Source organism: Globicephala melas, chromosome 3 (genome assembly GCF_963455315.2).
Source record: "Globicephala melas chromosome 3, mGloMel1.2, whole genome shotgun sequence".
Classification (NCBI taxonomy): domain Eukaryota; kingdom Metazoa; phylum Chordata; class Mammalia; order Artiodactyla; family Delphinidae; genus Globicephala; species Globicephala melas.
The window spans coordinates 149,317,070-149,389,158 of NC_083316.1; positions in this window are offsets into that span (position 1 = coordinate 149,317,070).

A 72,089-nucleotide genomic window follows, 5' to 3' on the forward strand; every position below is an offset into this window, starting at 1 on the left:
CTTGTTGAGCTGTATAAAATTAAATCTCTTTCTTTGGAGAATTTTGATCCAGAGGAGGGAGGTGTCAGGTGTGAACAGTTTATGATATTCAACATTCCAAAGCCTTCCTCCAAGCTCTTAAACACTCAGCAAGCATTTATTGAACATCTACTGTGCTTTATTGAACTCTACTATGTGCCAAACAGGTAACAGAAACCAAGGCCACAAAGAATAGAGCAAACCCTAATGGTTTGGTGGAAGGTGAGTATATAGAGCTGTAAACAGACAATCAATTATAGGTTTAAAATGTGGTAAATGCAATAATAAAGGTCAGCAAAGAAAGAAGTGACTTTCTTGCTTAGGGTAGCCTGTGACGTTGGCCTTCAGGAGCGAACAGTTGAATAAGGTCCCAAAGGAAAAGTAAAAATTTGCAAAAATAGGAGTTCCAACTAGATTTTTAAGCTTTTTTTTTTTTCATTGTACAAACACTATGTTTGTGATGAACATTTTGAAGAAGACAGATGGGCAAAAATATAAGTAAACCCTCTCATTCTCTCAGCACTCTCCCACATGCTAGAAACCCACTCCCCAGGGAGCTACCTCTGTTAACTCTATCTAGAGCATCAATCTAGAATTCTCTACCACATATAAGCAAAATATCTCACTAAGGGCTGCGACTTTGGGATTTTCTAATGCTATCATTTGTTCTTCAGTTATTAGCTGGCATCGTTTGGTAAAGGAAAACTTTCCCTTATTAACTAGATAAACTGCAGCTTCTTTTTTTTTTTTTCTTTTTTTTTTGCGGTACGCGGGCCTCTCACTGCTGTGGCCTCTCCCGTTGCGGAGCACAGGCTCTGGACACGCAGGCCCAGCGGCCATGGCTCACGGGCCCAGCCACACGAACCCGCGTCCCCTGCATCGGCAGGTGGACTCTCAACCACTGCGCCACCAGGGAAGCCCTGCAGTTTATTCTTAAAAGGCAAACTAAATAATGATTTCCTCCAGCTACCAATTTCCAGGGTAAGGAGTTTCTACCTATGTCTATCTATTTATGTATTTCACTGTTTTATTTTTCTAGAATCACTATGGACTGGTGAATTTTTATTCATTCTGTATTTTGCAACCAAAGATATTTTTCTGTTTGATTCTCAAAATGTCCCAAGTTTGGCCAACCGGAGCACCTATCAGCTGGCTTCTGTGTTCTTTTGACATGCCTTCGACATTCTTCCTTTCTCACATGGTCAGACTCATTTTATACTTTTGCTGACCCAGACTTAGAATCACCCATTTCTCAAAGGAGCTGTTTTCTCTTAGGGGAGAATGATAGTATTTAGAAACCAAGATCTGGGTACTAGGTGAGCTCATAGCTATTAGAATATTAAAAGGCCTTTTCCATGGACAGAACTAGAAAATATATTTGTTTAATAAAATCATGAGTCCATACTGATAGTCACAATTCAAGTTAATATTACAAGGTTATACAGAACACCTTAATTCACATTTTTATCTCCTTTTATCTCAAACCCAAAATCTCAATTCCTGATAACATATGTATATTATATATTTGCTTTATCCTATACTGAACACTAAGCGATTACAAAGTTACAATTACATTACAGTGACTATTAGCAATGAAACTGAAGTTTCATATTTCTCTGCAGTTTTTTCTTGTTCTTAAGGACAGTCTGAATACCAAAAGTCAAAAGTCATTTGAAATCTTTTCTCTGTGTGCTAATGTGAAAAATTTAACGTATCACCAGGGTTGTTTGTTCCAGTTTACTTTCAATTTTAGGTTGCCTTTTTATATTTTCTGTTTAATTTTTGAATATATAAACATTTACATAGTTCCAAAGTTAAAACCATATACAAAGATGCACTCAGAGAAATATATGTCCCTCTACTCTATTCCCCCAACCTTGTGTAGCTAAATACTATTTTTATTAGTTTCCACTTTATCCTTCCAGTGCTATTTTTTTATAAAAATAGTATATACTACCCCTTGTTTTTACACAAAAGGTAGCAAACCCTAAACAGTTTCCAACAACTTGCTTTTTTACTTAATAAAGTATTCAGAAAATCACTCCCAATCTGTACATACAGATATTTTTTATTGAATTTTAGGATTGCATATAGTCTACTGTGTGAAAATACCCTCGTTTATTCAACCATTCTCTGAGCGATACATATTTGAGTTGTTTCCAGTCTTTTTGCTCTTGGAAATAATGCCACAGTGGCATTTTTGCCACAATGCCACAGATATTTATGAAAGTATATCTTTATTGTAGATTTCCTAGAAATAGGATTGCTGGCTCAAAAGGTAAATGCACACGTAATATCATTAAATGTAAAATTCCTCTTCATAGGCTTTGGACATTTTGCACTTCTACCGGAAAAGTATGAGAGTGATGGTTTCTTTGCAAACAATGTGTTACCTAACTCTTGGATTTTTGCCAATCTGAGAGATAAGAAATGACATTTCAGTGTTGTTTAAATTTGCATTTCCTTTATTATGAGTGAGGTTGAGCATCTTTTCACATATTTAAAGCCCTTTGCCTTTCTTTCTGCTATGAACTATGTCTTTTGCCCATTTTACCTCAATTCTGAAGAGCTTTTTAATGTATTAATAAGATTAGCCTTTTATGATGTAAGTTGCAAATATTTTCTCTCGGCTTTTCATTTCACCTTGACTGCTTATGATGTCTTTTGTCATGCAAAAATTTTTTAAATTTAGGTAACTGAATTTATCAGTCTTTTCTTTTAACACTTCTGAATTGTAAGTGATAGGAAAAGGCTCTTGTCATTCCCAGGGTTAAAGGGATTTGCTTACATTTTCTTTTAATATTTATATGGTTTAATTTTTTACATTTAGATTTTTGATGCATTTGGAGTTTAACCTGATGAATGGTATGAGGTGTGGACATAATTTTATCATTTGCCAAATGTCTCTCCAGTTATCCCAACAACACTATTTGCAAGGCCATTTTTTTCCCCCAGAATCTGAGATGTCACTCTTTCCTAGACCAAATTTCCATGTGTCCTTGGTCATATTTCTGGACTGGTCATTATGTTTACAACTGTCCTGTCTATTCAGGTGCCAATAACACTGTTTTAATTATAAACTATGTCATATGTCTTCCACTTGCCCCTCTAGACCCTCTCCCTTGCTTCTGCACTCTGTCATGAACCCTGGGAGGTTGGCTTCAAAGAACTACAACCACTGCTTCCTTGTCTTTGGCTTCTGGTTGGGTGTAGCCATTGGGGAGGTCTGGCAGGAGATTGGAAGGAAGGAAGTGAGAAAGGTGAAGGTATCTATTCTCCTGGCTCCTTCCTGCAGGGTATCCTTGATCTGCCTGTGTCCCTGGACAGAAGACCACCAGTCCTCTCAACCTGGCCATTTCTACACAACCCTCTCTTCTAGGTTCTGCTACCTGCCCCCTCCTCTCACACCTTTGGGCCCTTAGCTGGTCAACAACCCAACATGTATTGGGAAAACTGCATAATCCCTTATGATTTTCATACAGCCTGTCCACCCACACTTTTGTAAATAGTCCCTTTATTAAATCATTTTCCAATGACACTAATTTGAGTGTGTCATCTGTTTCTTGCTCCAGTCTAAGTAATATACAGAGGCTGTATTTACTTCTATCTCTCGGCCTATCTATCTAGCTATCTGCCATCTATCCATCTGATGGAATTACCTTGTCCCTCATCACTCCTAAAAAGGTTTCCAAGCTATTCATGCTTTTTCTTTATATGAATTTAAAATCAAGTTGGCAGACTCCATTAAAAACCTTTGTTGCTACTTATTACTATAGCATTCAAAGATATGTTATCTTGGGGAGGACCTACATCCTTGTGATGCTGAGTTAGTCTTTCCAAGACCCTGGTTTGTCTTAATTGTTCTTCAACTCTACTTTTATTTTGTTAAAGAAATTTAAAATTTCCCTCAAATAGGTTTGCCCATTTCATGCTAAGTGTAATGTTAGGTTTCTTTCTTTCTTTCCTTTCTTTCTTTCTTTCTTTCTTTGTTTCTTTTTTCTTTCTTTCTTTCCTTCTTTCTTTCTTTCCTTCTTTCTTTCTTTCTTTCTTTCTTTCTTTCTTTCTTTCTTTCTTTCTTTCTTTCTTTCTTTCTTTCTTTCTTTCTTTCTTTCTTTCTTTCTTTCTTCTTTCTTTCTTTCTTTCTTTCTTTCTTTTTGATATTGTAAATTGTGTCTTGTGCTTCACTGTATCTTCCACCTGGTTATTGTTATACGAAGGCTATTTTGGAGGTTATTGATTTTTTGTTTGTTAATTTTACAACCTTCCATGTTACTAAATCATGTTTTCATCATAATTTTTTCCCTTACTTCTTTTGGGTTTATCAGGTAAAAATTTTAACAGCTTTATTGAGACATAATTCATATGACATAAAACTTACCCATTTAGAGAATATAATTCAATTTTTTTACTATATTTACAGGGTTGTATAACCATGATCACAATCTAATTTTAGAACATTTTTATAACTCCTAAAAGAAACCTCACACTCATTACATTTCTCCTAACCCCCCGCCACTCCCAGTTGTAAGCAGCCACTTATTTACTTTATATCTCTATAGATTTTCATGTTCTGTATGTCAGCCATTTAAATGGAATCATACAATATGTGGTCTTTTGTGACTGGCTTCTTTCACTTATCATATTATTTTAAGGTTCATGCAGGTTGTAGCATACACCAGTTCTTCCTTACTTTTATTGCTGAATAATATTCCATTGTATAAATATTTCACATTTACCCATTTATCAGTTGATGGATGTCTGGTTTGTTTCAACTTTTTGGCTATTATGAGTTAAGGTGCTGTAAACACTCATATGCAAGCTTTTGTTTTCACATATATTTTCATTTCTCTTGGGTGTATATCAAAGAGTGGAATTGCTTAGTCTTATGGTAACTCTATACGTAACATATGGAGGAGCTGCCAAACTGTTTTCCAAAGTGGTTGAACCATTTTATGATCTTTCTCATCAGCAAAGTATGAGGGTTTGGAGTTCTCCACATTCTGCCAACAGTTGTTATTGTCTGTCTTTTTGATAATAACCATTCTACTGGGTATGAAGTTGTATTTCATTGTGGTTTTGATTTGCATTTCTTTAATAAGTAATGATACTGAGCATCTTTTCATGTGCTTATTAGCAATTGGTACATCTTCTTTGGAGAAATGTCTACTCAAATCTTTGTTTATTTTTAAAATTCGGTTGTCTTTTATTATTTAATTATGAGTTCTTTTAATCTGGATATTAGACCCTTATCAGATATATGATCCTAAATATTTTCTCCCATTTTGTGGGTTGTCTTTTCACTTATTGGAGGTGTCATTTGTAACACAGAAGTATTTAATTTTGATATAATCTAATTTTCTCTTTTTTTCTTTTGTGGCTTGCACTTTTGTTGGCCTAAGAAACATTTCCTTAATACAGGGTTGTGAATATTTACTCCTATGTTTTCTTCTAAGAGTTTTACAGTGTTAGCTCTTAAATTTAGGTCTATGATCCATTTTGAGTTAATATTTGTATATGGTGTGAGGTAAGCAATCCAACTTCATTCTTTTGCATGTGGATATCCAGTTGTCCCAACATAATTTGTTGAAAAGATAATTCTTTCCCTATCTATTCTTGATACTCTTGTCCAAAATCAATTGATCTTAATATAAATGTTGATTTCTGAACTCAGGTAAATTTTTATATCAAATGAAAATAAAGATAGTTTGGTCTCTTTCTCCCCAGTTCTTATTCCTGACTTTGTTTGCTATTATTTCTAAAAAAAAGTAAAAGGTTGGTGGGAATAGTGAACATCCTTGTTTTATTCTTAATTTGAGTAAAAATGTGTCTCTTTAGTCTCCATTTAACATTGGGATAAGTTATATTTGTTTTTTAATGTTAAGAAATTGTTCATTAATTCCTATTTATTGTGCTTTTGAAGGAAATACTATGGAATTTTGCCAAAAGTCTTTTTAATGTCTATGAAGATAAAATGATTATTCTTCTTAGATTTATTTATAAGATCAATTATATTAATTGATTATATATTGATGGATATTGAACCATCTTTGCATTTCTGGAATAAACCCCACTCGATCAGGATGTGTTACTTTTAATGTACTGTTGCGTTTGTTTGTTATTATTTTATTTAGTATTTTTGCATTGATATTCATAAGTGAGGCAACTATTTTCCATTTGTATACAGTGTTTTTCAGATTTAGTTATCAGTGGTATACTTATTGAATAAAAAATAATCTGGGAGTTTTTCTCTTTTTCTGTGCTCTGCAATTGTGCCATCAGATAAAGTAACCACTGGTCACAAGTGGTTATTTAAATTTAGTTTAATTAAAACTAAATTTTAAAATTTTGTTTCTTAGTCATATTAGCCCCATTTCAGGGGTTTAATCTCCTCATGTGGTTAGTGGTTTCTGCGTTGGACAGCACAGATATTCAATGTTTCCTCCATTACTGAGTGGTCTGTAAGATAGTGCTCCTCTAGAATATACGTAGTGTTGAGTTTTTGGGGTGGTGGACAGTTGATAACTATTTTTATTTTTTCTTATGGAAATTGGTGCATTTGAACTTTCTACCTCTGTTAGCACTGATTTTGAAATGTTGTGGTTTTCCAGAGACTGTACATTTTTCTACAGTTTAAAATATATTTCCTTAGAATTGTATAAAGCGGTATCTTATACTTTTTAAAATTTCCTCTTTTTCAATGATTGTTTTCCCTTGCCATTTTTGTTTATTCATTTTGTGTTTTTGTGCTTGCTCTTTTTATTTCAGTTATTTTGTAGATTTTTTCCAACAGCTAGCTTTTAAATTTTATTTATTTATTCTATTTTTTTAACTTTATTCTCTTATAATTATTATCCATCTTCTGCTTTAGTTTGGTTTTCTGTTTTGTTCTTTTTCTAATTTAGGGGGTTGCTTAATTGATTAATTTTCATGCTTTCATTTTTATTAATATATAATATAATATATAATACAATACAAGAGGCTATTCATTTTTCTTTAATTGCTGATTAAATCACATCTCATAGATTTTTGAAGTTTGTTTTAATTATCAGTATTTTCAAGAATTCTGCAGTTTTGTTTTTTTAATTAGAGATATTTAATTTAAGAATAAAATAGGGTTCATGGTTTTGAATTTGTTACTTATTTTTAGATATATTGCTTAATGAGATAATGCAATCATAGCATTTCTACTTAATCAAATTTATTAAGGTTTTCATTGTTATTTTATATGTGATAATTTTTCAGTGAAGTTATTAAACTCTTCTATTACTTCTGGTATCTTCCAGGCTTTCCACTTTATGAAATTTGCTGCTGTGCTATTTGGGGCATAAATATTTATAACTATTAAGACTCATACATTGTTAAGTGTGGCTTTATTAAGTATTCTTTTTTATCTTGTTATGCTTTTTAGTCTGAATTCTAACTTATCATGTTGAAGTGTTGTTTTTCTATTTTTCTCTACTTCATAGATTTTTTTTTATCCTCAAGTGTTTTTGTCTTCTGAGAAAGTTTAATTTTCACTTTCTGTTTTCTTCTTAGAGTAACTTTGAATCAGTTTTGGATTTTTTTCCTATTTATGATTATTTTATTGGATTTTCCTGGGCCCATAATACCTGGTGATCTTATGGGGTGGGGAGAGATTGCACAGGCAAGGTCATAAACTTGCTAAGTTTCTTGGTTGAAGAGTGCCCTCCTTCATTGCTAATATTAAGTGCAATTTATTTAGTAATTCTTTCTTTCTTTTTCTTTCTTTCTTTCTTTCTTTTCTTCCTTCCTTCCTTCCTCCCTCCTTCCCTCCCTCCCTATCCTTCCTCCCTCCCTCCCTCCCTTCCTTCCCTTCTTTCTTTCTTTCGTCTTCTGACACATATGTTGTTTCAGTAAGTTCGTATCATCAGTCATTTCCTTCTTTTCCTCACTATGAAGCCTCCATTGGTACCACCTACACTTTCTAACATGCCTCATCTCTTACTATACAACTTCTAAGCCCCTTTCTTTTGCCTACCCAGTAGCCAATGCTTTGGTTCACCATATCTTCTACGTATTCTCTACATGTCTTATCTAGAGTGAAACCTTCTCCTGCAGGGTGAACCATCCTTGTAGTTATTTATGTTCCATCACCAGTAGGACCCCTCTTCAGTTTTGAAGTCAATTCTGAAACTGACACTGCTAGTATTACACTTATTTTCACAAGTGCATATAAATTGAAGTGATACATTCTTTGCATTTTATTTATGCTATGGGTACTGACTGTGGGTGGTTCTATTCTCTCTTTCTCACTCTAATCTCTCTTTCTCTCTCATCTTTTTTATTTGTGTGGGTTTTTTAGAAGACACATGGAAAGATTCTAATATAGACAGCCACCATTACCCTACAGGACTCTGGAACTAAAGTGAGCCTCTTAAATTTTGGCTAGATATATTTTTTTAAACGTTTTCATTGGAGTATAATTGCTTTACAATGGTGTGTTAGTGTCTGCTTTACAACGAAGTGAATCAGTTATACATATACATATAACCCCATATATCTTCCCTCTTGCATCTCCCTCCCTCCCACCCTCTCTATCCAACTCTTCTAGCTGATCACAAAGAACTTGGCTAGATATTTTTTAAACAAGGAAATTACCACCTTGTGGAAGTAGCACTTCTGCCCTATTTGTCTGATTCAACCAGCCACTCTGTCAAATTGGTACAGTTTGCAGCCACACATTTTTGTGGAGATGGAACAACTTACTGATCCTATTTGAATATAGAAAACCTCCTTGGGGTATTCCTGAGAGAAGTAAATTCCTTCCTTCAGCCTTTAAACTCTTCTCAATTCAATATAAATTTGAATACTTTCCAGGAAAGACAGTATCTAACTGCAGAATAATAATCACCATCATCAATGCCCTGGATCAGTATCTCTCTCAGAAACGCTAATGCCCTTGCCTGTTATACTTAGTGGACTCAAAACCTCGTCAATCTTTTGCTTAAGGGTTTTGTCTGGTTTCTGAACTGAGCATTAAATAGAGACTTCGGCTTATTATCCAAATGTTCTGGAAATGTAAGGAGTTATTTCCTGACATGTCAGGAGCTCACCAGTGTCTTCTCACCATACAGAAACCTCCATATTTTTCACCCCCATATCATTTCCCTACCAACTCATCATTCCCATTTCTCCAGGGTAACTACAAAAAGATGTATCTGGAGGCTTCCCTGGTGGCGCAGCAGTTGAGAGTCCGCCTGCCGATGCAGGGGATATGGGTTCGTGCCCCGGTCCGGGAAGATCCCACATGCCGCGAAGTGGCTGGGCCCGTGAGCCATGGCCGCTGAGCCTGCGCGTCTGGAGCCTGTGCTCCGCAACGGGAGAGGCCACAGCAGTGAGAGGCCCGTGTACCGCAAAAAAAAAAAAAAAAAAAAAAAAATGTATCTAGGCAGATCAAAGGCCTTGACCTTTGATGGTTCCCTGCTATGTACAAAATAAATTCCCAACTTTTCAGTATAGGTCTTCATGATCTGGGTTGTACTTACTAGTTAGCCACTTATCCCCATACTACAGTCTCACAAACTAGTGCCCTGCTTTTTCAGATATCTGACCCTTCATTCGCGTGTTTCTCCTGCCTGTGTACTCTCCTCTGTATTCTAGCACTAGGGAACATCTTGCCTTTCTATAATCAATTTAAATGAATCCATCCTTCATCTCCCAGTCGGGATTAGGGACCTCTCTATGCTGTATGCTCTGCACTACATGCTCAGTCCCTATGCTCCCCTTGTAGCTCTCCCAACTGTAGTTCTGAGCACATTGCATCACCATTTTCTCTCTCTCTCTGTGTGTGTGTGTGTGTGTGTGTGTGTGTGTGTGTGTGTGTGTGTTTTCTGTCCTCTCCTCTATCCTGTGAGCCTCATGAGAGCAGGAACAAACACCTCGTTAATTTCTATAACCCTCCAGGGCCTAATACACTGTCTGGTGCAAGGTAGGTGCTTGTTAAATGTTTGAATGAATATATGCACATAGGATCTAAGAGTTAAAACTCCAGCCAGTGTTAAATCCCTTCACCCATTAAGATGATGCTCAGTCATCCCTATAGTTGTGTTTTACTGTGTTTCAGAGAACACTAGCTCAATGAGGATTTTCCCGGGGAAAGAATTTCATGGTCAGCTGTGTCTGGGAAGTACTATTTATTCAGCATCTCTTTCAGACAGTACCTATACTTAGGAATATTAGTGCATTCGTGCATTAAGGGCTCTGAGAAGTCCTGCAGTATTAAAACATGTTTTCTCTTTTTTAACTCAGGGTTTCAAAAACCTGAGTTTCATAAACCCTGAGTTTATTTGATCATTAAACCTTTTCTTCAGGTAATACCTTATTATACACTGAGAAACTATTGCTCTAAAGAACACACATCAGATCACAGAAAGGAAAGATCCAGGCCCTTCCTGAGAGACAAAGCTGGGTGGTCTTGACTCCCATCCCCAAAGTCACATGATGGATTAGTGGCAGAGAAGGAACAGGAACTGTGGTGATAGACTCGTGATGTGAAGACGGTTCTATCTAGGATCACTTGAACAGAATCTCTGTTCCAACTTCTGCAGGAATTCTTGGTGAACTGGGCATTTATGGCCATGCTTGAAGCCTCTAGCTAACAGGTTATTGTTGATTGCAGAAACAGAAACTTAGCTCAGGCCAGGTTGTAGTCTGCATCAGACCCAGTTGGACCCAGAGCTCAAAGTAATCAAGAAATGGGTTCCTCTGGACTCTGTTATCATGCACACTCTAGTCAAATAATGGCAAAGTGACCTCCATCCATCCCTAGCTTACTGTCTTATGGAATACATGCTTTCTAATCCGGTGACTCCAGCAATAGTCCCAGGGCTGTCTCTCATTAGGCCGATGTGGCCATTCCCTAGCCCTAAACCGATTACTGTGGAATTCTCTGGTTGGGACAGGACTGGGTCACAAAGTTCACCCCAGAGCAGGAAGATGGATAGTTCCCCCTAAACCCCATAAAAATGATAGTAGAAGAGGAGGTGATTTCCCAACAAAAACTGGCTGCTATTATCAGATGAAAGGACCCAGAGCAGCCAAAACAACAAAAACATCATCTAAGAAGAAGAGGAGAGATGTAGACCGAGGTACAATGCTAAGCATTTTTGATGCACTGTATACAATTATTTTCCCCATTTGACAGATGGGGAAACTGGAGTTTGGTGCAATGAGTGATTTGCTCAAGTCACACACAATTTGTGAAGAAGCTGAGGCTTAACCTTAGGCCGTTTGATTCTGAAATCTGAACTTTTCACCACTGGGCTGGGCTGCTTAGCCCACCTTAGTATCTGCTCCTAGTGTCCCTGTCTGCATTCTTTTCCAGAGCATTTTAAGGTTTTTTTAAAAAATTTCCTTAATAATCAATTAAGGGTCATTCAAACTTGCTGCAGTTTCAATGCTTCTCCTCCTCCTCCCCCTAATCTATTCTCACTGAGACAATAGCATCTTGTTTTTAATGAGTGACACAGTATGAATGGGCTCTTACTTTCCTTGAGCAGACCTGCGACACTGCTGGTGGATAAATGGTGCTGGTGGGCTGCATTGGCTGTTTGCATCCCGAGGGCATATCCTTTCCCTCCTACCTCTTCATAAACCACTTCCCTTTCTATTGGCTCATCTCAGAGACCCTTCTAAAGACCGACTTGTGACCCAGAAATGTGATGAATTCGAGGAGGCCAAGTGACTTCCTCCCTGATAACCCTTCCTATCTGCACACCTGAGGTGCCTAGTGGCTTCATGCTCTTGAACCTCCTCAACCCCATATAAACCTTCCTCTAGACTCTGGTGTTCAGAGAGCTTAGCGATTCATCTAGCACCATGGTGACATGGGAAGACTGATTTGCTGAGTAGGATGAAGAGTTTGAGGGAATTTGGAGAACATTATAGAGGAAAAAAGTAGCAGTTATGTATAAGTTATCTATTGCTGTGTAACAAATCACCCCCAAACTTAGTGGCTTAAATGAACAATGATTTACTCTTTCTCACAATTCTGCAGGTTAGTTGGGTGGTTCCTTTGCTGGTTTAGCCTGTGCTCACTCATGTGGCTGCATTCAGCTGGATGGTCAGAAGGCCCCACTCATGCATCTGGTATTTGCCATTTCCCTTGTTGGAGAGCCTCAGTTCTCCACATGACCACTCCTCTTTCAGTATCACGTGGTCGCATATGGTGGCCTCAGCAGCCTTCCAACAGGGCAGAGGAGGAAGCTACAAGCCTAAGGAGGCTTAGGCTTTAGAACTTGCACTGTGCCATTTCCAGCACATTCTATGGAGCAAGGCAGTCATAAGGCCAGCCCAGATGCAAGGGAGCAGGGAAGTGGACTCCACCTCTGGATGGGAGGAGCAACAAAGTCACATTGCAAAGGGGTGAGCACATTGGAAGGGGAGGGATTGGTGGCCACTAAACAATTTTCCATAGCCTGCATGATCTCTCCTGGGCATTTGCTCAATAAGACAAGAGGTGAAGCAGCACCAAACTGATGAAGGTTGATGGACAGACATACAGCACACATCCATGGTTACAAGTAAGTGTTCCTTCTTCCTAAACACATACAGATTTCACAGCTGTTACCTTGTGAAGTCTTATTAGATGACAATTAGAGATACAGCTAAGGGCAATGGGCTGCCTGTGAGGTGGTGAGCTCCCTGTCACTGGCAGAGCTCATCCCCACGGACATGGAGCTTACATTCTAGCTGGGAAACAGAACCACTAAACAAGCAGTTGCCCTGGAGTGTAAGAAGGGTAAGTACAGCAAGCCCAGGATTGACAGCAGGATATAAAGAGCTCTGGGGTCTGATAATTGGGGTTAAAATCCCAGGTCTGCAGATGCAAAATATATATAGAATGAATAAACAGCAAGATCCTATTGTATAGCACAGGGAACTGTATTCAGTATCCTGTAATAAATTATAACGGAAAAGAATATGAAAAAGAATATGTATATTTATGTATAACTGAATCACTTTGCTGTACACCAGAAACTAACACAACATTGTAAATCAACTATATTTCAATAAAAGTAAATAAATACAAAAATCCCAGCACTACAAAAACTACAAGTAGCGTGACCTAAGCCAAGTTATTTGCCTACTCTGGGCCTTGGTTTCTTGGTCAGAAAATGGGAATAATGCTAGCGTCTGTCTCTTGAAATTATTGTGAAGATGAAAATTAAAATCCATATATAGTAAGTATTCAGTAAATGGTACTTATTGGTATGCTGCTGCTCTTATGATTATGATTATGATTGTGGTAGTAGGTATGTGATGGCTTCCCCAACATCCATTTCTCCCTTCTCCAGATTGGATGGGATTAATCTTACCCCAGTCTAGCATGCACTTTGAATGTCTGAGCCAGTTAGGGTAATCCCACCCCCCTTGTCACAATGATTGGTTCAAACTCTAGCACGAAACCCAGGCTTATACCCATCAGAGTATGACAAGCTCCAGGCATTCACAGTGATTAGTCCAGAGGTGACTAATGACTTGATCTAAGGTCATCCAATCTGAGGGAAGCACACAATTTTGATTTGATGGTTGTGAGAACAGACCCACCTCTGTCACTCGGTGAGTGTGACTGAGGAAGCAGATAGTCCCAGCAATGGTAGTGCAGTGATGTCATTTGGAAGTAGTCATCTCATAGCCAGGAAGGAAGTCATCTGGGGAATGGAGCCAGCTCACAGAAGGTTGAAGAGCTAAAAGAATCTCAAAGAAATGATCCAGAGCCATAAAAGGATGGTCTCTGAAACCACCCTCATGCTGAATCTGGGAGAAATGACGCAATCAGTAACCAGTGGAAAGAGCCCTAGACAAGGGTACGTCAGATCTGGGCTCTAGACTCAGAACTACAACTTAATACTTGTATGACCCTAGGAAGGTCAGTCCATCTTTGGGAGCCTTAGTTTCCTCACCTAATAAATGGAGACAACACTGACGATCTAGTCCACGACTGTGTCCGTCTCCATACCCAGCACAGTAATGCTCAACAAATGTTGGGTGGATGGACAGGAGGATGCAAGGAAGGGATGTGTCTGATCTGATCTGTTACCTCGTTTTTATCAAGAGTTCTTATCTTAGCTTAAATAAGCCAGAGACAGAGCCAACAGTCACATATAATATAATACGTTTTGGTCAAACCAGGATAACTGTGAGATCTAAATGGGAAAACCAAAATAAGTATAGCAACTGCTTGGGTCACAGCGGGTACTCAGTTTTCATTTGCTGAATAAAAGATTTGTTAGGGAAAAATATTATCTAAGGGGAGGACCTTACACCTCCATAGGTGTTCTTCTAAGTGACAGTTGTATCCATGTCACAAGAAGATTCTTTTTATCCCACCTGGATGATGTTCAAATAGGAAGCCATGACTTTAGATCTATTAGCGAGTAGATTTTCACTAGTTCCCAGTGGGTAGGGTTTAATTAACATATAAATCAGTACTATACTGGGTCGAATAAAAGAGTGGTTTGTATCGTTTAATCTTCAGAGATGAAACTCATTGACTATGATCTTCCCAAACCCCAGGAGCTCTTCATGAATTCAGGAAGAAGATTCATGGGTTTAAGGCAAACCATGTTTTTCCTCCATAGATTATCAGAAACAAACATTTTCCCTGAATCAAAAAAGAGCCACTTTCCTTACAGAAGCAGAATTATAACCAACCTAGCCTATTCGTCTGCACCCATCTTTCTCTGTAAGATGATACACCATGCTTCTGGTCCAAATGAAGGCGATACCCACTAGTTGTAGAACTACTACTAGTCCTAACTAAGATAGGTCTTATTGCTTTACAGTGTTTCTAATTCTCATAACAAACTCACAAGGCAGAATTGATTACTACTCCCATTCTCCCATTTTACAGCTAAGTAAAATAGGGTTCAGGTCACTTGATAGAGGGCCTGATACTTGAGTCACTAAACCCTAAAGAACCACACTGATCCTTTCACAATGTTTGATTAAGTGAACAAAAATTCTGGTCCGAGCCGCATCCCACTCCATTTGATAGATGAAGAAATCAAGACCCAGAGAGGGCAGTAGCATCCTAGATCCAAGGCCCAGTTCTCCTCCCTCTGTCTGTGACCCTGGCCTGCCTGAATGTTTGCACTCCCCACAACTGCTGAAGGTACTCCCATTCTGGGGCTGCCCAGTTGGGGTCCTAGTCCCCCATGAGCCTCCTAATTGTTGATATTTCCATGTGCAAAATACAAGCCTGCAGATACATGCACATCTCTGCTTCCAATCCCTAATTCCTTCCTTTTATATTTTTTACCACCAAAAGGAGCCAAGTACCCTTAGTGAGATACAGAAAGAGCCTTGCTATTACGGAGAGGCAGGCCATTGGAGAGAAGAGGGACCCAGGATGCCTATTATTCTAACCTGAAAGGTGAATGAAACTAACATTTACTGAGTCCCTTCCACAAGCAGATGCCATTTCACAAAAGCACTTTCCTAAAGCATCTCACCTGAGCTTTACCACAACCCAGTGATACTATCCCTATTTCACAGATAACAAACAGGGTCAGAAAGGTTATAGAGATTGCCCCAGGCTCTACAGTTTCTGAGCTGCAGAGCAAGATTAGAACCTTGGTCTGTGACTCCAAAGCCTCATGCTTGCCACTCTCCAGATGCTTCTCTGAAATCCCAGCGATGGACCCACGGGGCAACCAGGGAGTAAATAAAATAGCCGCCATCAGTGTGCTGTCCTCTGTTATGTAATAAGATGTTTGGGGAATGCACTTGCCGCTCCATGAGTCGGGTGGAAACGGGGGAATCAGGGCATTAGAGCCGGGGCTTCCTCCTGAGACTGGGATAATGCCTTTCAGCAGTTTCTCTGCTGGAATTCCGGAGATTAATCATCTGAAACAGACTTGGCCAGAAATAAGCCAGGAATAAGAGGTCTGTGGGCCCATGCATGCAAAAAAAAAAAAAAAAAAAAAAACCCACAGAAAAGTGCAATTATCAAGAGTGAGAACCATAAATAGAACAAGCTCTGTTCAGCACATACAGGGAAGCCTCCCTCCCAGCCAGTTCTCAGGATTATGATAAGGTCACTGAAACATGCAGGGTCACTGAGTTCCTGGCATCTGAATGTTGCTGTTATGGACTCTTCCCAAAATTCATCCATCAAAAGGATGATTAGAATCCTGGGAAGAGCACAGAGGCAAAGGTACAGTGAAAAAGGAAACCCATGAGCATGGATGGGTCATCTGGTCCTGCTAACTCTTGATAGATGGTTTCAAACACACCTCCCCTAACCTGTACATCCAGCCTGAGAAATAAATATGATTTCTTCCACTTTGCAGATGTGATAACTGAGTCATAGGGAGAAAAATTCCTTATCATCAGGCAGCTGATAAGTGGCTGGGCTGGACTAGAACCCACATTTTTGACTCTATCTTGTTTTCTCCCACTATTGCCCCTCCCTGACATTATGGAAAGGCTCCAGCTCAGGTGGAAAGGGACCCCTACACACTAAACCAGATCTCCTGACCAGCTCAGATGCCCCAGAGGCACAGTTTGTTTGGGGTGTTTTCCCACTGGGATTATAACCGTCCTCTGAGGGGAAATTTGGCCAAACAGGGCCTTCTGTGAGCTTCAGGCCTGGAACCCCACTGAGTCCCTCTTTCTTCAGGGTCAAGTTTGTTGACCTGGATTATCTCATGAACTGTTTTCAAGGCCACTGCACTCAGTGACCACCTCTTCTTGGAGAATTTTCTCCACTTCTTTGAAGCCTGATTAAGGACACTGTGCAAATCTCGACTTAGTGTTTAATGATGTAGAAGCCACTTCCCTGGGAACTGCCTGGTTTATGATGAACCTTCCCTAGAAATGGCCTCCAAACCCTGACCTGGGTGGGCCTTCTGATTGGTCCAGAAGCAAATGCATGACCCAAACAGGGACAATAAGAACATCTCTCTTGGCAATAGTAACATTTCTCCTAGGAAGTGGAGGGAGGCTGGGAGTGCTTGGTAATGTGGCTGTGTTAATAGCAACGCTCTCGACAAAGTGTCGTGAGCCACCTTAGTAGTTCCCTCCCTCCCTCCTTCCCAAAGCTTTCTTGTTCCATGAAAATATCAACATCCATCCAACATGTCTCCTTTTTGTTCTAGATGGCTGAAGTAGACTTCTTTTATCTGTAACCAAAAGAAATGCTCTATTTTTACTTGCTTGTTTTCTTCTTGGTCTTCTCCACTTGACTGAGCTCCTCAAACACCATAACTTTGTCTTAAATGTTTGATCCAGAGAAAGAGTTCAATCAGGGATGGCTGAATCAATGGCTGACTGCCTCACTTCTCCACATTCCTTCCTTCAGGTCATCACTTGTACATCCTGTTCTTCATTTATCCTCCCTCAAGTCATGTCATTAGGGAACCATTCTGTGCTGAGATCTTACTAGAACAATAAGGAATGCAAGGAAACATCACACATGTGCCTGCCCTCATCTACCTGCAGTGTATTTGAGTAGCACAGACACCAAACCCAATAAATTGCACAAAAATGCAAGAAAGAACAAAAGAAATGAAAATGATAATATCTACCATGTATTGATTGCCTACGACATGCTATGCAAAGCACTGTTATATATCAGCTCATTAGAATCTCACAACAGCCTTGGAGAAAGATATTATTATATCTGCTTGCAGAAAGGAAACCTGAGACTCAGAGCGTTTAAGTGACTTGCCCAGTGTCATACAGCTAGTAAATCATGGGACTGGGATTTAGCCCAAGCTCTGTCTGTTTCCAGAGCCCACAGTATCTCTGCACTGTTCTTTGTAATCCCAATGCTAAAAGGCTTAGCCAGGAGCAATAGATATGAGACCGGGTCAACTGAGAATTTTAACAAAGACTGCAGCCTGGGCAGAAGGTCCCTGGGTCAAGTGGTGGAAGCACTTGACAGAGTTGGAGAGAAGAAGACAGCCATCATCATTAGCTAAAACAGGTGGGGTCAGCATCTTGGGAAAGGAGGCTATCTCTGGGTCCTTGGGGCTATCCACTGGGAAGCCAGCTCTCTGAGGATGAGCCAGGGTGTGGGACCCCAAACATCCCTTACTTCCATTTCTTATCTCCCTTTCTATGTCAAACAGTGATGCAAAGTGACAAATAGAAGGAGGGGGCTCCTTTCCAGGCACAGAGGGTGGGTCCAGATAGCAACATCTCAGAACCAGTACAAAATGCAAAAGTTCTCTTAAGTCTGGTTAGGCTTACCCAAGAGACCAGTGGGAGGCCTTCAGATATATATTTTTATTTGTTCTGAAGCAATCCTATTTCTGTATTAGCTTTCTTTGGACAGAAATCTAACTCAAAGTGCCTTAAATTAAAAAAAAGAATGTATTGGCTCATATAACAGAAAGGCCAGACATAGGGTTATTTTAGGGGATGGCTGTTTCCAGATACTCAGTCAATGTCTTCGGAAGATCAGCTCTCTCCATTGCTTCATTCTGCTTTCCTCTCCGCTGAATTTATTCTACTCCCATAGGGTAGCAAGACAATCCCCTAGCATCTCCAAGTTTGTCTACTAGCTTGAAAATGCCAAGTAAAAAAATAAGTGCCTCATTCTAAATAGTTCCAGCAACAGTCCTGGATTGGCTTTAATTGGGCAGGCTCCCGATGTGTGTTCATTGCAGACCCCATTGCTAAGGCATTTTGGGTTCTCATAGACAGACCCAGGTTGCAAATCCATTTTTGGAGCTATCGTTGTAGATAAACACTTTGTACTTACCCCATGAAGTGACAGTGAGGGAGGGATGTTTTCTGGTTTCTCAGAGATGTATCAGGATATTGTTACCAAGAGACAGAGGGCTAGCTTATGGTGCAGCAAAACAATGGCTAGACAAAGTAATGTTGTTGAAGCATTTGGGGAAATATTCCTTCACTCATTCCTTTATGATATATGTACTGCATAGGAGACATTGTGCTGGGGATGAAAAAAACATGAAATCTACTGTCTGTCATAAGAATAGTAACAAGTGCTTCTGCTGTTCTTTACAGTTTAAGTGGTACTTTCCCCTTCATTACCTTATTTAATCTCTATCTTAACTCTGCATGGTGTCAACAGCCCCACTTTAAAGATGAGAAAACTGAGGTTCAAAGAGGTAGAGTCACTAGTCTCAGTTTCCTTGGTGTGGTAGATTGGAATATTGGGCCCAACTCTCCCATTCTTCCCTGTAACATGACTATGGACTCATGTCTTTGTCACGTGACTTTGAAGGACTCTTGGTAAGCTAAGTGACCTATTGATTCTGAGCCAATAGTGTGAGAACAGATGTGATACACAACATCCCAGGTGAGGCTTGAAATGTCCTTGCAAGTTTCACTTGTGCTTGAAAGCAACTCTTTTCCCCTTTCTTGTTTGTCCATTTCTGTTCCCGTCTAATCTTAAAAGAACTTAACTATAGGAATTATATGATTAACTAAGCAATTAAGTAACTCCTGACTTATGCTCTCCTGAATGCACATCGTGCCTTGTCTAACCTGTTGATTCTTTTCCTGGATAAAAAGAAGTCAGTTTAAAAAAAAAAATGACTAGCTCTCTACCCCCAACAGCAATCCTGCAGGTGGATAATTCAGGCAAGATAACATCTGAAGAGAGAGTCAGACAGTCTGCACACAACAGAGAAGGATACAGACCCAAACCTCTTGCCTCAATGATTCACTGAGATTCTCCACCCCACCCCCCCATTTTCCCCTTTAAAAACTGTCAGAGCTGAGCAGAATCTTCGAAGATGGTCTCTGGACATGAGTCAACCAACTCCCCGCAGTTGCCAGCTTTTCTGATTAAAGCACCTTTCCTTCCTACTGACACTTGCCTCTCGAATTATTGGCTTCTGAGAAGGAAGCAGCTGAACCTGGGTTCAGTAACACGCTCAACTGGAACAAAAGCATGCCCCAAGGAGCCATTGCTCCTCCAACCTGGGTCCTAAGTTGAGACATATGGAGAAGACCTGAACTCAACTCACTGCTGGGAACCAAATTTAGCTGAGGTCATCAGAACCACAGCCAACTCACAGATCTGAGAGCACAAGATAATATGTGTTATTGTGAGTTTCTGAGATTTGAGGAATGCTTGTTATGCAGCAAACACTGATTAACAGACCTAAGAAGTTATGAATCAGGAATTTAGAGGCTAGTCTAATATGACAGCAGAAAGCACAAAGAAAAGCCTTAAATGCCAGCAACCGATTTAGACTTCACCCTGAAAAGAGTTGGAACTGCTGAATGGAATGACCTAATTAGGTGTGTTAGGATGGTTGCTCTAGGATTTTAATGAGTGAGACTGTGAAGAGGATACTCAGGGAGGAGGCAGGATCTGAGCTCCAGGGAAGAGATAATAAGGGATGAGACTATGGCAGCTCAGATGGGCAGGGAGCTCTCTATCCAGCTGTTACAGCTCCATAATTGTTCAACGCCATTAAAAATCATTAAATCATAAGACCAGGTTAATCTGTTACAGTATCTGCTGAAATTAAGCCTCTCGAGTCATGTATATCATTGGCAATAGCTGATATTTTCCATGTGTTATCTCCTTTCTGATTAGAATTCATTTGATTGTAATTACTGAACATAATTCAGTGCCATGTTTTATCCCATATGGCAAATATTGCTTCCAATTTCTGATGAAGTGCTCACAGTACACAGCCATTCCATTTGTGCTCATTTGTGTGCAACAAAACTGCCCTTCACATTGAGAAGTTGCCATTGGAATCTATACTGTATACCTTTTAAAGATAACTATCCATGCTTTTAAAATATTCAATGAATTTTAGAACTCGTGTTAACTTCTGAAGATAAATGTTTAGGGAGAACCTTTAAATAGAGAGTTTAGATTAAGATGCCACATATTTTGAGCCCCTGCTCTGTATCAACCCTCTATTTTTACCTAGTTATTTCTCTTAATACTTGTGACAATCACTCTCATTGTCAGAAGAGGACACTGAGACTTAGAGAGGTAAAGGGACTTAGGGCTAAAAAATAGAAGGATTAAGAAATGTTAATGTATGGGAAGAGCTCCTCGTCCACCAGCAGTGTGCTGCTCTAGTGGAACAGCATTGGGTCTTCGTTGCTGCCTGTGGGCTTTCTCTAGTTACGGTGTGGGAAGTAAACCATCTTTCAGTGGAATAAATACTCTAACCAATGAGGCCGAAATTATGTATATTTCAATAGCCGTGTGGCTGACAAGGTCTTGGTGCTCCAGCGGGTGTCAGACCTGAAACTCTGAGGTGGGAAAGCCAAGTTCAGGACATTGGATCACCAGAGACCTCTTGGCACCTCATAATATCAATCGGCAAGAGCTCTCCCAGAAATCTCTGTCTCAATGCTAAGACCCAGCTCCACTCAACGACCAGCAAGCTACAGTGCTGGACACCCCATGCCAAACAACTAGCAAGACAGGAACAAAACCCCACCCATTAGCAGAGAGTCTGCCTAAAATCATAATAAATTCACAGACACACCAAAACACAACACTGGACACGGTCCTGCTCACCAGAAAGACAAGATCCAAACTCATCCACCAGAACACAGGCACTAGTCCCCTCCACAAGGAAACCTACACAACCCATTGAATCAACCTTACCCACTAGGGACAGACACCAAAAACAACAGGGACTACGAACCTGCAGCCTGTGAAAATGAGACACCAAACACAGTAAGTTAAGCAAAATGAGAAAACAGAGAAATACACAGCAGAAGAAGGAGCAAGGTAAAAACCCAGCAGACCAAATAAATGAAGAGGAAATAGGCAGGCTACCTGAAAAAGAATTCAGAGTAATGACAGTAAAGATGATTCAAAATCTTGGAAATGGAATGGAGAAAATGTAAGAAACGTTTAATAAGGACCTCGAAGAATGAAAGAGCAAACAAACAATGATGAACAACACAATAAATGAAATTAAAAATTCTCTAGAAGGGATCAATAGCAGAATAACTGAAGCAGAAGAACGGATAAGTGACCTGGAAGACAAAATAGTGGAAATAACTACTGCAGAGCAGAATAAAGAAAAAAGAATGAAAAGAATTTGAGGACAGTCTCAGAGATCCCTGGGACAACATTAAATGCAACAACATTCAAATTATAGGGGTCACAGAAGAAGAAGAGAAAAGGAAATGGACTGAGAGATTATTTGAAGAGATTATATTTGAAAACTTCCCTAATATGGGAAAGGAAATAGGCAATCAAGTCCAGGAAACACAGAGAGTCCCATACAGGATAAATCCAAGGAAAAACATGCCAAGACACATATTAATCAAACTATCAAAAATTAAATACAAAGAAAATATATTAAAAGCAGCTAGGGAAAAGCAACAAATAACATAAAAGGGGATCCCAATAAGATTAACAGCTGGTCTTTCAGCAGAAACTCTATAAGCCAGATGAGAGTGGCAAGACATATTTAAAGTGATGAAAGGGAAAAACCTACAACCAAGATTACTCTACCAGCAAGGATCTCATTCAGATTCAACAGAGAAATTAAAACCTTTACAGACAAGCAAAAGCTAAGAGAATTCAGCACCACCAAACCAGCTTTACAGCAAATGCTAAAGGAACTTCTCTAGGCAGGAAACACAAGAGAAAGGAAAGACCTACAAAAACAAATCCAAAACAATTAAGAAAATGGTAATAGGAACATACATATCAATAACTATCTTAATTGTAAATGGATTAAATGCTCCAACCAAAAGACATAGATGGGCAGAATGGATACAATAACAAGACCCATATATATGCTGTATACAAGAGACCCACTCCAGACCTAGGGACACATACAGACTGAAAGTGAGGGGATGGGAAAAGATATTCCATGCAAATGGAAACCAAAAGAAATCTGGAGTAGCAATTCTCATATTGGACAAATTGACTTTAAAATAAAGACTATTGCAAGAGACAAAGAAGGACACTACATAATGATCCAAGAAGAAGATATAACAATTGTAAATATTTATGCACCCAACAAAGGAGCACCTCAATACATAAGGCAAAAGCTAACAGCCATAAAAGGGGAAATCGACAGTAACACAGTCATAGTAGGGAACTTTAACACCCTACTTTCACCAATGGACAGATAATCCACAATGAAAATAAATAAGGAAACACAAGCTTTAAATGATACATTAAACAAGTTGGACTTAATTGACATTTATAGGACATTCCATCCAAAAAGAACAGAATACACATTCTTCTCAAGTGCTCATGGAACATTCTCCAGGATAGATCATATTTTGGGCCACAAATCAATCCTTGGTAAATTTAAGAAAATTGTACCAAGTATATTTTCTGACCACAATGCTATTAGACTAGGTATCAATTACAGGAAACAATCTGTAAAAAATACAAACCCATGGAGGCTAAACAATACACTACTAAATAACCAAGAGATCACTGAAGAAAGCAAAGAGTAAATCAAAAAATACCTAGAAACAAATGACAATGAAAACATGACGACCTAAAACCTATGGGATGCAGCAACAGCAGTTCTAAGAGTGAAGTTTATAGCAATACAATCCTACCTCAAGAATCAAGAAAAATCTCAAATAAACAACCTAACCTTACACCTAAAGCAATTAGAGAGCAAAGAACAACAGAAAGAAACCCCGAAGTTAGCAAAGGAAAGAAATCATAAAGATCAAGTCAGAAATAAATGAAAAAGAAATGAAGGGAACAATAGCAAAGATCAATAAAACTAAAAGCTGGTTCTTTGAGAAGATACACAAAATTGATAAACCATTAGACAGACTCATCAAGAAAAGAAGGGAGAAGACTCAAAGCAATAGAATTAGAAATGAAAAATGAGAAGTAACAGCTGACACTGCAGAAATACAAAGGATCATGAGAGATTCCTACAAGCAACTATATGTCAATAAAATGGACAACCTGGAAGAAAGGGACAAATTCTTAGAAAAACACAACCTCCCGACACTGAACCAGGAAGAAATAGAAAATATAAACAGACCAATCACAAACACTGAAATTGAGACTGTGATAAAAAAAATCTTTCAAAAAACAAAAGCTCAGGACCAGATGGCTTCAGAGGCAAATTCTATGAAATGTTTAGAGAAGAGCTAACACCTATCCTTCTCAAACTCTTCCAAAATATATCAGAGGGAGGAAGACTCCCAAACTCATTCTACGAAGCCACCATCACCCTGACACCAAAACCAGAAAAAGATGTCACAAAGAAAGAAAGCTACAGGCCAATATCACTGATGAACATAGATGCAAAAATCCTTCACAAAATACTAGCAAACAGAATCCAACAGCACCTTAAAAAGATCATACACCATGATCAAGTGGGGTTTATCCCAGGAATACAAGGATTCTTCAATATATGCAAATCAATCAATGTGATACACCATATTAACAAATTGAAGGAGAAAACCATATGATCATCTCAATAGATGCAGAAAAAGCTTTCAACAAAATTCAGCACACATTTATGATAAAAACTCTCCAGAAAGTAGGCATGGAGGGAACTTAATAAAGGCCATATATGACACACCCACAGCCAACATTGTTCTCAATGATGAAAAACTGAAACCATTTCCACTAAGATCAGGAACAAGACAAAGTTGTCCACTCTCACCACTATTATTCAACATAGTTTTGGAAGTTTTAGCCACAGCAATCAGAGAAGAAAAAGAAATAAAAGGAATCCAAAATGGAAAAGAAGAAGTAAAACAGTCATTGTTTGCAGATGACATGATACTATACATAGAGAATCCTAAAGATGCTACCAGAAAACTACTAGAGCTAATCAATGAAGGTGGTAAATTAGCAGGATAAAAAATTAATGCACAGATATCTCTTGCATTCCTATACACTAATGATGAAAAATCTGAAAGAGAAATTAAGGAAACACTCCCATTTACCACTGCAACCAAAAGAATAAAATACCTAGGAATAAACCTACCTAAGGAGACAAAATTTCTGTATGCAGAAAACTATAAGACACTGATGAAAGAAATTAAAGATGATACAGACAGATGGAGAGGTATACCATGTTCTTGGGCTGGAAGAATCAACATTGTGAAAATGACTATACTACCCAAAGCAATCCACAGATTCAGTGCAATTCCTATCAAACTACCAAGGGCATTTTTCTCAGAAGTAGAACAAAAAATTTCACCATTTGTATGGAAACACAAAAGACCCCAAATAGCCAAAGCAATCTTGAGAATGAAAAATGGAGCTGGAGGAATTAGGCTCCTGTACTTCAGACTATACTACAAAGCTACAGCAATCAAGACAGTATGGTACTGGCACATAAACAGAAATATAGATCAATGGAATAGGATAGAAAACCCAGAGATAAACCCACACACATATGGTCACCTTATCTTTTTTTTTTTTTTTTTTTTTTTTTGCGGTATGTGGGCCTCTCACTATTGTGTCCTCTCCTGTTGTGGAGCACAGGCTCTGGACGCACAGGCTCAGCAGTCATGGCTCATGGGCTTAGCCACTCCACGGCATGTGGGATCTTCCCGGACCAGGGCACGAACCCATGTCCCCTGCATCGGCAGGTGGACTCTCAACAACTGCGCCACCAGGGAAGCCCCAGCCACCTTATCTTTGATAAAGGAGGCAAGAATATACAGTGGAGAAAAGACCGCCTCTTCAATAAGTGGTGCTGGGAAAACTGGACAGCTACATGTAAAAGAATGAAAGTAGAACACACCCTAACACCATACACAAAAATATACTCAAAATGGATTAAAGACTTAAATGTAAGGCCAGACACTATAAAACTATTAGAGGAATACATAGGCAGAACACTCTATGGCATAAATCACAGCAAGATCCTTTTTGACCAACCTCCTAGAGAAAAGGAAATAAAAACAAAAATAAACAAATGGAACGTCATGAAACTTAAAAGCTTTTGCACCACAAAGGAAACCATAAATAAGATAAAAAGACAACCCTCAGAATGGGAGAAATTATTTGCAAATGAAGCAACTGACAAAGGATTAATCTCCAAAATATACAAGCAGCTCATGCAGCTCAATATCAAAAACACAAACAACCCAATCCAAAAAAGGGCAGAAGATCTAAATAGACATTTCTCCAAAGAAGATATACAGATTGCAAACAAACACAAGAAAGAATGCTTATCCTTAGAGAAATTCACTAATCATTTGAGGAATGCAAATCAAAACTACAGTGAGGTATCTCCTCACACCAGTCAGAATGGCCATCATCAAAAAGTCTACAAACAATAAATGCTGGAGAGGGTGTGGAGAAAAGGGAAACCTCTTGCACTGTTGGTGGGAGTATAAATTGATACAGTCACTATGGAGAACAGTATGGAGAGTCCTTAAGAAACTAAAAATAGAACTACCATATGACACAGTAATCCCACTACTGGGCATATACCCTGAAAAAAACATAATTCAGAAAGAGTCATGTACGATAACGTTCATTGCAGCTCTATTTACAATAGCCAGGACATGGAAGCAACCTAAGTGTCCATCAACACATGAACATATATACAATGGAATATTAATCAGCCATAAAAAGGAAACAGAATTGAGTTATTTGTCATGAGGTGGATGGACCTAGAGTCTGTCATACAGAATGAAGTAAGTCAGAAAGAGAAAAAGAAATACCATATGCTAACACATATATATGGAATTTAAAAAAAAAAAGGTTATTAAGAACCCTAGGGGCAGGACAGAAATAAAGACACAGACGTAGAGAATGGACCTGAGGACACTGGGAGGGGGAAGGGTAAGCTGGGATGAAGTGAGAGAGTGGCGTGGACATATATACCCTACCAAATGTAAAATAGCTAGTGGGAAGCAGCTGTGTAGCACAGGGAGATCAGCTAGGTGCTTTGTGACCACCTAGAAGGGTGGGATAGGGAGGGTGGGAGGGAGACACAAGAGGGAGGGATATGGGGATATAGGTATACATATAGCTGATCCAATTTGTTATGCAGCAGAAACTAACACACCATTGTAAAGCAATAAAGATGTTAAAAAAAAAAAAGAAGTGTTAATGTGATAAGCTTCTTGGCAGGGCTGCTTCGACAGCTTCTTTCAAAAAGATTATTTTTTTGAAAGGCTACTTTCTTGGCCTAAGTTGCCTCATTTACCGAAGGGTATGAAGAGACTAATATCATGGGATTGCCATAAACATGAAAAATATAGTGGACATTTGCCATTCTTACTGCCTTCTAGAACCTTGGAAATCTAAGTTAGAAATCTCCCTCACAATCTGAATCTTGAAACCCCCCAACTCACTTTACTTTTGAATAGCTTCCTTGAGATATAATTTACACACCATAAAATTGCCACATTTTAAGTTAAACTTAGTGATTTTTTAGAAAATTCACAGAGGTATGCAGCCCTCACCACAATCCAGTTTTTAGAAAATTTCCATCATTCCAGAAAGATCACTCATGAGTATTTGAGGTCAAGCACCACTCTTGCCCCCGCCCTAGGTAACCCTGATCTGCTTTCTGTCTCTAGATTTCCCTTTTCTGGACATTTCATACAAATGAAATCATACAGTCTGTTGTTCTTTTTGTCTGATGCTTTCATTTGCCATAACGTTTTTGAGGTTTATCCATGTGCCTTTTTATTGCTGAATAGTATTCTGTTTATGAACATATTGCATTTTATTTACCCATCACCAGCTGATGAACATTTGGATTATTGCAAGGTTTGGGCTATTATGGAAAATGCTGCTGTTAACATTTGCCTACATGTCTTTTTGTGGAGATATGGTTTCATTTCTCTGAATAGATTTTCCATCTTCCCTTGTAGCTAGGGCACAAGCATAACAAAAGCTCAAACAATCAGAACCCTAGCCATGAGACTGCTGTTCATTCCTATGGCAATTCCATCAGATTGATCCCATTGCTATCTCTAAGGCTAAGTTGCACCAACTTTCAGCAGTCGTGTTACTTTGATAGTTCACATTTCCTGAGTACCTGCCATGTGCCCAGCACTGTCCTGAGCACTCCATATGCATCTTCTCATTTAATCCTCAAAACAATCCTCCAGGGTAGGCACTATTACTATACTCATTTTACAGATGGGCAAACTGAGGCAAAAAGAGGTTAAGTGACTACCACATTGGGAAACATCAGAGCCAAAATTTGAATCCAGGCAGCCTGCCATCAGAGACTATGCACTTAACTATCTCTCCATGCTCTGAGAAGTGGCTGAATTTGTATCCTGAGCTCAGTTCTCATTGCACATTTCCGGTTTTAAGAGTCATGGTGTACTCTCCCTCTGATGATAATCAGCGCTGCATTGTTTCATCAATATGTGAAGTGGAACGATAGCAGAAAGAGCATTCGATGGGTCTTAGAATGCTAACATCTGCCATCATCAGACCAATACTCTTCAGGTCCCAGAGTTCACTGGCATCCACGGTCCTATGTAATCATCTAGTCGCCCGGCAGAGAGGGAGGGGTCATCAACATTCCACTGACAGATAGGGAAACAGAGACACAGAAAGGGGAGGCCACTCACCCAAGTTTGCACAGAGAGGAATCCCAGAAGCCAGGATCCCATCCTCAGTGGGCCAATAGCCAGTCTGAGCACTCCCCACTCCAACCTCCACCAACTCAAAGGTCCACAGTCATTCCAGGTGATGGTCAAAGAGAGTAAGAGCTTGGTGGTGCCAGGGGTAGCAGTGGAGGGTGGTAGGTGGGCTCCAGAACCTAACAAAACCTATTCCAGGCTGTTCTATTTGTCACCTGTGCTACTTGGGTAAATTCTTTATTCTGAATGTGTTTCCCCTTTTGTAAAATGGTAAAACAATAGTACACATTCATGGAGCTGCTGTGAAAGTTGAGGGAAATAAGCATAGTAAAAACACGTGGCAAACTAGAGCTAGACCTCCAAGTGTCTTGCTCGCCAAACAGCACCACTAAACCCAGAAGATGGAGAGAATAGAATCCTAGTGGCATCATTTTAACTCTAGAGACACCTTTACCTAAATAGGGCTCAACCCAAACTATAGATGTTACCGTTGATTCCTCACCTTCCATCTCCCCCTCCTAACCCACCAAGATCACAACGTCTGCTGAATCTTTTCACTGCTTCATCTCTACAACTCCCTTCTTTGGCCCAGAGCAGCTGAACAACTGTGCCAGTCCCTTAACTGATCCAGCTTCCATGCTGCCTTCCATTTTCCCCACCCAAAATCCATTCTCTCCACAGCAGCTGAAATGATCTTTCCAGTTTATCAATCAGACTCTGTCCCTCTCTCATTCTCAGCTCTCCAATGACCATTTATTGCTTTCTGAATCCAACCCAGACCCCTCAGCTCTTATCAGTAACCTTATAAATCTGGTTCCAGTGATCCTCATAAGTGTGCCTGGCCTGGCCATAATGATAAAAGCTACCATTTATCAAATGCTTGCTGCCAGCCTTGGGCCTTCCTAACCAATGTGTAGATGTTAATTTATCTGATGAGGTCTCCCAACGGGGCCAGCTTCCTGGACATGCCACCTGTGTAGTCACACAGGGTCCTGTGCTTAGAAGGGTCCCATGTTTTGTTTAATGCTCTGTTCTTGAAATTTTAAATACTTTTTGACCAAGGGGCCCTGCAATTTCATTTGCACCAATGATGTAGCTGATTCTGTCTCCCAATAGCCATGAGAAATGATGGATGAGTCAGAAGTCTTCTAGTTGCAAGCAACAGAAATACAACTCCAAATGGCTTAAACAGTAAGGGAGAATTTACTGGTTCATAAAGATATATAAGGATAGATCTTACTAATTCAGGCATAGTGAGCTCTAGGGTTAAAATGATACCACCAGGATTCTGTTCTCTCCATCGTTTACCTCTGCTTTGATTTGTCTAGTTTCAAGGCCCGGTCAAAGAGCTTATTCCTCCTATAATTCCAACAGGTCATAAGATGAGGTCTCACCATACCATCCTGTTCACTTTCCCATCCCTGAACAAAGCACAGAGGCGTCAGGATATCTACAGCACAGGGAGGGTGTTGTCATCTCTCTTTTTCAGATAAGAAAAGAGACTCACTGAAGTGATGAGTGACCAGAACCACACACCGAACTAGAATTTGAATCCAACTGCGAATGACCCCAAAGTCTCTCAGATCCTCTCCTCACCAGGCCCTCCTGCCTTTCACCTTGACAATTGTCCAGATGAAGACTCACACTGTGTCCAGCTCATTTCCTATCTTGTATCATGTGGTTTGGGCTTCACCTTGTGCTGTGTCCACCTTAGAATGTGGACACATCCTCAGCCCCTTTCCCCCTGTTTTTAGGTGCTTGCTTAGCACGAACAGCTCAGAGAAGCATGGTATTTCTTCAAGGCTGAGCTAGAACAGGTCTCTAGAACCCTTAGGAATAGTATCACCTCTTGGGTTTATTTGGCAAGCCCATCTCAAACAGCTATTTAAATCTTAATTGGGAGTTGGAGGTACACAACCCTGGAATTTCCTCGGCATGTTAGGTCAAATTCAGCTACTCCTATTATTCTAAAAGAAAACAAATCCAACCCCAAAGCATCAGGGTGTAACAGGGAGAGGGAAAGGAAGAGGAGGTGACATTTCTCATCTGCAACAAAACTCCCTCAATGTCCACACTCTTCCTATCTCTGTTCGCTTCCCCAAAGTCCCTTCCCAGTAAGTAGCTGAACCAGCTAATGTTTCCCGGGTTTTGGAAGCCTTACCTCCGTTCCTACCCAAGATGGCTCATCAAAATATTCAACATCCCCCAGCAACCCCCAAAACAAACAAGTTTTCCACTTGCGGAGGAAATTCTGCTGCTTAGAAAACAAGATTTTTGTCTACATCCTTAAATACCCCAGTTGGCCTAGATATCCAGAATCTGAGCACTTCTCATCAGCTTCCTGCTCTCACCCCATCTGAGCCCCCATCATCTCTCCCCTGGACGATGGCAGTCGGTGCCTTTCTGTTCTCTGCCCTTTTACCTTTGCTCTGTTCGGGAGGAGGTCCTATTCTCAATACAGTACTGATCCAGTTAAAAGCTATGTTGCATCTTGTTACTGCCCCACTTAAAACCTTCCAGTGGTTCCCCTTTCACTCAGTGTCAAAGCCATCATGCTTATTGTGACCTGAGATCCTACAGGGTGCGGTCTCGACCTCTTTCTGGCCCCATCACCTCCTACTTAGCTCCAATCTCACTAGCGTCCTTGCCATTCTCCCCAGTGATAGATATATTCCTGCCTCAGGGCCTTTGCACTGGCAGTTCCCACTGCCTAGAATCCCCTTCTACTAGGAATCCACAGGGCTCAATCCACCACTTTCTGCAGGTTGACTGCAAAGTCATCCTCTCTGCAACAATGCCCACCCTATCTTTTCTTTTTGTGACAAAAATGTCCTTTATTGTTGCCATTTTCAAAGAGAAAATAGGGTTTTTTTTCCTAATTATAAAAGTGATGCTCATTTATAAAAGGCACTCTACAAAGACATTATTAAAAAGCACCCAAAATTCCATATCACAGAGGCAGCTGGTGGGTGTGATACTGTGAGACTGAACTCCAGAGATTCTCTGCCATAGTTATTTCATATTCTACCTATCTGTGAGCTGCAAGAATTAGGACAAGTTCCTTCACCTTTCAAAACCTCAGTTTCCTCATCTGTGTGTGGGAATGACTGGTCCACATTTTGGATTCTTGGGAGAGAATGGGGAAAAGTGCTAATCTAACCCTGGCCTAGAGTCCATGACAGCGACAGATATTATCTTGTTTTTTTCTGTCACCATCATATCATTAACATTTTGTTTTTTGTTTGTTTTGTTTTTTACCTCTTTATTGGAGTATAATTGCTTTACAATTGTGTGCTAGTTTCTGGTTTATAACAAAGTGAATCAGTTATACATATACATATGTTACCATCTCTCTTCCCTCTTGCGTCTCCCTCCCTGCCACCCTCCCTATCCCACCCCTCTAGGTGGTCACAAAGCACCGAGCTGATCTCCCTGTGCTATGCGGCTGCTTCCCACTAGCTATCTATTTTACGTTTGGTAGTGTATATATGTCCATCTTTTCAGTCTTGTGTCTATAGCTACATAAACATATTGATTATATTCTCATGGAAATGGGAACAAACTACAATATTACTTTATGATCTTTACTTTACTTTATGATCCAATTTTCTCATGAAATGTGACCATTCATGTAGCTTGTCTTACCCAGCATTTTTAATGGACACATATTTGCCCACCAACTTGATATCACACAATTTATTAATAGATTCTGTTTTCTCTATTATACAAAAAATTTGCTCCCAAAACCCTTATATTCTCTTCTCATTCATTGTCTCATTACTTCCTTATGCTATGATCTTAGAAGTAGGATTTCTGGATCAAAGGTATTTACAAGGTAACACTTTTGATACCAAGCACTAAATTGTTTCTAAAAAGATTACTCCAAATTATATACCCAACAGCAACATATGAAAAGTACCCATTTTCTAGCATTTGTTTCTAAGTTGTTGGTATTAGCTCTGGAATTGGAAGGTACTTCCAGATTCTGGAGACTGGGGGGAAAAAATCAGAGATTAATTTATTTCCCCCAAGTTATCATATATACAGAGTTGCTTTGCTACAAATTAGTTAGAATTTGTCTGCCTTAAACATTTAGCATGAGGACTTTACGGTTTATTTTGACAAGTGCATTTAAGAGAACCCTTAGAGCTCTATACATTTAGTCTAACCATTTGAGCTTGTTTGTTTTTCTTCTTGTTTCATATAGATATCACATTCAGCTCCTTGCTACAGACAAAATCGCCACACAATTCTTATGACATGTATATCCCCACTACTGTCCTCCCCCTCCACAGCTGCAGAGAATAAGAAGACATCTGGTAGGAAGATGGGACATTAGAAAGATCAGGGTCACATGGACTGTACTCCTAGGGACTGGCTTTTTCCACAAAGCTTCACCCCAAGGCCTCTCTGAGTCAGACCCCAGTGCTAAGTAGTCTTTGATTCTCCAGATGACTAAGGCAGAACCTTGTTAATTAATCGGGGATCACATCTAGTGGAGGAAGCAGGCTAGGAAACAGAGGTTGGCTACAGAATGACACAAGGCTGATGGAGATATGAAGGAGCCCAGAAGATGAAACTACTCATTTCTATAGAAAGCAAAGAGCTTCGAAGCCACCTTGAGTTGCCAGGCCGGGAAGTGAGAGTAGAGGGCTCCAGGCAAAGGGCACAGCACGTGCAAAAGCAGGAAAGCTTGACAGTTCATGGGAAATTTGAGAAAAGAAAGAGTCCGCAGTGGTCAGAATCCCGTGTGCACGCGGAGTGTTGAAGAGACAGGACAGGTAGGTCAGGGCTAGGTGGATGCACTGACCAAGCTGGAGAGAGAAAAAGGCTGGGCCCAAGTTACACAAAACCACGTATGTCAGGCTCCAGGCACTTGGGGAGCCATTGAAGTTTCTAGCAGGAGAAAGATGTGATATGTTTAGCATTTAGAACAATCATGTAGGTTTCCACAAGGAGGGTGGCTTTGAGCGAAGTCTGGTGGCAGGGAGATCACAACTAGGCCGTGGTGGTGGAGATGGAGAGGTGGAGAAGTACTGGGGAGACATGCACGGATGGACGGGATGGCTCTTATTGAGTGACTGAGTGTAGGAGAATAGGGAGAGGGAGAACAAAAGCTATGGCCGGGTTCCTGGTTCTGCTACCCGGATGGAGGGTGGGGCCGTTCACTGAGCCCTCTAGGGTGCCTATGTCCAGACCACAAAATAGAGAGCTGGACTGGAGATAGTGGTTTAGGACTTCAGCAGAGCAGTCATGACAAAAGCCTTGGAGAAGACGTCACCAGCCAAGCAGAGTGTGTCAGGGAAAGACCACAGGGAGGCTTAAAGTACTGACTAAGGAAAACTCCTGCCCATGATTGGCATGAGAAGCACTTCAAGGCAAGGACACAGAGGCTGACCATAGCATCATGGCAGCTTCCATCCTTAAAGAAAATGTATATGAGCTGAAAACAAGTGTCCCTCTCTGCTTCTGTAAGAGCCCACACTGGTCCCTGTTGGCAGGTCTTCCCTGTGGGACAGGGGGTCGTCACTCTAGGGCAGGGTGTGGAAATGCAGGTCTCACTGGGCTACCGTTTCCATCACGCTGCGAAAATTTGATCGGCAGTCCACAGCTCAGTCCCATCACCATGAATTTCTCTGGCCTGAGAGGGGAATACATTTTTTTTTAGGAGAAAATTAATTTATTATAGCAATACATTAAAACAACAAAATAAGTATTTTTCTTTTTTTGCTGAGATATAATTGGTTTATAATGTTGCATTGGTTTCAGGTGTACAGAAAAGTGATTCAGTAATACATATATATATATATATTCTTCAGATTATTTTCCCTTATAGGTTATTATAGGATCCTGAGTGTAGTTCCTCGTGCTCTACAGTAGGTTCTTGTCAGTTATCTATTTTATATTTAGTACTGTGTATATGTTAATTCCAAACTCCTAATTTATTCCTCCCTCCCCCATTTCGAGAGGTGAATTAATTTTTAAATCCATCATATCTGGTTCAGCACTGGCTGTTAGGGTGGAATGCCAGAGGACTGCTAGGGAGGAATGCCCTTTCCTGGTTCCATGGTGTGAGTTCTGAGTTCAGCAGGGATGTGTATAGGAACAGTTAACCCCTTCAGGTTGGCTCCACAGGAGCCCTGAGGATGCTGGGTATCCACAATGAGACAAACACGAAACACAGTTCGGCCTTTGTACAATAAAAGCCATTGCTTCTGGGAGGGAGAATATGGAGAAATCAGAAGACTTTTCAGTCAGCAGAGAGTGGTGGTCAACAGTTGAAGCTCAGTGGTCAACTGCCAGGATTCAGGACCCAATCCTCCCTCTTATCAGCTGTTTGTCCCTAGGAAAGTCTCTGTGCCTCAGTTTACTTATCTGTAAAATGGGAACTAATAATAGTTCCTACATCATAAGGTTGATGAAAGAATTTAAATATGTGTATTTCCTCTGGGAAGATGGAAATGTGTTAAGGGGTTTAGGATAGGCAAATAAAAAAGGAAGAGCCGACTGGAATTGGTTGAGTCATTTGTTCAATAGCAATGCTTAGAATATGAATTTCCAAAGCCAATTATGTTTGAGTAATTAGTTTAATATCAAATTCCAGGCCTTACCTAACTCAAGGGTTTTACCTCTTTAAATATAGATTTTTCTACCTCAATGATTTAGGGTTGAGTTCTTTTATTTTCCTACCCAGATTCCTACATTCATTTTTTATTTTAAATTCATAGGCAGTTAGAAAACTGGTGGGAAAAAACAAGGGAGAAATTATATATGGAGAAGCTCGTCATGGTGGGAAAACAGCGAGGGGGTGTTTAGGACTGGGGATCCAGAGACTGTTTCCAGGTCCAGCCCTGCTTTTGATCAGCCCCGAGTCGCTGGACAAGTCCTAGATCCAGCAAAATTAAAGCTAGAAGCTTTAGAGACTACCAGGTCCAGCCAGCTCCACTGGGAGAATGGAAACTGAAGCCCATAAGGGGAGGTGAATTTCCTCACCTTGCCCAGTTAGCAAATAGTTGAGCTAATACTCCATCTCAGGTATTCCAATGCTTTGAGTTCTGAACAGGCCTAATGGAGCTAGTGATATTTAGTTTGTCTAGACCACAGCGTTGCCACAAGTGTCAAACAATATATTAAACATTCAAGACTCAAGTGTCTTAAATTTGCTCTAAAGACCCACAGACTTGGATTTGAACTTTGGTTGTAGCAAGTACCAGCTATGTGACCTTGACCTTAACCTTTCTGACCCTTTATATTCTCATCTGTAAAATGGGGTAATAATAGGATCTACCTCACAGCATAGTTAAAATGACAGGACGGAATCACACTTGTAAAGCACTTAGCACAGCGCACATTGAGAATGCTTAAGGAATAGCTGGTATTTTTTTTTTTTTTTTTTTTTTTTTGCGGTACGCGGGCCTCTCACTGTTGTGGCCTCTCCCGTTGCGGAGCACAGGCTCCGGACGCACAGGCTCAGTGGCCATGACTCACGGGCCCAGCTGCTCCGCGGCATGTGGGATCTTCCCGGACCGGGGCACGAACCCGCGTCCCCTGCATAGGCAGGCGGACTCTCAACCACTGGGTCACCAGGGAAGCCCTAGCTGGTATTTTTATTAATGTTTTCATACCACTCTATTTAATGAGTATTTGTGATTGCTTACTTGGTTAAAAACAAAACAAAACAAACTAAAGCCCAAAGAAGCCAAGTAACTTGTCTAACATCTGACAGCTGAGATTTGAGGCCAGGTCCTTTGACCACAGAATCTATGTTTTACCTATCATGCATACCAACTCTCAACATGGGCACAAGGTGCTTTCCTTTCACATATACAAGAACTGGTGGTCATGGACCCTTGACTCTCTGATTCTGCCCAGCTCATGATGGTTCTCATTTTACTTGTAACATGGTTTTCTGAGTTTAAGCGTGTCCTTGGTTACCACACTTTCTTTCATAATCTTACCTCTAATAGGAAAACAGACCGGAGCTCAATGCTTAAAGTCCTTTGCATTTTTCATCTCAGGAGGTCTAGCAGGTCTTTTTTGGAAGAGCACTCCTGGTGACCATTCAAATGCAACCCTCCAGATATGAGTTTGCCCCAGTGTCTCCCTCTGCCCACTCTTACCCTATCCAAACGTTTCCACTACAACCTACTATAACTTTTCCCCAAGCCTAAAACTTCAAGAACACTGGCTTGACCTGATCAGGAAACTTTAAACAATATAAGGAATGTGGTTGCTTGTCTATGATGATCTGGGTACTTCCTGTGTGCATGGCAGTGCTCGAAGCACTATTCAGACATTGTCTCTGAATTTGAACTTGAGCCTTGCCCCCAAACCCAGTGCTCTAACTTTATACTGAATTCCAGCTCCCCAAAATGGCCAGGAAAGGCAAACTCCAGAATAGTGAGACTTCTGTCTTCTTTTCAAAGCTCCAGGGAGCTAAGTTTGGGTTTTGGACAAAGAAACAGAATTTGAGATATCACACTGTGGCTAGTAAACACACAACATATATTTCTTTTCATCATTAGGGACTGACCCAAAGTGTCTGCTGTTTTGCCACTCTATGCTGGATGGAATTGAGGGTATTGAGTATGAATTGAATTGAATGGGATTGAATCGAAGCTAATCAAGTCAGATTGAAAATGATGAAGATAGATAATAAAGACAGAAAATGCTTTGGGTTTGTAGGCAATTGTAGTGTGAGCAGCAACTGATAGGAGTAAAATCTTGAAGAAAATGGAAAAGATAAGTTTATCTCCTGAATATACACTAGTTGAGCTCTATTAGTGTTTTTCAGAAAACAAAAGACTATTATCCACAGTAAGAAATGCATTTTATATCACAATACAGTATACATAGTCATGTATATGTTTATAATGTAAAATAGTATATATATCTATATATATATATATTAGAGATGTTTCATGAAATAGTATTGATCCATACTAGCTAGGATGCACTCTATTTTTCCATTCTACTTTATTCTAGTCCAACCTGTTCCATTTTTTATTTTAATCATTTTAGTTCCAAACCCTCTAAAGTGATTTTACTCTCCTCAAAGAGCTTGACCCTGCAGTCTGGAAAGCTCTGCTCTGCTGGGAAGTATTCTGGGTAGGCCTGGAGTTGAATCCCAGTTCTTCATTCACTCTCTCTGTGACTTCACGATCTATTAGCGTCTCAGTTACCTCATCTGTAAAATGGGTGGGAGGAGTATCACGCCTCTGTCAGGGTCTTAGGGAGGAACAGACAACATTGTTGTAAAGCTGTAAAGCTCCAGCATAATGTCCAACACACAGCAAGTGGCCCTTGACATCACCAGCCCACAGGAGCTGTATTTGACCCATTGTAACAATTCCAGATTCTTTTCAAATCAAGAGAAATAAAAGGTAGAGGAGGCATTCCCACTTCTCACGCCTCTATGGCCTGATTCCCCTTGGTCCACAGCAGGCAGGCCCAGCTGAAACATGGCATTTTTAGCACAGGAGCCTTTTCTCATCCAGGTCATGGCTAGAGGTTCCTTGCCTTCAGGCATTCCTCAGGCCGCCCTTCTGCTCTGGGATCATTTCAGAGAGAAACAGTGTCTCGGGTAATTGATCACCGTGAGCCAGGGCCTGTCTGACTCATGCCAGAGAGCAGGCAGCAGTCAACTAGGGCTTGAGATTGGAATTACTCAGGATTAAAAGTCCTGACCTGGGCTTCCCTGGTGGCGCAGTGGTTGAGAGTCTGTCTGCCGATGCGGGGGACACGGGTTCGTGCCCCGGTCTGGGAGGATCCCACATGCCGCGGAGCGGCTGGGCCCGTGAGCCATGGCTGCTGAGCCTGCGCGTCCGGAGCCTGTGCTCCACAACGGGAGAGGCCACAACGGTGAGAGACCCGTGTACCGCAAAAAAAATAAATAAGTAAAAAGTGAATCTTTATCTTTTATAGATGGAATATTTATGAATGACATATGATGTCTGGGGTCTCCTTCAAAATAATCTGGGTATAGGGGTTGCAGGAATTCAGGGGGAGCTAATAGATAAGACATGATTGGCTCTAAATTGGTCATGGTTGAATCTGGTTGATGGATACATTGAAGTTCACTCTATTATTCTCTCTACTTTTGTTTTTGTTTGAAACCTTGATCAAACATGTTAAAGGTAATGAAGCTTTAATAAAAGAAGGAAACAGTAAAAGTAGGAGCTAATGCATATTGAGGGCTTACCATGTTCCACGGGAAGTTTATGCATATTAATTACCTTCACACACACAGCAACGCTTGACGCAGGTATTATTAATATCCCTCTTTAGCAGATGAAGAAACCGAGGTCAGCATAGTATGCACCATACTTAAGGTGATACAGACCCCAAGTGGTGGAGTGAAAATTCTAAGCCATCCGGCACCACAGCTCCTCTCTTTCTTATGCTCTAGGTATGGTAGTGACCTTAGGTTACATTGCTTCATCAAGCCCTTTTCCAGGAACAGGAAGTGAATGAAACACAGGAGGCCCCACCATCCTGATGCTGACATTCTTGCTGAGCATACAGACAATAAACCAGATAAAACCAGTGTGTTAGAAGATGATGATAAGGGAAGAAGCAAAGGAGGAAAGAGGCAGAGACAGTGTCATAGCTGGGGATGGACTTGGGGAGGGGCTGTGTGTGCCATTGAAGGAGAAAAGAGAGAGAAACCCAAACGGGGAGCTGAGGGGAGCACACGTGGGGAAGAAAGAACAGAGGGTCCAACACTTCTCAGGTGTGAGCCTGCCTGGTGTGCTCACTGAGCAGCAGGGAGACCACTGTGGCCTGAGCAGAGAGAGGGAGGGGTGAGCAGACGGAGATGAGGCTATAGGGAAGGAACCGGGGGGCTCCGCCATGCGGAGGCCTTTAGCAGTTTTAAGGACCTTGCCTTGTACTTTGTGTGAGCTGGCGTGTCTTGCAGGTTTTGAGCTGTGTAGGTAAGAGGGAGCACTGCAGGCCTGCAGCCTCCCTTTGAGGATCCTGCTTACAAGGTTGGCCATTAGCTGGCCTCTGGGAACTTGGATTTGGGAAGGGTCCCCCCATCCTCTGATAGGAGCGGCCCACTCTGCCTAAAGCGTTTGTACTAGCATGCGGTCTGTGCTGTTGCCTGCCTTACTTCTGGAAGTCTACAGTCTGGCTTTGTGCCAGACAGAGAGGGGGCTGACGTGATCAGGCCCAGTAAACACCGGCTCTCTAACGGGCACCCCTGGTGGACAATGTCTTACACATGCTGTCACAGCCTGTTGCTGGGTGGGTTGAGGATGTCCCCTGCCACTCCATTTTGAAAGCTTGCTCCTGGTTTCCCCTGGACTCTGCCCCCCACACCTTTTCCCTTTGTTGATTGTGTTTTGTATCCTTTTGCTGTAGTAATTCATAGCCCCGAGAATAACAATACACAGACTCATGAGTCCTAGTGGATTGCCAAAACTGACAGTGGTCTCGGGGCCCCCAACCCAGGAATGATTGTTCCAGCATTTTTAAAAGGATCACTCAGGCTGCCTTTCTGACGGTAGCAAGAGCAGAAGCAGGGAGACCCCAGAGGAAGCCAGCTCAATAATCCAGGCGAAAGACAGCCTCAGCTTAGACCAGGATGGTACTGCTGGAGATGGTGAGAGGAAGTGGGGTTCTGGGTTTATAGGTGTTGGGACTTAGAGGCAAGCAGAGACAGGCAGTGCCTGTGAGGACCTGGCATGCTAACCAGAAGACAGTCCTCACGCGTGAACTTTGCACCATTGGACTGATCCCTTAGTGTGTAGAAAACTTATGACAAATGCCCATTACAACTTCCAGTACGCTCTCTGACCCACAGTGCAAATACAGTTGTCAAAGACCTCCTTCTTTTGTCCAGCATCTATTTGCAGAGATCAGCCCAGGGATACTTTCTTGCTCTGAAAAAACAAGTGTAGCTTCTGAGACACAGCGCCCTTCACAGAAGAGGGTGGTGAATGCAAAATTGTGGGATTCCATGCAAGAAAAGGTGTGTAAACAGCCCATCCCTGCTTTCTGACCTCAGCTTTTCCACAAGTCCAAAGAGGGCAGGGAGATTTAAGAAAAAAAAAGTTTTCAAGGACCAAAAAAATTGCCCTTTTGATTAAGAACACAGGTACCGTGGGCTGCTTCTGCAGTGGAAGAAAAAGGCGTCTCTTTTTATGACATAGATTACACAAACTTTCTTGAACTCTAAATTTGAAATAGCATATTTCAAGGCAGGTGGGTGGATGGGTGTGGAGGAGGGAAAAAGCAGAAAGACAGTAGGAAGCAGGGCGGGATATTGGGGCTCTTGGGAACTGTTCGCAGAGCCCTCTCGGAGATTTTCAAGTTGAGAAGTGGTTATGTTAATCTACGTCCTAATTGCTCAGCAATAAACAACACCCACTTGCTGCATAAATGTCAGGACCAAAACTGTTTCAAAATCTGCTTTGAAACAATGTCACTCACCATGAAGGGCACAAAGAGGTTGAACGCTTGTGCTAGCATACAAAATGTTAAATATATATGATCGAGGGGTATTGGTTCCTGACAGAAACAGCCCTCAGATGCAGTGGAAGTGGGAGGATGGGGCTGGGTTGAGGTGGGACCGTTTGCCAGCTGACAGCTGACATGGGAGCGGTGGCTGTGATGTGTCCACGCTTGTCACCTCTTGCTGAAAGTGTCACAGGGCAGGTGACAGAGTTCAGCTCGGATGACACTAGGAGGTGGGGGACGGCAACATTTCAAACAAAAATGAAGGTCGATGAGACAGCTTTGAATACTCCAGTCCAACAAGTCTGTAAAGTTGTCAAGAATGGAAGTTAAAATGATAATAATAAAATCACCAGATGCCCTGTCTGTTCTAATCACAGGCTGTCAAAGACTCGAAGCCTGCTCGTGGAGAGTGTGGAAATAGTTTGGGAGCCCAACAGTCTGAAACCCTCTCCTTTTCACTGTGTGTCCTCAGGCAGGTGCTCAACCTGTCTGAGCCTTAGTTTCTTTGTCTCTCATAAACAAAGATAATTATCCCCACCTCTTTGAGGGGACGTGACGATTTATGAACTGACGTGTCTGCATAGGTACCTGAGAGTCTCTTATAAAGAACATAAAGCACATTCCCAGAAGCAGCCTGCGCTAGCTGGACACTGCAAAAACTCTGTTATTTCTACTGAAGTGCAGTGAGTTACCTTGGCTCCCCAGAAGTTACACATGTACCTCCACTAATCCCCAAGGATCTGCCTGGACTATCTGTGCTGATTGGGCAGAGAGCCCAGGGAATGTCTGGAAACTGATGGCTCTCTAAGATGCTCACATCAAATATCTAAACTGAGGGAGTGATTCTGCAAAGCGATGCCTGCTTTGGGTTTCAAGCTCCTCCTTGCCTCAGGTAGGGGTGGGTGAACAGTGAAGTTGGTGGTTAAGCGCATGGATTTTGGGCATTCCCACTGCATCGAGGTCTGTTACTTTCCGTAATGAATAGAGCATAGATGTTGGCATGAGACCTGACTATAGCTCCGGGCCTTACCCTGTCTAGCTGGGTGGCCTTAGATAAGTCACATAACCTCTCTGAGCCTAGGTCATCTGGATAAAAACAGCAGAGGGAGACATAGCTATGTGACTCTTTGTGTTAGTAAATGCACCACTACTCCCAATTCTGAAAACAAAGCCATGTGGATTTAGTTGCAAAAAGAACTTTGTTTTTAAATTTTCTCTAAGACAGAAGGTATTGGTAAAATCTGGCACCATTGGAGTCCAAGTTTAGATTTGGAAGTTTGTTTTCTTTCTACTTTTACACCATAGTTTATTGTTGTTGTCGCATACTATTGATGCAAGTGAAATATGATGCTCTTCAATAGTTGAGACCCTGAGGAGGGAGGTTTAAAGATGGAAAATAAATAGAATGCATTTCTCCAACTAGCAGGGCTTTCCCGAAATAACCCAAAGTTTAGTTCTTCTCAGAATCGTGTGTGTGTGTGTGTGTGTGTGTGTGTGTGTGTGTGTGTGTATGAAAACATTATTTTTATGTGGCTGTACACTTATGTGAGACCATGAAAATAAAGTTCTTCCCTAGGGATTGCTTTTTTGTGTGTAATCCGAGGTGTTGGTTGGAAACAGTTGAGTTTAACCTGCACATCACCCAGCTCTGTGGGTGGAACCTGAGGAGGCATCAGTGTGATCTGACACTCCCTGGAAATCTTCATCCATGCCCTGCATGTCCTAGGGATGGTGTGACAGCCCTAGAGTAAGACACAGGCCACTCCCACTCTATGCAAGGTAGTGACAAGCCTCGTGCTTCCCTGGTGGGGCAGTGGTTGGGAATCTGCCTGCCAATGCAGGGGACACGGGTTCAAGCCCTGGTCTGGGAAGCTCCCACATGCCGCGGAGCAACTAAGCCTGTGCGCCACAACTACTGAGCCTGCACTCTGGAGCCCGCGAACCACAACTGCTGAAGCCCGCACGCCTGGAGCCCGCGCTCCGCAACAGGAGATGTCACCACGGTGAGAGGCCTGTGCACCGCAACAAAGAGTGGGCCCCACTCGCTGCAACTGGAGAGAGCCCATGCGCAGCAACAAAGACCCACTCAGCCAAAAATAAATAAATAATAAATTTATATTTTTTAAAAAAAGGTAGTGACAAGCCTCTCCGTCTCTGTTCACACAGGACAGTGTAGAGCACTTTGGAGAGAGAGAAGAAACATTCTGAGCTATCAAGAAGGCCTCAGGGGCTTCCCTGGTGGCGCAGTGGTTGAGAGTCCACCTGCCGATGCAGGGGACACGAGTTCGTGCCCCGGTCCAGGAAGATCCCACATGCCGCGGAGCAGCTGGGCCCGTGAGCCATGGCCACTGAGTCTGCGCGTCCGGAGCCTGTGCCCCGCAACGGGAGAGGCCACAACAGTGAGAGGCCCACGTACCGCAAAAAAAACCCCAAACAAACAAACAAAAAGAAGGCCTCAGGAAACTTTCAAATCTCTTATGTCAAACGAGAATGCTTTCATTTGCAGCTAAGAGAATTATTGACCAACAGATGCTTTAAAAAAAAAAAAAAGTCACTTAATTATCTCACCTAAAAAATGTCTGAAATTAGATAGCTCCAAGTTTGGGTCAAGGACTTAATGACTGAGATGAATTTTATTATTTCTATTTCACCATCCTCAGCATGTTGACTTGTTGCCTCATGTTCACAGGATGGCTGCTGTTACTCTAGCCATCATGTCCTTGCACAAGCAGCCAAAGTAGAAGGGAAGATGGGGCAAAGGCTTTCTCCTGGGAGACTTTTTTATTTACACTTTATTTCAAATCCATATTGTTTGATTTCAGAGACCATTTTCTTAATCATTACAATAGAGGATTACTGTGAGACTTAATTATATGATGCATGGGAAAAAACTTGGCCCATGGTAGGCGTTCAGTAAGTGTTAGTTCCTTTCTTTGAAGGAAGTCCAGCAAAATCCCAGGCTCTATTGTGTTGTTACCTGGTTGAGACCATGCGAGAGCTACTTCCCTCTCTGTACCTCAGTTTGTCAGCCACGAAAAGGGATGATGATAGTCAAGCAGTAAACACTCTATAAACATTCATTGTTCTCATTATATTTTTTTTCCCCTAGCCTGTGTATTCACAGGCTCAGCCTGAGTTTGAAGATTCACTTTTCAGGCCCAAGTACTAGTCAATTAACACATTCAGTTTGATTTTTAGCAACACTGCTTTTAGAAATAATGTTTAGTGAGGATTTCTGCAATGTGTCAGCAGTTCTTCAATCTTGGAGATGCTAGGGAATGCCAGCAATAATTATCACCTAGCTGAGCTCCTGTTAGAGCAAAAGGATACTTAGAAAATGGGCAGTTAGTATGTAAATAGATGATTATTCATCACCAGGAAAAATGTTGCTTTATTTGCTCATACCTAGTCTGCTGCTCAAGAAAGAGTTCCTTTGCACTGGGTTAGTACACACTATTTATTTTTTAAATTTAACAAATATAATTAGATGAGAAAAACGTGCAGAAAACTGGAGTCGGTACTGTCAGCTTTAATTTTTTGTGCCACTAACTTGATCTAAATTTTCAATATTTTATCATCAGAGTACGGGACCGTTGTTGGACAGTGTTCAATACTAAATGACTATGCATATATCCAACTATCATTTATTAACAGCTGCCCTGTGGCCAACCCTGGGCCAGGCACTAGGGAGACAGAGATGGCAAAACCTGCATCTTGACCTGGAGGAGCTCCCAGCCTGGAGGACAGACGTCTATGCAAGTAACTTACAAGCTCCTAAGGGTGGTCATAGGAGTGTGTGCTCAGAGCATCTCTGAGGAGGGAATGATTACCCCTGTCAAAGCTGGGGAGTACAGTGGGGTCACAAAGGCTTCCCAGAGGAGCTGACCTGTGAGCTAGGAAAGGGATTTCCAGGGAGAAGAAACAGCACATGCAAAGGTCCAGAGGCTGGAAACAGCTTTTTTTAAAACATCTTTATTGGAGCATAATTGCTTTACAATGGTGTGTTAGTTTCTGCTTTATAACAAAGTGAATCAGTTATACATATACATATGTTCCCATATCTCTTCCCTCTTGTGCCTCCCTCCCTCCCACCCTCCCTATCCCACCCCTCTAGGTGGTCACAAACCACCGAGCTGATCTCCCTGTGCTATGCGGATGCTTCCCACTAGCTATCTCTTTTACATTTGGTAGTGTATATATGTCCATGCCTCTCTCACTTTGTCCCAGCTTACCCTTCCCCCTCCCCACGTCCTCAAGTCCATTCTCTAGTAGGTCTGTGTCTTTATTCCTCTCTTACCCCTAGGTTCTTCATGACATTTTTTTTTTCTTAAATTCCATATATATGTGTTAGTATACGGTATGTGTCTTTCTCTTTCTGACTTACTTCACTCTATGACAGACTCTAGGTCCATCCACCTCACTACAAATAACTCAATTTCGTTTCTTTTTATGGCTGAGTAATATTCCATTGTATATATGTGCCACATCTTCTTTATCCATTCATCTGTTGATGGACACTTAGGTTGCTTCCATATCCTGGCTATTGTAACTAGAGCTGCAATGAACATTTTGGTACAAGACTCTTTTTGAATTATGGTTTTCTCAGGGTATATGCCCGGTAGTGGGATTGCTGGGTCATATGGTAGTTCTATTTGTAGTTTTTTAAGGAACCTCCGTACTGTTCTCCATAGTGACTGTACCAATTCACATTCCCACCAACCGTGCAAGAGGGTTCCCTTTTCTCCACACCCTCTCCAGCATTTATTGTTTCTAGATTTTTTGAGGATGGCCATTCTGACCAGTGTGAGATGAAATCTCATTGTAGTTTTGATTTGCATTTCTCTAATGATTAATGATGTTGAGCATTCTCTCGTGTATGGAAACAGCTTTGTGAATAGAGGAAACTGTATTCTGTTGGGGAAAACAAAGTGGGAAGGGGATGTGGCAAAGACCAAGGCTGATGTAGCAGGGCCATGTGGCCAAGAGGTTTGTTCTGTGTGAGAAGGCGTTGAAGCCCTCTTCTGAGGCCAGTGGGGGCCTGAGAACATTTTTCCTTCCTCCTTCCTCCTTCCTCCCTCCTTCCCTCCCTCCCTCCCTTCCTTCCTTCCTTTCTTTTTTGTTTGGATTTTAGGCTTTAGAAGGCTAATCTGGCTGCACCATAGGGCTTGTAACACTAACAGGTTAGCTCCAAGCTACACGGAAGGAGGTAGATGGTCGGGAAAAGGTCAAGGTTTGAGTCTTGACTCTGTTGTTAACTAACCCGCTGTCCAAACGCAGGCTACTTCAATGTGCTGACCTCACTCTCCTCACGTATAAAATGGAGCATGTGGGCCAGACGATCGCTAAGGTCCCTCAAAAGGCAAAAACCTTGAGCTCTATAACTCCGAATTCCCTGGCTACAATGGCAACCAATGTGGGAAACATTTTCATTTGTAAGCACTGTTTACTCATGTGACCCCAAGGTGACTGGGTCCCCTGGTCAGCATCAGTCCTCATCCACGTTGCCTGGTAGATACTCAGCATTGCGTTGGCTCCCCAGTCACAGAGGGCCAACTCCATAACCCAGTGTTGAGCATGGGAGATTTTCCTGAGCATCTTCCAGAGAGACAAGGGAGGGGATTTGTACAGACACCTCACAGCAACACTGGAGAAGGTGGAGCGAAAGGCAGGCTTATTTGGATGGCTCAGGAGAAGAAAGGCCATTCCTCAGGGTTAAAGCAAAACAGTGCCCTTTCTAGCTTTCAGAGGGAAAAATCAGTCTCCAGATCCTAAGCAGATAAGACAACTAGAGAAAAACTGGCACAAACTTTTCACAAGTCATTTAAGAGTAAAAACTATCGTGTATCCTCAGAAAGCATTGACAATACCCAGTGAGGAATCCGAAGCCAGCTAAGGTGCTTTCATTACTTAGAGTTGATGTCATCGCATTTTCCCCTACCTCTTAAAAAACAGAGAGAAAAAGAATGCTTGGTAGTATCATCCTTCTCTCGCCTAGAAATTCGGTGGGGAATTGGATTTTCGTATTTCCAAGGACTTGGAACAACCAGTGTTACTGCACACACAGAGTTAAACATGGGCAAGGACTGGGCAACACCGGATGTTTTTCCTTCCATGACCATCACGGAGCAGAGGGAACAGGCCAGGGGAGACCGCTATCTGTCACCATGGCCCTGAAAGTCCCATTTTCTCTCTTCTCATCCCAGATATGGGAGAAATAGCCAAGCCTGAAAAATGTGAGGAAATGAGACTGAGAAAAAAAGCCTGTTGGCAGCTAGGCTTTCAAAATAAGTCTGGAGCTCCATGCGTTTGTCGAATTATTCAAGATCTCAAAGAACAAGTTAGACTCTATTTTAGTCAGCAGATTGGTTCTTTTATTTTCTTGCTCCCCAGGTTGGTGACACTGAGTAAAAAATTCTAGAGAAGTTTCATGCTAAACTCAGGGTGTTTCTTGACACTGGACACTGGATATAAATCTTACTTCGACTTTGACAGCAGAAGGGCCCTTGTGATGCTTCTTGATAGAGAAAAGGCGTCGCTGGATGGAAGGAAGACAGGCATTGAAAGCAACACAACTGACTTGAATCTGGCTTTAGGATTTGTTAGCCTTGGGTCTAATTATTTAATTTTATGGAGCCTCATTTCTTCATATGTAAAACAGCGTTTAATAAATCTGTTCCCAAATGCCCAGTGCTCATTTTTTCTCAGGAGGCAACCAGGAAGTTGTTGTGTGAAGATCATGGGTTTTATAGTGATGCAGACCTGTGCCCACTTTACAGATGAGAAAACTGAGGCTGCATTTGTAATCAAGACCCCAGTGGACAACCACTCCCCTGGGGCTTGGCCTGATGTCACCCTCATTTCCCTGTCCCCTTTCCACCTTCCCTCCTTCCTTCCTTCTACCTTCAGCAATCAGGGTCTCAGCTCCTTTCCTTATGTGGACTCAGGTGACCAGAGGACAGGGAGCTTTCATCCATCTGACTCCCAAGGTAGAGGATCCCATTGTTTTTGTTTTGTTTTGTTTTTTGCTTTTATAATTATTTCTTTGTGCATTATCTTTTTTCCACATTCCTGTGGCTTCCTTGACTGTGATTATTTCAAGTCAAAAGCAGTTGGAAAGAGTGAGAGAAATCAGACAGAGAAAGACAAATACTGTATGATAACACTTATGTGTGGAACCTAAAAAATATTACAAACTAGTGAATGTAACAAAAAAGAAGCATACTCACAGATATAGAGGCAAACTAGTGGTTACCAGTGGAGAGAGGGGAGGGGCAATATAGGGGTAGGAGAGGAAGAGGTAAAAACTATTAGGTATAAAATAAGCTACAAGGACATATTGTATTGATACAACATGGGGAATATAGCCAATATTTCATAATAACTATAAACATGAGTATAACCTTTACAAATTGTATAAAATTTTTGAGTTAAAAAAATTAAGTAAAAATAAAGTGCATATATTTTAATTAAAGAAAAAAGCAGTTGGAGATACCAGTCTAATAACACAGGAAGTTTCCTCGGGTTTGAAATATCACCACTGCAAATGTGTGTGTGTGTGTGTTCACATGTGCTGTGTATCACCTGACCTGCAGAATGATAGGCTGATAATGACGTGCTGATAACAGTTACCTTGAGAACAGTGGCTTCAGAGCCAGGTCAGCACAGCAAAAGGCAATTCTGTATAATGGTAAAGAGTATGAATTTTTTTAAAGGACCTGGGTTCAAATCCCTATTCTACCATGCACTAGTGGGTAAGTGGTATCATCTCTCTGAGCATCAGCTCCTACACTTATCAAATAAGGATGATGATGTTGCCTCCATCATTGGCTTGCTATAAAAGTTAATCAGAGCTGTAGGCAGACAGTTTCTGGCACATAGTAACATGACTAGAATATTCATCATCTTCCACCTCTACCCTGCTGCTTCCAGCCCCAAGTGATGTGTGGTCTTTGGACGGAGTAGGGGGTGTCTGTGAATCATTGAAGATTAGGGTCCTGCTTGTGAGGGTGGAAATGTCTGGGTGGATTTGGGTCTGACACTGTGTGACTGAGTGACGGAGCAACAGGATAATGAGATACTGAAATTAGAGCCAAAACAACCACCCACATCTGTGGGGAAAGAGAAAGCCCTAGATGCTGCTGGTGAGTCAGAATGAGAAGGCAATGCAGCAGTTCGAGTACAGAGGAAACCTGGGGGGCTGTGCCGGGAAGTTTCTGCAGCCGTGACTCCAGAGCAGCTTTGCTCAACTTTCTGAAGCAGCATCCCACCTGAGCTGGCCAGCCCTCTGGGGTTAGGCAGTGTGCTTTTTAACAATTCTTGAAAAGCCTAAGAACTTAGGTGACTTGGGGAACAGGAGAAGAAGGATGCTAATGTGATGGGATCATCCTTTATACTGTAATATCTTCAACAAGCCCTGAGAAGAAGGTATCAATATCCCTGTTTGCAGATGAGAAAACCAAGGTTTAGCGAGTCAAAGCCACCTGTCTGATGTCACACAGCTTTGTCTACAAAGCCCTGCTTTTCCCCCTTGACTATACCGCATTCCACCAATACTGCGTCAGGCTGGCCACATTCGAATGCTCTCGTGTTTTGCTTGGGGAGCGAACAAGTATCGTTGGAAAACAGTCCTTTACAGCCGGGGTATTTGGGGCATAAGCACAAGTTCTCGAGCTTGATCATAGGTCTTTCGCAATCCTCAGCAGGCTGTAAGGACTCACGAAATTTTGACTAGATAAAGACAATGTTTGCCAATATTAGTTGAGAGTTTACTTTATACACATTTTCTGCCCCAACCCATTGAAATCTCACAACAACACGTAATGTTAGGTACTGTTATTTGCACCATTTTACAGATGGAGAAACAGGCACAGGGAGGTGAAATAACTTGCCCAAGACAATACAGCTAAGAAGTGGCAGAACTGGGATTTGAACCCAGGGAGTGGTCCTGGTTGTGGAGGGTATGTTTCAATCCTGCTGTCATGGAGGCCTCTCCTAACTGAGGGATGATGATGCACAGATGAACAAATGTCAGGAAAAAGTGAGAAGGAAACCTCATTTATTGAGTGTCTGGTCCTCCACAGGTCCTTGTCCGGGCTCTTTGCCTGTTATACTGCATATAACACAAGTCTATGGGGTTAACGACATCTCCAATTTAGACACGAGGAAACTGGGCTTAGAAAGTTGAGATGACTTGGGAGAGTCACAGAGCGGCAGAGCTGAAATTTGAAGCCAACTTGTCTCCCGTCAAAGCCCAAAGTCTTTCCAATCCTGAAGGGTACCCTTTGGGGGTCAAGAGGAAGAACATGGAGTGTGAGAAGGCCGTGGTGCTGGGCATTTTGCTGGTTTCAGGAAGCTCGTTTCCAGACCCAGCGCCCCCATAACACGCCGACGATTGGCAGCTTTCTTTTGTGTGAACCGTGCTCATTACAGGTTTTCATTTTCTGTGATGCTCCTGACAGCTTTTGTGGGATGATTGCAGGGTAGAAGACGGCAACCTTTAAAGGTTTGGTAAAAACTCTGCAAGTAGGAGGTTTGTCGTCTTCCCAGGGCGTGTTGTCAGCTCTGCTTAGAAATGTTTCTTTACAAACCTGGGTGCTTGAGCTCTCCAGGTGAGGAAAGCTTGAGCTCAGACAAAAGCTAGGATGCGGAAGGAAAGAAGGAAAGAAGGAAGCCAGGAGAACTTATGCCGTGACCTGGCAGGACTTGGGCTCTGTGGGATGTCATGGTGGAGGAGAGGGAATATCCAGGTTTGGGGCTTAGTGTAGGGGGGCAACCAAATGTGTGGGAGACACTTGAAGGGTCTTGGACGCAAGGAGGGACCGTTTAGGGAAGGGAGAAACAAGAAGATAGTTCTCCATCAATACTGAAGACCTCTAAAGGAAGTCTGGAGCCAGGAAACCTCAGAGTGCCTCTGAGGCACAACTACAGTCCCAGGGGCTGTGGCCAAGCCTGGAGAGAAGCCAAAACCCTGGCCATATGAGTGTCCTTTTGGTCCCTGGGAACCTAATTCTGGGTCCTGACTTGTCTTCCGGCCCTTTGCCTCTGTCTCCCTTTTCTCTGTTCTCAGGGGACTTAGTCACATCAAGCTGAAACTTGCCAGCCGGGCTCCTGTCTCTACCATTTCCCCTCCACTCTTACTTCTGAGTCTGGTGCACCCCTTCAGAGAGGCAAGCCCTGGGGATGCAGAGACACACCAGACGCCATCCCTGCCTTAAGATCCTCATAGCCCAGAGAGACGTCTACAGGTGCAAGTGGCTCCCGGCACAGGAGAAGGACTGAAGAGATCAGAGGGAGCAGGGAAGGGAGTGTCCACCCTGCCAGAGCGGAGGCTGTGTGAGGGCCAGGCCTTGGAAGCTGAGCACACGCTTTCCAGGCAACAAGCAAGGGGAAGGGGCGTTCTAGGCAGAGGACCACCACGCACCGAGACAGGGAAGAAAGCCCAGTGTTTGAGGACAGGCAAAGGATTCCTAGCAACTGGAGTATAAGGTGAAGGGGGATGCGTGGAAAGGAAAGTGGTTTAGAGATTTTACAGGGCCTTAAACGTCGTTCAGAAAAGTTCTGGCAATTCCAAGAGTCGATATTTCCCTATTCGTGGTCTGAAGAAGACGTATCAAAATCAACTTGCAAAACTTATAAAAATGCAGATTCTGGTTCCAGCTCCTGGGACGAAAGAATTAAAACATTCAGAGAATTAAGCATTCAGAGGATGCTCAGGAATTACCATTTTAAAAACACTCACATAAGCATTGTGCACTCCTTTAGGCATTGGGGAGCCATGGAAGGTTTTGGTTTTTTTCAAACATCTTTATTGGAGTATAATTGCCTTACAATGGTGTGTTAGTTTCTGCTTTATAACAAAGTGAATCAGTTATACATATACATATGTCCCCATATCTCTTCCCTCTTGCGTCTTCCTCCCACGCTCCCTATCCCACCCCTCTAGGTGGTCACAAAGCACCGAGCTGATCTCCCTGTGCTATGCGGCTGCTTCCCACTAGCTATCTATTTTACGTTTCTTAGTGTATATATGTCCATGCCACTCTCTCGCTTTGTCCCAGCTTACCCTTCCCCCTCCCCATGTCCTCAAGTCCATTCTCTAGTAGGTTTGTGTCTTTATTCCTGTCTTACCCCTACGTTCTTCATGACCTTCTTTTTTTTTCCCCCTTAGATTCCATATAAATGTGTTAGCATACGGTATTTGTTTTTCTCTTTCTGACTTACTTCACTCTGTATGACAGACTCTAGGTCTATCCACCTCACTACAAATAACTCAATTTCATTTCTTTTTATGGTTGAGTAATATTCCATTGTATATATGTGCCACATCTTCTTTATCCATTCATCTGTTGATGGACACCTAGGTTGCTTCCATGTCTTGGCTATTGTGACTAGAGCTGCAATGAACATTTTGGTACATGACTCTTTTTGAATTATGGTTTTCTCAGGGTATATGCCCAGTAGTGGGATTGCTGGGTCGTATGGTAGTTCTATCTGTAGTTTTTTAAGGAACTTCCATACTGTTCTCCATAGTGGCTGTATCAATTCACATTCCCACCAGCAGTGCAAGAGTGTTCCCTTTTCTCCACACCCTCTCCAGCATTTATTGTTTCTAGATTTTTTGATGATGGCCATTCTGACTGGTGTGAGATGATATCTCATTGTAGTTTTGATCTGCATTTCTCTAATGATTAGTGATGTTGAGCATTCTTTCATGTGTTTGTTGGCAGTCTGTATATCTTCTTTGGAGAAATGTCTATTTAGGTCTTCTCCCCATTTTTGGATTGGGTTGTTTGTCTTTTTGATATTGAGCTGCCTGAGCTGCTTGTAAATTTTGGAGATTAATCCTTTGTCAGTTGCTTCATTTGCAAATATTTTCTCCCATTCTGAGGGTTGTCTTTTTGTCTTGTTTATGGTTTCCTTTGCTGTGCAAAAGCTTTTAAGTTTCATTAGGTCCCATTCGATTATTTTTGTTTTTATTTCCATTACTCTAGGAGGTGGGTCAAACAGGATCTTGCTGTGATTTGTGTCATAGAGTGTTCTTCCTATGTTTTCCTCTAAGAGTTTGATAGTGTCTGGCCTTACATTTAGGTCTTTAATCCATTTTGAGTATATTTTTGTGTATGGCGTTAGGGAGTGTTCTAATTTCATTCTTTTACATGTAGCTGTCCAGTTTTCCCAGCACCACTTCTTGAAGAGGCTGTCTTTTCTCCACTGTATATTCTTGTCTCCTTTATCAAAGATAAGGTGACCATATGTGCGTGGGTTTATCTCTGGGGTTTCTATCCTGTCCCATTGATCTATATTTCTGTTCAGGCCATGGAAGGTTTTAAGCTGCAGAGTGATGAGAGTAGCTATGGATTTTAGATGCATCCCTCCACGAGGGGCAGTGAGTGGTGTGATGGGAGGTTATCACTAAACGAGTCCCTTGTGCACCGAAAGAGGGACAGCAGCCAACTGCTCAGGCAGAGGAAGCTTCTCTATCCAGTTCCCCAGACCAAAGGTGGCTGAGAATGTTCCAGAAGACCAGGGCTTCAGCACAATTGAACCTTGTGGGCCATAAACCCAGACCATACAGCCAGGGCTGCCACAATGCACAATCCCAGCCCCGCAAGAGTTGTGCTTTTCCTGCAGCCTGGAATGGGCATGGTGCCCCTGCAGTGGCGCAACGCCTCATTCTGCGTACAGACACCCTGAAATGAACTCTGAAGGGAAAGCTCCCACCTGGTGAAGGTGCCTCATTCCCCCACAGAGAAGAAGCTGGCACAGCCCCTGGGACTCTGAGACAGAGAAGTCGCCTGCAGAGATTTCCAGCTCACCCTTCTTCTGTAGCTGTTTCTACATGTTGCCAGTGTTTTTAAAAATGTAGAGTTTAGAATAAAGAAGGAAAAGCCTCTCTTGCCCCTCACCTCTCCTTTTTATATTCCAGAGGTAACCACTGTTAAGAGTATGTTCACCCAGAAACGTGCTTTATATTTATAAGCATAAGAGAATTCTTCTCAACACAAATCAGCTCATACTCTAAAGAAAATACTTGAACTTGTGTGTACTGTGTTGCGTTTAAATATATACCGGGCACTGTTTCATATGAGCTCACAGAGACGGGTCTCATTCATTTCCATGGCATGGATGCACTATCATTTTGTTTTTAACCAGCCCCTGGGGATGTATCTTTAGACGTTTCCCAGTTTTTACCTTTAAACCTGTGACTTTCCCCTTCTTTGCATCCCATACTTGGTTGTTGGTTTTTTTTTCCTTATTTGTTGCTATGCCAGTCTGTTCCAACATGGTCACTTCTTTGTATCAGAGGTAAAGAGTTAAAAAGTGTCAGATGCCCAGCAAGTGTGCTAGACACACTGGCTGTGCATTTGTTGGTACATTTCCTGAGATTTGGGGGAAAAATAACTTGAGGAGCTGAAAATGAATTTCCCCCCTGTCCCAGCAGGTGTCATCTCTGCTAAAGCCAAATCCATTCTTTCTGACCTTTAGGAACTCATTCAACTGTGAATGTCCATTGGCTTCCTACTTGAAGAGGCAGCAGAGTACATTGCTAGCCACTTAGCATCCAGACCAGAACCCTCACACACTGCTGGTGAGGATACAAAGCATGCAGCCGCTTTGCAAAGCGATCTGACAGTTTCGTATAAAACTAAACATAAATCTACCTTTGACCCATCAGTTGCACCCCTAAGTTGTAACCCCAAAAATGAAAGCCTATGGTCTACAGAAAGACTAGTACATGAATGTTCATAGCATCCCTGTTCAATGTAGCCCCAAAAGGGGAGCGGGGAAAGCCAGGTGTCCATAAATAAGCAATGAATAAACCATGTGTGGTATATTCGTACAGTGGGATATCACTTAGTGATATATATACAAGCTATAAATATAAAAACAAGCTACTGATACCTCGACAATATGGAGAAATCTGGAAAACATTATGGCAAGGGAAGGAAGCCAGCCATAAAGGAGTACACGCTGTGTGATTCCATTTATATAAAGTTCTGAAAAAGGAAAAATATACCTATGATGAAAAATGTCAGAACAGTGGTTTCCTGGGCGCAAGTGGGGTGGATAATTGATTAGGAAGGGATGTGAAGGAAATTTCTGGAGTGATGGGAATGTTCTGTATCTTGACGAGGTTTGAGTAACACAGGTGGACACATTTGTTGAATTTCACTGAATGGTGCAATTAAGGTTTGTGCGTTTCTATGTAAATTTTATCTCAAAAAACCCATAAATAAATGTTGAACTCTAGGTAATGATATCCATGCTGAAGTGTAAGGTGTACAGATGTCTGCAACTTACTTTGAAATGCATCAAAAATAAGATGGGTTGATGGATGGGTAGATGGACAGATAGGTGGAAAAATAAATGGAGTAAATGCTAACAACTGCAGAATCTAGGGGATAGGCATGCAGTGTTCTTTCAAGTTTTCTGTGTGTTTGAATTTCTTTTCCTAACAAAATAGAGAAAGCAGCCAGAACTTTACTGTCTGGGTTTGAATCTTAGCTTTAACCCCTTCTTACCCTTGACCCTAGATAAGTCCCTTAGTCTCCCTGTGCTGTGTCCAAGTTCCCTTGTCTGTAAAATTGGGATAAAAACACTGGGATATTCTGAGGATTAAATGATTTATGCACTTGGAACCATTTCCAGCTCACAGTAAGCACTCACTAAATACTTTCTTTGGCTAGCCAGTACACTGAGATGTTGATTGTATGCCTCTGTCTTCAAGGAAGTGTATCCATATAATACCTGCTCCCACTCAATTTACCCCAAGAGGCAGTGTTGCAGAGAAGTGTGTATTGAACCTTGGAGTCCAAAGGCCCAGGGGTCTCAAAGAAGTGGTAATTCTTGAACCCCAACTTCCTCAACTCAAAACCGGGAATAATAAGAAAACTGCTCTGGGCTTTTAAGAGAATTAAATAAAACAGCATAAATAAAGGCAACAGGAGCTAGGTTCAATAAACGTTCATTGAATGCCTCTTTCCTAAATGGAACCTCTCCTCTGCTGACATAATTAGAAGGAATTGATTGAGTTATGCCCTAATGCAGCCCCTCTTGTGTACACGCTTAGTAGCAAGATTCCAGTTGTGCAGCCCTGGACCCTCCAACAGGTTGGGGTGGTTGTCAGAGAGGCGGCAAGAGGAGGGAGCATCTTCACCCTAAAGCGCTTGGGGCAACTCCTTTGCAGTCCCCCCTCAGGGATGCTGCCTCAACCTCTGGAACCCTGCTGGCTGTCTATTTAGCCAGGAGGCTGGAGTAAACAAGATTGATCTTGGAATAGCCATGTCAGTGCCATGCAGACCTATGTAGGACACCAATTACGTAGCATCTCCATCCCAAGGATGGCAGCTCTTCGGGTGAGGACATGCCCTGGTAAATAAATAGACCAGAAGAGGCTGTTCATAACGTCAGCAGCCATTGTTCGCGCCATTTTATTATAACACGATGAGAGAGTGCGGACTTTGATTTAAGTTACAAGGCCTGTCTTGGCGAAACTTTGGAGTAACCAAGAGGTCATCCGCTGCTAGGATTTCGTAAAAACAGAGCGATTTAAACAAAAAGGTCCAACTGATTTGCAAAACTTTCTAAAGCCTGTTATTTCATGATTTCCTGATTTTTTAAAAAAACCTTTCTAATGGATATTTCGACTTCCTATAGAAATGGTCCCCCTTAGCCCCCTTCCCCCACCCATGGTCTGACTTCACTGGCTTTTGGGGAAGCAATTTCTCACCCTCAGTCTTAAAATCCATCTGGATTTCAAGAGGATTTTAATTCATGCATTGCTGATTCGCTTATTTCTGACAAAAATGCTATTTTGTAAGAGAAATTTGCAAACCCCCCAGTCTCTTTAGAGATCTTTTTAAAGTGCTTTGATGCTGTAGGGTTTGAAGGGCGGCTCAGTGCTCTGTGTGTGTGTATTTTTTTTCTAACCTTCCTCTTGGCAACACTTAAATGGAATTCAAATCCCAAATGTCATGAGTTTTCTACTGAGCTTAAACTAGTTAGAAAAAGCTTCTCTAAGGGAGCAAGCCATGTGCAAGCCCCTTGTTAATGAAGAGACTTAATGGCGGGTTAGATGGTACAATGGGATTGAATGGTGCCCTTTCCACCCCTGTTTGGCGCCATTCCTATAACCCAGGTGGCTGCCAACTCCCACATCCTCACAGGCTGGCTCACCCCCCAACCAATTCCAGCACAAACTCAGCTGCATCACCACCTTCCCCCCAAAACACTATAGTACCAAACATATTAATATCTTTATTGTCACTTTTAACTTACGATTTCTGGCATCCTGGGGCAGGATAATATTTCATTTCATGTAATATCTGCATTTTCACAAGACTGCGTTGGACACAACTTTCCCAAATCCCCTCTTGACCCCTAGCCACCAAGACACTCCCTTCCCCACTGTCGTTCCTCATCAAGATGGTGTCAAAGGCAGTTGGCACAGTGGTTGAACCTCTGATTTTGGAGTCAAGAGTGTGGGTTCAAAATCCAGCTCCACGACTCTCTGACTGGCCTTAAACCAGTGATTTCACCTTTCTGCACCTGTTTCCTCCTCTGTAAAATGGAGATGATGGTGCTTACCTTAGAGTTGTGGTGAAGATCAAATGGGATAGTTCATGTGAGCCCTTTACAACAGTGTTTTCCATGCAGGATACATTCAGTAAATGAATAAATTAATGGACCCGCCCAACTTAGAGGACAACTCTGCGGGCACTGTTTCTAGAGAATGTTCTTTAAAGTGTTTCTCTCCTAAGTGGAGCGTTGGTAAATACAGCTTTCTCCATCTCATTTCGTATAGAGAGCCAGAGGTGTACATGTGCATGGACCTAGCTTGGTTCATTTCTGAACTCTCCCCACCCCACTGCATTATGGGGTGCAGGGAGCAGCATTGCCCATACCACCTTTCTCTGGCACCCCCCACACAGGGTATTCAGTCAAGCTGCCAGAGAGTGGTCAGTCCCTAAGGCAGCCCCTGGAAAGGTGAACCTGAGAAGTGACTCTGGGATCCTTCGGGAGGTGAAGTGCTATTCAAATGCCATTTGGATGGGAAATCTAACCTCCAGGGCCAAGCCAGAGACCTAGAAAATCCATCACTTAGCAACAGCTGACCCTGATCAAAAAGAGACGTGAGATGCTATTGTGACCTTGGGGACACAGAGCTGGAAAACTACCAACAGCAATGACTGAAAAGGACCCTGAAGGCAGAGGTGTCTGTAAATAGCAATTGGTTTGTAATGATGTGAGGACACAGGGTGGGAGCAAGAACCAGGCTCTGGCATTAAGATCCCAGCTGAGCCACAGACAGGCTGCGTGACCTGGAGCAAGGGCTGACCTCTCTAAATATCAGTGTCCTGTGACGCAGACCCCAAATCTCACTCTTCAATGTTATTGCAAAGATTAAATGGATGATATATCTAAAGCTTAACACAGCACCAGGACAGAGTAAACACCCAATGACCGGTGGTTATTGTTAATATTGATTACATTCGTGACCCCAAAATCCATTTTGAATACCTGGAACTGTGTATCTAATATTCTAAATAATACCCCAAATTTTCCTACACAAAGGTGAACCTGTTAGCACTCACCCTGGGGAGACAATGATATATTCTATTGCAAATCTCATTTAGTCAAGTTGCCTGTCCATCTGTTATACATACAAGTACACATGTGGACACGTGTGCATGTGGACATTTACATATGTAAATACACTTACATATGTAAATACATATTTACATATGTGAGCTTGTGAACATACAAGGCATGTGTATATATGTAAATATCTACATATACAAGGTGCTTAGTGGTTCACACAGATGCATAGGTATATGTGTCATTAATATTAATACAAATAGTAATGATAAAAATAATAATCATTCATTAAGGTCTTATAGGAAGGTGACAACTCACCTTTGGACCACCTGTTAGAGGCTGATATAGCAGGAGATGAGACATGATTCGCTAAAGGTGGGCATATTGGCTCCAGAAGTGAAAGGTGCTCCACAGAAAAAATGAATAAATACACATTATAGGTTCTTTCAATCATAGGGCTACTGTAAGCATCGAATTAGATAATGAATGTGAATGTGTCATGCAAAGGTCACTATTGTGTTAATGTGTTATTAATATCTTGTTATTTAAAGTATTAACGAAATAATAGAAAATTACCAAAATTAGAGGCAGGTACACTTCTCACAGAGTATCTAGAAAAATTCATATCACCTAGTAAAGGACATAACCAGCATTTGTTGGTATTTCAAGGAGTTGCTGTCTACCCCACCATGACACATGTAGACATGTCCCAGAGCACCTTTGAACAAGAGAATCTAAACTGTGGACCATTCATTCAACTAATACTTACTGAACATCGAGACTGTTGCAAGCTCCACGCTATATCGAGAGGCAGAGATAATCTAACGATCGTCTCCCCCAAGAAGCCCAAAGGCTAGAGGGGAGAAAGATATGTGAAAAAATTGCCCTTGTTCTGTGTGATACACCCTTTGAAAAAGGAATGTCCAGGGCATTGTGGCAGCATACACGGGACCAGCCCAGTGGTTCGTTCATTCAGGTAAGCAATTTCGGGTGGAACCAACAAAGAAGGCTTGGGGACATTGCGTGATTGCCCCCTATGTAGGGTGACTATGCATTTGAGTTTACTAGGAACAGTCTTAGTTGTCACTTGTTGACCTAACTTAATCATTAATAGCCCCCGGTCCGCAAATCTCTCAAAATAGACCCAGATTAGATGATAGATCTCCCTATCTCTGTGGCTAGTAACCTCTAATTGGGCTAGTTGTGTTTCAGACATTCCAAACACAGTGAAGAGAGTGCAGCCTTGGAAGTCAGGTAGACTTCCAGAGTTCAAATCCCAGCTCTGCCATTTATATGCCCTGTGGCCTTAGAAAAGTAACGTCAACTCCTGAGCCTAAAATTCCTTACCGGTGAAACGCAGATCCTTATTATGCATGGAGAAGCGTCTTATACATGAGAGGTGCGTGATATATTGTAAATCCCCACCCAAATAATAATTGCACATCCCAATAAATGGCACTACCATTGACCCTATGGCTCACTCAGGTCAAAACCCTACCACGCATCTTAGACTCTATCTTTTGCTTACCCTCCAACATTCAGTCCATATCAGTTATATAAGTTACAACTTATAACTACAAGTTACAGCAATTCTATCTCCGGCATTTATCCTGATGATGTCAGTACTTCGGGCTCAAAGAAGAAAGGCTGTCACCAACCATGTTAGGTCCTCATTTGAAAGCTATGAGTAGCCTTTGATCTCATTGTTTGAGCAGTTCAGGCAAAAACCATGGACAGACCGTGACCAGAAAGGTGATCATCTTTCCCACTGAAGCTAGGAATAAGTTCAGGGTTCCCTACTCAAGTGTCCTTCCCAGACTTGAAATAACTTAGGGCAAATTGTTTCCTTGGTAGAGTGGTAGAGCTTGAGATCCTTTGGGAGGATCTCAAAATGTTTCAGGATCAATTTCTTTTTCTACCATTATCTCAGATGAACTTTCAATGGTATTCCATGTTCCTACTAAGGTCATTTTAACTTGTCATTTTTACCTCAGTGCCCATTTTCCCTTTGAATCCAGAGAAGTTTTTAAACATCTTCTCACTCTCCAAAACTACCCAAGGAAGGAGGAGAAGCTCAAAAAGGGGATGTTGGGCTTCCCTGGTGGCGTAGTGGTTGAGAGTCCGCCTGCCGATGCAGGGCACACGGGTTCGTGCCCCAGTCCGGGAAGATCCCACATGCCGCGGAGCGGCTGGACCCGTGAGTCGTGGCCGCTGAGCCTGCGCATCCAGAGCCTGTGCTCCGCAACGGGAGAGGCCACAACAGTGAGAGGCTCGCATATCGCAAAAAAAAAAAAGGGGGGGAGGGGTGTTGTTACCACGGCAAGATGGAATAGCCCTGGACAAGTTGTCAGGAATCCTGAGATCCAAGCTGATTCTATGTGGGCTGTTTATATGAACTTGGATTGAACTGAACTTCCGGTTTCCCATCTGTAAATAGAGCAGGATTAAATCATCTCTAATGATCTTCTGGCTCTGAGTTTTACAGTCAGTGACCTTGATGAACTGAGCTATGGCTAGAAGAACTCCAGATTTCCCCCAAAGAAAATGCTCTGGCTGCTTCTTCAGCATTCACCGAAACTCTAGAGTTCACTACGCTGTATTGTCAGTATCTTCCTACTTGTGTAATGCATTTGAACCTCAGCCTCAAACTCAGACAGGCAAAAATAAGACATTTTCCTCTATGATCTAACTTAACTCAGATCTCTGAGCACTCATTTTCTTCTGGGAAGTAGGAAACGTAACCATGCAAATTCAAGGTAAACTCAATCACTCAAGAATGTTCACACTCTTGTGTCCATTTAGAATTCTTTCTCTTTTTTCTCCTTTCCTTCTCCCAGGATAATCTAAATTTGGGAAACACATGCCACCCTGGCCTCCGGGGAGAGGCGCTGGTCTTCAGCATCGTTCCATGCAGGCTTCTGTTGACAGGTAGAGTACTCACCTGTACTTGGTTTGTTAGCGTTATTTATTCTTGATGGTCCTGTGCTTCAAGAGTCCACATCTATGTCCTCGTCCCTGTCAGCTTTCCCTGTGTCAGGGTCACACCAGTCGCCCTGCATCTTCCTTTTCCTGACCACAGGCATGGCGACGGAGCCTCTGACCTGCCCACACCTGTCCTGCCATAACCGCTGTTCTTCTGTCTCCAAGCTAGCTCTCAGTCTTTGCCAGGCTGTTCCTTTGCCAAGACTTCGGATGCAAAGTAAACCATGGGAGCCCTCTGATGTTGGTCCCCGCATGCGTATCTGAGACGTCTACTGTTCCCATCCTGGGACTCGTGCTGAGAGGTGTGCCTTGAGGATCTCTTACAGGCATTCCCCTATGCTTCTCTCTCTTCTCTCCTCTACTGCTTCTCCACCTCCTGTAACCTACACGACATTTACCAAGTCTAAGATGGAAACTGTGTTCTTCCTCAGTCTGTGTACATGAAAGCAATCATTTACACTAAGTCCTCCAGCACAGCAGCTTTTGATTTATAAAGCCAAATTTTTAATTAAAACAAAAAACAAGATAAAGCATTTCTGTCTCAAAATTCCAAACTCTTGCCATTACAAGACTTAGTTTTAAAGAAATTTACTCTGTTACGTGTTTCAAGAGCCTGTTTTGGAATCTTCTACCAATAATTTTTCTTGGCTATACATGTTCTCCTCCTGAGTGCAGGGTATGTGCTCCCTGAATGTGGCAGATGTGAAATGGGTACAAAGAAATGGAGTGGGCATGAATTAGGAGACAGCTTTGGCTAATGTCTCAGAATACTGTCCTGCTATAATTGGCTGTCTCACCAATCGTCCCTGAGTCCATGAAAAATCAAAAGTGTAATCATATTCATTCGACTCTGAAACTCCAGGTTTGCTCCAAATTCTCAGAGTGTGCATAATAAATTTCTTAGACCATCTCAGTCATAGAACTTTGTGTCTCCTTTTCGAATTATCTTCAACCTGAAAACTTCTAATTACATTTTCATTTCTCTAAGGTACAAAGGAAAGAACAGGGAAGTAATCCTTTTCCTTTTTTTTTCCCCAGAATACTATGACAAAGGAGTAATGCACCCGCCTTTATCCAGTGGTAGAATATACTGTTCATCATATCTACCTGCCCTCTTGTGGATACCGTCTCTGAACCATTAGCAGAGAAACATCACTTGTGAGGAATGTTTTATATCCAGAATTATACATGTTGAATCAGTCAGCACAGAGGATAAGTGTTAGGGGAAATTTAGATTGCTGAGCACTTAAAATAAATAGTGTCATTTGCAAGGATAATAGAGATAATACGGTACCCAGGGAGGTGTAGCCAAGGAGATGTAGCAAAACACAGGAGTGAAGGAGATGTGAAGGAGGAGGGGTTGGACTGCCCCAACCAGAAAATGATTGTGTCGTCTTAGCTGTATGGGCAAGCAGGGATTCTGGTTCTAAAAGCCAAATCTCATCCCTTTGGGATCCAGAGCCTAGTCTAGCTAACATCAAAATTGAAAATTGTTTTTGCCCCAGGTAAGGACCAAGAAAGTCCCGATTTTTTTTTTGTAGCAGCACTCCCCCTCCATGAAGGGAAGAAGAGGTAGCCCCTTCTTTCCCCAGCCAGAACCCCTGGAGCCTCATCACTCTCCCTGAACTCCTCCCCTGTTTCTCTAGCCACCGTCCTGCCTCTGACTTCATTGCTTCCAACCTCCAAATGTGCTCTCTTTTCCTTCCCAACCAAGTTCAGAAAGGGGTCTACAATTACACTCTGCCCACTGCCTCTCCTTCCAGCCCCTCTTCAACCCACTGCCTATCTGCTTCTGGTCCCAGAGGCTCGGGGCCACAGACTGGGAGCCCCATGGGATAATTGGCATGTTTCTCTTGTCTTCTCTGACTCCCGTACTGGTACGGAGCAGAAACGTCTGATAGATGACAGGTACCTAGGCAAGGGGATGACTGGCTGGCTGGACTACTGAGAGATTCATTCAAGGTAAATCTCTCAGGAAGACCCATTGACTGAGTTTTTTTAAAAACTCGTAACAGAAGAGGAGTAAAGCAAAGTTACAGCAAATTATCTTAAAAAAAAAAAAAATCCGAGGGCTTCCCTGGTGACGCAGTGGTTGAGAGCCCACCTGCCAATGCAGGGGACGCAGGCTCGTGCCCCGGTCCGGGAGGATCCCACATGCCGCGGAGTGGCTGGGACCGTGAGCCATGGCCGCTGAGCCTGCGCGTCCGGAGCCTGTGCTCCGCAACGGGAGAGGCCACAACAGTGAGAGGCCCGCGTACTGCAAAAAAAAAAAATCCGAATAGCCAAGTGGCACCTGTTCATGCACTGCAGCAAGGACAAAGGTCTTGAGACAAGGTGGGACTGTTCCCTTGCCTCAGGCAGGCATGTTGCTCTGAGCAGTAATTCAGGATGTGGAAGAAGAGCTGGGATTAGGCAGCATCTCTGCAACTCTGAGCACCAGCAGCCACCAGCAATTGGTGAGTGACGGGGAAGGAAATGGTGGATTCGAGGCATCACGTGCCTCCTCTGCTGGTGTCCCTTTGCATTAGCCCATCCAAGGTGACAGGGAGGTTCGTGCTTCTTGCTGATATGCAGCGCTGGGGAAAGCCGGGGAGAAGGATGCTTGGGGGGCTCAGTGAGGAGGGCCCACTCCGCCCACCTGCAGCAGCTGCAGTGGTGGAGGAGCATGGGCCCCCCCCCGACCAGACAATCCTGGGTTGCCATCCTGGCTCTCACCTACTGTGGGCAATCTTGCCCAGAGATTAACATAGAAAATCATCCCCACTGAACAGGACAGTGGTGAAGGTAAAATGGGACCAGCATCTGGGAACCTGGTGGATGTCTGCTCCCTTCCCACCTCCAAGAATCCAACAGCCTGGGAACGTGCACCGTAGGGTGACATCTTAGAGCTGGATTCTGCTTGCCAGCCAGAGGTGTGAATCCTGCTAGCTTTTCACCTACAGCATTTGGGAAATGAGAATTCCAACTTTTTTTCCAGTTTTGCATTATGATGGGAAACTTGATTCTACCTCTCCCCTAAACAGGAGGCCCCACAAGGCCTGGGACTGAGTCTGCCCATCCCCCACTGGGTGCAGGACACATGGCAGAAAATTAAGCCCCTGTAAGTATGCTTTTGATACTCAAGGAATGGCAACCACAATACCCATTGTTTGTTATTGCTTTCTAGTTCACGAAATGTTTCTGCTAGATAATCTTATTACGTACTTATTGCTAATGAAAGAAATGGGCCTTAAGTGTAGTCATTTGGGGTACAAACCCTGGAGTCAGATAAACTGGGTTCAAATCCTAGAACTTACAAGGTATATGGCTTTGGGCCAATTACTGTTCTTTTCTCAGCCTCAGTTTCCCACTTATAACATGGGGATCATGTAAGAATCTTCTACCTAGGGTTTGTGGCGAAGAGTGTAAAGGTATAGATGTAGAGGACTCAGTGTGGTGCCCGGTACATAATGAATATCCCATATAGGTAAACCTAATTCTCAGAGAGGTGAGGCCAATTGCCCATGGTCACACAGCAAGTCAGTGTCAGAACCGGGACTGGAATCTAAGATGTTTGACTCCAAATGAGCTTCTCTTTCCATTCTATGATTGTAACACCTACCATTTGTTGAGTGAATTTCCCCAAGTGCCTGGCACTGTGCTAAGCACTCTTCATGTATTATCTCTTTTCATGCTCGAGACAATCCTGAGATGGGTTCTATAATTGTCTCCATTTTACAGATGAGAAAACTGAGACTGTGAGCCATTAAAGTGACGTGGCCAAACATGAAAAGGTGCTCAGAGTCGCTAATCATCAGGGAAATGCAAATCAAAACCACAATGAAGTATCACCTCACACTTGTCAGAATGGCTATCATCAAAAAGAACACAAATAACAAATGTTGGTAAGGATGTGGAGAAAAGGGAACCCTCGTACACTGTTGGTGGGAATGTAATTGGTGCAGCCACTGTGGAAAACAGAATAGAGATTGCTCAAGAAACTAAAAATAGAACTACCATATGACCCAGCAATTCCACTCATGGGTATATATCTGAAAAAAAACAAAAATGCTAATTCAAAAAGACGTATACACCCCAATGTTCATAGCAGCATTATTTACAGTTGCCAAGATATGGAAGCAACCTAAGTGTCCATCAACAGATGAATGGATAAAGAAGAAGTGGTATATATGTATATTACAATATATATATGTATATATACTCAGCCATAAAAAGAATGAAATTTTGCCATTTGCAGCAATATGGACAGACTTGGAAGATATTATGCTAAGTGAAATAAGTCAAAGACAACTACTATAAGTTATCACTTATATGTGAAATCTAAAAAATACAACAGATTAGTGAATATGACAAAAAAGAAGCAGACTCACAGATATAGAGAACAAACTAGTGGTTACCAGTGGGGAGAGGGAAGGTGGAGGGGTGACATGGGGGTAGGAGATTAAGGGGTACAAACTATTATGCATAAAAGAAACTATAAGGATATATTTTACAACACAGGGAATATAGCCAAAATTTTATAATTATAAATGGAGTATAACCTGTAAAAATTGTGCATCACTATACTGTATACCTCTAACTTATATGATATCGTACATCAACAGAGTCCTTACGTGGAAAAACTGGGACACACACCCAGGCAGTGGGTGCAGAGCTCACACTGCTAACTACCTGTGTCCTATTCTATCTTCACTGGTGTGTGTCAGAGCCAGCCAACCTGTGACAGCCAGTAGATAAAGATTAAGGAATTTTACTGCCTAGTTGTTAAACCATTGGAAGCCTGAAATTCGTCATGGATGGTGGGAGTATTTACACCACAGGAATCGGCACGCACTGCAAATCAGAGTAGTTTTTGTTTTGTTTTGTTTTATTTTTAACCTGATAGCCAGTTCACCAGCCCACCATCTTTTTAAACTCCACTACCCAACTTATACTTGGAAGATGTTTCTTCTCAATTGTTGTTCTTTGGGAAAATTGTTGTTCTTTGTGTTTGACTTATTTCACTTAGCATGATATCTTCCAAGTCTGTCCTTATTGCTGCAAATGGCAACAATTCCCAATTGTTGTTCTTTGGGAAAACTTAGGGGGAAAAAAACAGACAGTGATGAGAGTGTGTCTCATCCTGGCACAGTTGTCCTCTCTCGTTGGGGCTGAAAGTGTGTGGCCTGATAATGTCGTTTAAGACTTAATTTGTCCCTTGCCTATGGATGGCTGCTGTGCACCTGGTGGGGGAGCATTTGTGTTTGCACTAATGGGAGGTGTGTCTATATTTGACAGGTACCCTCCTGCTTTTCAGCCTGAGAAGATATAAACTGGTTGTTACAGAACATGTTAACACACATCCAACTGGTGCTCCACAGAGAAGTTGACAGAGTCATCCTCTGTTTATTCCTCAATTAACAAGCTTCCACCCAGTGCTTATTCTTATCAGGCTCTGAACTAGACACTGGAGACTCAGAGATGAGTCAGGTTCAAGGTCTTGCAGAAGAGACCGACAAGGTAGGAAACAATTTGGAAATTCTGTAGTAAGTGTTGGAATCTATGCACACAGTAAAAAAGTCACACCAAGGAGAATGGAGGATTTGCATTTGAATCAAAGAAATCATCACTTGTGTAGGAATATTTGGAAATCCAAGAATTGTTGGATGGTTTCACAAAGAATAAAGAGAAAAGAGCATTCCAGACAAAGAAAACAAGATATACAAAGGCTGGGAGGAGTTAAAACAGTGTGTTTGATATCTATCTGGATTTCACAGTGTGTGTTGGATTAGGAAGTATGATGAGAATGGAGAGATGGCCAGAGGTGAAGTTACAAAGGTCTGAAAAGTAAGATGTGTTAGTTAACTATTGCTGTGTAACAAAATATCCCAGAACTTAATGGCTTAAAACAACATATCACTTATCCTGCCTCAGAGTTTCTGTGATTCCAAAACTCAGGAGTGGCTTAGTTGTGTATTTCTGGCTCAGGGTTTCTCATGCAACTGCATCAGATGTCAATGTGGGGTACAGTCCTCTGAAGGATTGACTGGGCGGGAGGATCCACCATCAAGGTGGCTCACTCACCAATCAAATGGTTGTCAAGTTGATGCTGGCTCTTGGCTGGGAGTCTCGGTTCTGCATGGGGGCCTCTCCACAGAGCTGCTTGGGCGTCCTCATAGCATGGAGGCTGGCTTCCTCTTGAGTGAATGACTGAAGAGAGCAAAATGGAAGGTACAATGCTTTTTATGACCTAGTCTCAGCTGTCACACACCACCACTTCCACTGTATTCTATTTGTCCTACAGAGCAACCCTGATTCAATGTGGGCAGAGACTATCCTAGGGCACATACCATGAGGCAAGGATCATTGAGGGTCATCTCGGAGGCTGACTATCACATCAGAACTAAGGATTTTGTCTTGTAGTTGATGGAAGATGTTGGAAAAGGAACCAGGAGTGTGTGCCCTTCTTGAGCATCAAAATCTTGACAATGAGTGAGAGGAGTAATGCAGTATATTAACACTGAGTGAGCATTGTATTCTAATTCTTGGAAATTCTCTTGAAATTCTCAAATAAATTCCTCCACTAGTTACCTATGTGACCTTGGACAAGTCTCTTCCCTTCACCTCACTGTTGTGTAAAATAGGGTTTACTTTATCTGTCTCACAGGATTACTGAAAGAAACATAATGCATTCAAAAGGTTTATCACAGTGCCAGGAACTCAGTATGTGTTAAAGGAGTATGTGTTAAACTCAGTATGTGTTAAGGAGTAGCTGTTACGATGGTCAGCATGATGGAGACCAACACTTTGAGTCGTACAGCGAAGACTGGATATCCATCCATTCCCTAGAGGGGGACCAACAGTTCCTTTGACCAGGACTTCAGCTTTGTGCAAAAGCCAGATGCCTTACTATTTCACTGACTAGGAAGGTGAATTTGAAGTGCGAGCCTGTTGGTAATATTCAGTAACTTGTACTATTTTTGAATTTTTGTTTTCCTTTTTGGGCTCAATGCTGAAGCAAAAGGATAGAGCTTTGGTGTCAAAAGGGAAGTTTAATCCTGCTGAGAAGAGGCCATCCACGGAAGGCTCTAAGCAAAGCCCAGAGCCTTTGGGAGTGGGTACTGCTGTGTTTGAAAGGCCTAGTAATGCTAATGGGGACAAGGGTATGATATGAGCTCTGAACCCAGGAATGCTCTCAATATGCTTGGTGGGGTTTTTCAGGACCATTCCTCCTGGTGCAGGAGGCCAAGGACCTTGTTTTTATCTCCATGAGCCTTGTCTCCAAATCATATGGCTCTTAGCCTTCCAAAGACTGGTCCCCTTGAGGACACCCAGGCCATAAGTTCTCATTTACGGCAACAAGAAAGTTCATGGCCTGTGCCTTGGTCTTGGAGCTCAGCTCCTGAAGGAAGGCTGGGAAGCTGCCTTACCCTCAGCCAGCCTCTGTTCCCTACCTTTGACGAATATCAGCCACCCCTTCCCTGACTCCTTGGCAGAATTCCCTTCCTCTGTATTTGCCTCATCTGTCGGTGTTTGGAAATTTGTTATAGCTGGGGAAATTTTTAGATGTATTCCTCATTACCTTTTCCCTCTTCTCCCCAGTTTTATTGAGATGTAATTGACATAGAGCACTGTGTAAGTTTAAGGTGTGCAGCATAATGACTTGACTTATGTACATCACGAAATGATTATCACAAAAAGTTCAGTGAACATCCTTCATCTCATATACTTACAAAATTAAAGAAATAGAAAATATACATAATTTTCCTTGTGAAGAGAACTCTTAGGATTTACTCTCTAAACAACTTTCATATATAACATGCAACAGTGTTAACTATATTTATCATGCTGTCCATCACATCCCTAGTACTTACTTATCTTATAATTGGAAGTTGGTACCTTTTGACTGCCTTCATCCTATTCCCCCTCCCCTCTCCACCTCTGGTGACCATAAATCTGATCTCTTTTTCTATGAGTTTATTTTTTTTGCTTGTTTTTGAGGTATAATTGATCTACAACACTATGTTAGCTCCCGTTATGGATTTGATATTTCTATGCATTTCAAAATGATCACCACAAATAAGTCTAGTTATGATGTGTCACCATACAAAGAAATTACCTAGTTATTCACTATATTCCCCACACTGTACATTTCATACTTATTATTCACTTATTCTGCAAGTGGAAGTTGGTACCTCTTAATCTCCCTCAGCTATTTCTCTCCTCCCCCGACCTGTCTCCCCTCTGACAACCACCTGTTTGTTCTCTGTATCTATAACTTTATTTCTGTGGGGTTTTTTTTAACATCTTTATTGGAGTGTAATTGCTTTACATTGTTGTTAGTTGCTGCTGTACAACAAAGAGAATCAGCTTTACGTATACATATATCCTCATATCCCCTCCCTCTTGCGTCTCCCTCCCACCCTCCCTATCCCACCCCTCTAGGTGGTCACAAGCACTGAGCTGATCTCCCTGTGCTATGCGGCTGCTTCCCACTAGCTATCTATTTTACGTTTGGTAGTGTATATATGTCCATGCCACTCTCTCACTTCGTCCCAGCTTACCCTTCCCCCTCCCTGTATCCTCAAGTCCATTCTCTATGTCTGCATCTTTATTCCTGTCCTGCCACTAGGTTCTTCAGAGCCTTTTTTTTTTTAGATTCCATATATAAGTGTTAGCATACAGTATTTGTTTTTCTGACTTACTTCACTCTGTATGACAGACTCTCTATTTCTGTTTTGTTATGTTTATTCATTTGATTTGTTTTTTAGATTCCTGCATGTAAGTGAAATCAGACAGTATTTGTCTTTCTCTGTCCAGCTTATTTCACTTATCCTCTAGGTCTGTCCATGTTGTAGCAAATGGCAAGATTTCATTCTTTTTTATAGCTGAATAATATTCCAATGTGTGTGTGTGTATACCATAGCTTCTTTATCCATTCATCTATTGGTGAGCATTTTTTCATATCTTGGCTATTGTAAATCTTTTTTCACTTTTTTGTATGTTTTGATGCTACAGGAATAATAGCACAAACACAAGACTATCTGTGGCAGTATTTTTATAACAACCAGAGAGAGACAGACAGGGACAGAGACAAAGAGAGACACAGAGAGAGAGAGAGAAAGGAAAAGAAACAAAGTTAATGTCCCAAAAAATAAAAGTTTAAGTACTTTATGGTGCATTTAGACAATTGAAACTGATCCCACAATAAAAAGAATTCACCCAAGAGAAAGGAAAATATACATCCACACAAAGACTTGCCCAAGAATGTTCTTAGCGTTATTCATAATAGCCAAAACAATACAAATGCCCATCAGCTGGTGAATGGAGGTCAGTATGGTACGTCCATGCAACAGAATGCTGCTCAGTCATAAAAGGACCAAAACATGAGTACGACATGAATGAACCTCAAAAACACTGTGCTAAGTTAAAGAAGCTTGATGCAAAAGACCAGATATTGTATGATTCCATTTATATGAAATGTCCAGAATAAGCAACTTCCCAGACAGTGAATTGTTGCCTAGGGGTGGGGGTGAGAATAGAGAGTGACCGCAAACGAGCACGAGGTTCCTTTTAGGGGTGATGGAAATGTTCCAGAATTGGACTGTGGTGATGGCTGTGCAACCCTGTGAACTTACTACAGATCATTGAGTTGTACACTTAAAATGAATGAATTTTATGGTATGTATTTTACACTTCAATAAAGCTGCTTCAAAAAAGGAATGCTGCAGATCTTTGTGTATTGACCTAGACAGATATCTAGGATAAGTGGTGACACTAAAAATAGCAAATTGTACATTAATATAGAGAGCAGCGTTGCATTCTTTACAAAATTTTTAAAAGCTTATGTGTACATGCATTTATATTTGCAATAACACTGGGAAATTTCAGAAAGGACATGCACCAAACAGCTCACAGTGTTTACTGCCCAGGAGGGAGAAAATCAGGTACAGGGATGGACCTTCACCTTTTATTTTACACATTGTTTTCAGTGATGTAATCAAAGGTCAATTTTACTTTACTTTTTACTTACACACATACACATGCACACACATGCAATAGACACTTCTATATATACACTTATACATATGTATACATAGACAAATATACATATATACACACACACATATATATCGTATTATACATTTATATGTAATATTTTAAGCTATTTTCTCCAGAGTTACAAATTGGCCCTCTGCTCTCCCTTGCTCTATGCTTCATTCCTGAACAATATCATTCCTTCCCGTAACTTCAGCTCTGCCCAGATCCGGGCGGATGACCTCTGACTCCACTTGCCCATCTTCACCCCTCTCTGCACTTCTACAGTACCCTTTACAGTCCTCCGTTACAGGGATCAGCACACTGGCCTCTGACTAAGTATTTGGGTGACTGTCTCCTTCAGTAGACAATGAGCTCAGTGAGGACAGAGACCACTCCAGAGGTCAGCACAAATTCGGCGGGGGGGGAGGGGGGAACTGCCAATAAGTGGCTGTTGACTGGGTGGTTGAATGATCACCCTGACCCACATCCAGCTCCCTGAAATTTGCCCTTCC